The 72076-nt window shown below is 39.5% G+C and overlaps 1 pseudogene; it reads left to right on the forward strand.

Moving 5' to 3' along the window:
* The first annotated feature begins 45986 nt into the window (after positions 1-45986).
* LOC125873786 (uncharacterized) lies at positions 45987-58409 on the forward strand (annotated as a pseudogene).
* The last annotated feature ends 13667 nt before the right edge of the window (positions 58410-72076 follow it).

A 72076-nucleotide genomic window follows, 5' to 3' on the forward strand; every position in this document is an offset into this window, starting at 1 on the left:
CCAAAAGTCAAAATAAAGTAAGACAGAGAGGGAGGTAGAGAAAAAAATCCTGTCTACACAATCGCTCCATATGTCTGGGCATTAGTCCCCGATGTGTCAGCCAAAAAATTGATAATGGCTCTCGGAGCTTCTTCAAAAGATTCAGCGGCAGCTGACTTACTAAGATTGTCCAAGTCATGAGCCACCAAAAAGGAGTGGATAGCTGTGAAGAATCCACGTCTCCACGAGGGAATAGTGGGGTCTCAAGAATTTGTTCAATTGCTGGCACTAGGCTTCTTGCCCTCATTATCCATTTTGGGAGGATTTGTTGCCTTTGTATTTTTCCTGAAATTTTTTACTCTTGTTTGTTAGGGTGGCATATCTCTTCCAGCTAATTTTAGTTTAGCCATTTATCCAAAGCTTCGAGAAAAAGTTAAAAAGTATTCAGACAAAAGAAAGGCAGTTCAATTGTAGAATCACTTTACCGAACCAGTTGGCGAAGCGCAAAATTATGTAGGCAGTTCGCCGAGTGTAGTGCATAGAGAATACAAGAGTGCAGACAAAGGGCCAACAAGAAGTCTTTCGGCGAGGCGCCAAATGCGTTCGGCGACATCATGCTTCTCACCGAAAGTTACAGAATTCAAGATATTATTTGGCATTAAATTAAAGGTGAAATGGGGATTTTAGGCGAACCGATGAGTGATTCGGCGAGCTTGACCCGACTCGCCAAATTACCCAACGTGCCTGTTTTTGACCCAACTTCCCGAATTTAACCCCGTAACCCCCGAAAGCAAAATCAAAATATGCAATAGCCAAATTAGGCTCAGGTCCAATGACACTTATGCATAACCCACGATTTTTCATCCACTATAGGACACAATTATAAGGAATTCACTATTTAACTTAGTACGAGTAAAATTTGCGAAACTATCAAGCAAACAATTATTCTAATCCTACCAGAGAGGACCAACACACATCATCAAAGTAATGTCATTTTATTTGAGTACAACTTACAATACAAGAAGATTAGGGCATGGAAACCAGGTGCCGATTAAGAGAAGATTGAAATGCTAGGCGGCAATGTAATCCAACTCTGAGCACAAATCAACACTAAAAATACTCTAAAAATGCAAAAAGATAGGAACTATCGTGAGGGTGTGAGTTTGGGAAGATAAAAAGTGAGGGAAAGTGAATGAGTTTGAAATTTTAAACTTTTGGCTTGAAAAGCTGTCCAATTTTTGCCCATTCAGTGACATTAGTTCTGATCGTCGATCTATTCGGCATAACGCCAAGCAGTTATTAGCCTCGCCAAAGTTTACAGAACCTCCATGTATTGTGGGAGTCCAAACGGAGATCTCCATTCAGATCGCCAACATGGTCGGCTATTCACCAATAATTTCCTATGCTCGCTGAGTTTTACAGACTCCAATGTAAGTTGGTTTTGAGGTTAACGACGATCTCCGTCGAGATCGCCGACACCATTTGACGATTTACTGATTGGACTTGTTACTCGCCAATCTGTACTTTTCGATCACTTTCCACACTTCCATCTGTGCAATCAACACACCATTATTTTATCAAAGCAACATAAAGTAATAAAGGGTTCTGGGTTGCCTCCCAAACAACGCCTTAGTTAACGTCGTGGCACAATGCAAGTCAACCTTCAAACCTCATTTTTGGGGTTGACCAGAGTGTCACTAGGCAAACCCCCTTGTTGTCTCGAATAGAGGTAAGACGAGATATGACCCATTTGGGTCTCTAACTTCTTGATCGAAACTGAATGGGAGTTGACGGTCTGGCTAAGGGTGGACACATCTGTTTTAATGCATTTTAAAATGTGTTTGACCCTTCAACTTTATTGATAATACGTGATAGCATATCCTTTGACCTACCACCTTCCGTGTCCTTGGGCTTTTAGCGCTCATGGGGAGACATATATCTATACTTCTCCCCATCCATCCAATTTGGATTGTGGTCCCTCCATTCATGATCTCGATCCTTCCAGCCTTCGTCTCTAGCCCATCCTTGGTTACCACTCTACCTTGGGTAGTTTGAGTGATAGCCACCGCTTTGGTTGGCTAGAAAGTTCACCTCCTCGTTATACAATGATTCAAACTTTATCTCCCAGAATTTGCACACCCGACCGCCACGACATTGACACCACGGGCACCAGCCCCCATGAATTTTTTTGATAAAATGTCAATTTGTGTCATGATCTGTGCCATGTTTTGGTTTCTCTCATGATATTTTTCAATTTGCTCCTTAGATAGCTTGAAGATGAGAGGAGAGACTTGGTCCTCGCGAGTGTACCACGCTCTGTTGATAGTTATCATGCCATATAAGAGTTGGGCTGCTACTATATATGGTTGCTGTATTAAGACTCCAGGCGAATGTTGGTCAGGGACCCATTTGTTTACCAAGTCCAAACTCTGGTAAAAGTACTGTAGTAGCACATTATTGAGTAAATCATGGGTTGGGCATTGAAGTACCAACCTTTCGAACCGTAGCCAAGTCTCGTGCAAAGGCTCTCCTTCCAGATGCTTAAAACTCTGAATGCTATCCTGAAGGGTCATCATCTTCGAGGGAGGGAAAAATTGCACCTGAAATGCGGTTACCATTTCCTCCCAGGAAGTGATGGATTCACGAGCAACTCAGCCAACCATTTGCATGCCTCTCCCATCAATGAGAAAGGGAATAATCTTAACCGGACTGACTCCTGAGAGATATTTTTGAATGAGAATGGTCTGCACACATCTACGAAGTTTCGAAGATTCTCGTAAGGATTCTTGTGAGGCCAACCCGCTAAAATGTCCCTTTAATTGCAAGAGTTGCAACATAGTGCTTGTTATGTGGAACACTGCATTTCCCTCGGCTGGAGGTAACCGGATAGCTCCAATACCTCCCATGAAATGAGGACCATTAATATTGGGCTCTTGGACATCGTTGAGATTTCCGATATCGTCTTGGTGGCCCACCTGGCTACCGTTGGTGCCGTTAACACTCATACTTTCTGAAATATTCATACACAAGCAAACAAAACAAAACTAAAGATCATGTGAGTAAACTACAACTAAGAAGAACAAAAATTTTACTAAACTAAAAATTCTCAAGTAACACCACTCCTCGACAGCGGCTCCGTTTTGATGTTTGCGTAATCAAGACAGAACTTCCAATGCAAGTGTCTACGATCGTACAATAATACAGTAACCCAACCAAGGGTTGGGGTCGAGTCCGAAAGGAGTGGGCTTGAAAATAAATAGAAAAATAAAATTAAGTTTTAATTAGTCATAGCTAAAAACATTGTCGAATACAAACATACTAAATCTAAGGGGTGACACAAAAGTGTCAATTACCAATGGGGTTTTGTCACAAGTAAGTCAAAACAAGCAAAAATAAAAAGAGATACTAATCAAGGAGACGGGATTCTTGGGATGTGATATGAATACAGATTAGACTAGATCGTTGGGTACATGCTTTTAATTGTAATTTCGTTAAATATTTGTGAGTAGGCTAGACTATAATGGGGGTAAGCTTTCTGTCAAACAACTTACTCCGAATCCTATGGGTTCCTCTCAGACACCCACTTACCGCATGAAAAATAGCCTCCGCCTTAGCCCACTCACTCTCTCGAGCTGAGTGTGTGGGATAAGGACTAGGGTTCATTCTCTTGAGTTGAACCTCATGTCGACCCACTCCCATTGGCCATTAATTTTGTAGTCTTAGTTTTATGACCTCTCTCTCGCAAGCCGAAAACACAAAGGTGAAATCATATTTGCAACTAAAATTTCATTAAGTTCCACCACTACTACTATATGAAATCACATTTAAAAAACAAATAAACTATCTGCAAGCAAGACCCAATAATTAATCTAACCCATATTCACAAAATCACACCTCAAGAATTAGTGTTTTAGCTACACATGTAAAGGAGATAGAAATTTATACCAATATGAGTTTGCATTCAAATGGGTATGAAGATTTAAGTCTCAAAACAAGCAAAGAGTGTAGAATCCAAGAGGCCTTAACCCAAAATCTTGGAGTTGAAACCCTTTGAACCTTCAAGTTCTTCAAAACCCTCTCCAAACTTAGAACTCAAAATTCTATGTTAAAAGTTATATATTAAAAAATCTGATATTAAGCTACAACTCTTAACGAGTATTTATAGTTTTCAAAAGTCTGTGTTGTAGCGGATCATTCGACGTCGTTAGTCGAGATCGGCAATCAACTCAGCGATCCATCCTTTTGTAGGTTTGATCGTCGTCTGCTCCATCCTTCAGCATCGTTGTGTTTGGATCATTCGGTGACATAGCACAGCATCGCGGAACTGCTCGGCGATAGTCGACTACTCCTTTTCACAGCCGATTTGATCCTTTCCTTCAGGGCTTAGCACACTGGAACAAAAGGCGAGGATAAGACCTTTTAGTGACTCGCCGAATGGGTTCAGCGATTCTCAGATCTTCATTTCTCCATTCTTTCAGTTGCCTTTGTTCATTTTTTTGCAAAGTAGTGCCCATACTTTCCTTAAAACTCCAAATACCTGAAACTTAAAGGTTTTCATCATATATTGAGATAAAATATGCATTTGAGGACACTAATTCTATTAAAATATAGCCCTGAATCAGTCCAATTTGTGGATTCATCAATAGCCACGAGGTTGGAATCCAACATCTCCGAAGCCTACACTTATAGAAAATGTAGAAATATAGGGTTAGCACAAAAAGTACCAAGTACGGAAACCATGAACAAAAACCTTAAAACATGCATAAAAGGGGACATTTCATTTGAAATCATGCTATATGCCATTTTTTGAAAATCATCTTTGAAATAATTGGAGAATGCAACCCCTAAGGCAACTCACATACATTTCATCATAACAAGAGATATATCACTATAATAACAAACATAGTCTCCAACATCAACAATACACATCCCAATATTCACAACATATTGCCTCCGATCATAAAAGAATACAACGTCAAATATCAAGATCATCTCATCATAAAGTAATCATCACATAAGGAACCCCTAAGAAACACTTGTTCAATGTATGGTTGGCATCCCATAATACCGACCCTACTAAGTACTCCTTTGAAGCTACTTTAGTCATGCATTTCATCCTTAGACCTTATCACAAGCAATAGCCCCAAATAAGGAAATAGTTATGTACATTACTTGAATTATAAGTAAAGTCATTCATAGCAACTATCTATTCAACACACATGCATACATTCAAATCTCATCATATCACCAAGGAATCATCCCATGACATCCTACCTAGTCTACTTGTACAATGTAAAAATGAAGCCCCATACCCCCACTCATACTAAGTAAAACTCATTAAGAAGTCATATTATATTTCATTCATTATCTTTCTTATATAGGGAAAATAACATTAACCAACATAGACCATGTGAGCTACATGGAATCCGGTGTTCTACCCTACACCGAAAAAAGGGTGCCCTACTTGCCTAATGTAGGACTAACATGTTTATCTTTTAGGTGGATCCACTAGCTAAGGACCTATGTGGGCACATAGTTATGGGATAAGGAGATTGCTACTAGAAACCCGAACTTTTAGCGTAAAAGATTTCCATCTCATGAGACAACCTATGTTGGGAAGACGAACTTGCTAAACGTAAAAAGCTTCCCATCTCAATGTTCATATCCTCTTGGTGCTAAGCCTATTTCCCTTTATAAGTCATATTAAGCCTTTACTTAGGTTCATGTTCTATATATAATGCATTAGGCACTCAAACCAACATCCATCATAATAGCTCAAAGATTCATTAAGTGAGAATGTCCTTTCACTTTAGAATCATCAACATGTGAGTAAACCTTTCACATTACCATTCCTAGTGTTTTCATGAGAACTAGCCTTTCAATCAACACTACAAAATCATCATCATCCTAGAAAAGTCATAGGATCATACCTTTCAAGTGAATCATAAGTTCACACATAATCTTGTCAACATGCACAAACCTTAATAATATTCCCTTCAAAGGCTATGGACCAACTAATCCCAAACATATAGCAATAGCACATTAGATAAGGGAATACCATGATCCAACAACTCGTCAATACCTTAGTCACATCATAGTCATGTTCATGCATGTGTGTATGTGATTGTCCTTCCAATGACCCAATAACAAAATTATCATAATAGACACTTTATTCACAAAGTATTCATAAACATGCTCATAATATCATAGTCATGCATATACCTCATATTGCATTCAAGGGTCATATTGAGTCAATATATCTAACATTCAATACAAGAAACATAGATACAACCATGACTCAAGTAGTCCATTCACTTCATGCGTAAACTCATATGACCATATTATAGGTCATGTGGGTGAAGTCTATTCACAATAGGTCCATATACAATTCAACATACACGATGGCTTCCTTTTTGATGCCTTAACACTCTTAGTTCATTCAATTAGCTTTCCCTCTTTAAGCCCTAGGAGTCATCTTTATGTTACAAGCCTTACTCTCAAGCAATGCCTCACATGATCTTGAGTGTACCAAATTCTCAATGTAACCTAACCACATAGCCCATTCTTGACCTAATAAAACCAAATCATGTTTAGGAGCTTTACCCCTAATCAATTCAAGTCTAGGTAATCTAATCTAAGGCATTATATAAAGAAGTTCATCTTTCTTGGATAATCACCTTTAAACCCTCAATTACCCTCTTTCATGTCATTGTCCTAATCACATCAATTCACCTTAGAAATCTTAGGTTAATCAAGTATACATGTAGAATCATAGTTAGATAATGCAATTACATCATAATTAAATCACATTTAATTAATTGGACCAACTTACAAAACCATCACATAATGTAAAGAAGAACCATAGCTAGGGTTAGGGGTCTCATGGATTCTTGAAGGATTTCGAGTTAAAACCATAGAAAATCAATCATACATTCATGAAAAAACATAATTCAACCTTTAAAATCCACTTTAAAAGGAATTCATGGAGTTGAGTTGAAACCCCAGCTAATTGAGTTTTCTAGATTTGAGTTAAAATCTTTTGAAACGGCTCCTTGTGTGATAGCTTCGCAAGGATGAAGAACTCCCATACCTTATGTTTAGAATCCCAGGAAATCCCTTGAAAATGATGAAGTCTTTACCTTGGATTCTTGAAGTGTTCACCTCCAATGGAGGTTCTAGAGAGAGAACTTTTGGAGGGGATGGTAGTTGGGTTTTGATTTGGGGTCTTGGGTTATAATGATTTTTAATTAGGTGTTTAATGACTTATAATACTTTATATAGGTGAAATAAATTCATATTAAATGACCCCTAATGAAAACAACTTGTGCCAGATTGCAGGTGCATTTGACGCCCCATGACCTACGATCCATCAATTGTTCTACGGGGCATGTTGTATATTTGTGGATATGACCTGAAGCTCTTCAACCAGGCTTTGAACTATGCCCCATGACCTACGGTGCGTCATTCAATTTACTGGCCGTAGATGGCCATCCATAGGCCACCTATTTGACAGCTCTTTGTGAACTTAGGCAGCCTTGGGGGTTAGGCTTTAGGGTCCCCCTCAAGGACCCTTGGTTGGTCCTTGGGGGGTCTTACCTTGACATTTAACCCCTAGAAACCTCAACCTAATCTTGAGAAGTCTATTATACAACCTAAAACCAAACACCAAACTCAAAAGCTCATACGTTAGGCTCTAAAACCTATTAGTTTCCATTAGACTCTAGCTTGGTCTTACTAGTTCTACGGGTTGTTACATCTTCCTTAAACCTTAAGCATCAGGCAATCTCTTATCTTATGACCACTCTTTCAATAACCAAAGCATCTATCCGTGCCAACTAGGCATTTACCATCATATTTCCTTCCACAGTTTGCACAAATAGGCCTAGTCACATTAGAGGCACTACTATTACCTCCTTGAGGTTTAGGGTTAGACACCTTATCCTTGTCGACCCTTGGGAGAGTACTAGTAGAACCTTGGTTGGAAAACCTTTATCTAAACCTTGGTCGACCTTGTCCATCAGACCTAGCATTGGAGAAGTTCCCATCACTGGTCCTAGCTCTTTTCACCTCCCTATTCTTTTCCTTGAGTTTCGATTCCTCAATTTTTGAGCATACACCATAAGCCTTGAGATTTCCATGTGATGGAAGAGCATTGTCATACGTCAATCTATTTCCACCAAGTAGGACACACCCGACAAGAACCTACTTATTTATGCCCTTAAGTTCGCCACTATAGTTGGAGCATATTTGGAAAGTTGGGTGAACTTTAGGGAATACTCCTTAACACTCATACTTCCTTGACGAAGGTTAATGAACTCTTGCACAAGGCTTCCCTCGACTCTAGGGGAAAGAACCTATCAAGAAATGTTGATTTAAACAGTTCCCATTCTACCAGGCCCACTCTTACGGGTCTCTATCCCTTCCACTAATCATACCACACTTGAGCCACATCTTTTAGTTGGTAGGCAGCTAACTTCGCCTTCTCTTTTGAAGATACCCCGATAATGACAAATACTTTATAAACCTCGTTGATAAACCTTTGAGGATCTTCTTCCACTTTGTAGCCATGAAATTCGGGGGCGGGGGTGGTTCATTCTTGCAAAATCTCTCACTCTTAAAGTTGTCGAATTAACATTAGGATTCACCGGAGCTACAACCTCTCTATTGGCTTGAGCTGTCACGGCATGAGCCGACATTTGTATAATAGACCTAAACTCTGCATAGGTCACATTCTCAACCAAAGATCAACAAGAGCTTGATGAGCTTGAGGAGGAGCTCCTTGATTCACATTGTCATCCTCCATCCTTCTAGAATTTGCCCTTCGTTTATTCATATCTTGAAGACACAGGAGAAGGATTATGAGAGGGACTTAATAGAGTAAAACTATATGGCATGACTTAAGAGTAATGAAAGAAGTGAGATTTCCTAAACATCTTGTAGCTTCTCATTCATAAATATGGCGCGCTTCACACTTATGAACAAGACTCTATTAGATGTGGTTTATGAGACATCATTCTAGAATCATCCCAAACCTTGTGCTCTTATTACCAAGTTTATCACAACCCAAAGTACTCCCTAGATGTAACAAGGCACATAGAAAAAGTCTATGTGCCTTGTTCTTCAAACTTCCCCTAATCCCTCCAAGTTCTTCCCCAATATTTCTCTTCCCAAAGCTTGAAGAACAAGTCTAGGCTTTCAAGATCAAGTATCCAATTCACCATTTATTGTGGGCTTTTGACATCAAGGTGCATCTCCATTCACCCATGGAGTCCTTTCCTACATGGGGTTCCCAAAGATTTCATGTCTTCACTTTAATTCTCCAATTGTCAAAATTAGGGTTCAATTCAAGGAATGAGGGTTTCTTCCAATTATCATTTATTGTGATAAATTAAGTCCTCTAATGCATTATTTGATTTTATCTATGAATTTTAATCTAAATTGCACTTGCCCATGCTTCAATTATGCTGCTCAACTATTATCTTATGATAAAATCATGAGTTAAGAAATTATTGAGATATGCATGCTTTTATGAAATTGTTTTAAATGAGTTAAGGTTGCTTTGAGAGTAAATTATTAATGTTGTTATTGTTGAAGGTTATTCTCTCATAAAGGGTTCATAGGGTTGAATGGTTTGGTCAATTAAACTTTGTATCAAGATTTAGGAGTTATTCTAATGAACTCTAGCTTTGATTGGTTACTTTATTGTACCTTTTCATGGACAATAAGATGAATATGATTTATGACTATTCTGTAGGAGCTATGCTTAGCACCGAGCGTACAAGTGGAGATTACCAAAGTCCCATAACTATGTGCAACCATAGGTTTGTCTTAGATAGACGTTAGCTAGTGGATCCACTTTAGCTCAAGTTTATGGTTCTTACCTTGGCAAGTAAGGACATCTCTTTTTTGGTGTGGGATAGACACTGAATTCTATGTTATAGATGACATGGTCTATGTTGGTTAAAGGTAAATATCCCAAAATAATGAACTAAGGTTACTTATAAATGTATCTCTAATATGTTTTAAAGATGTTTAACTTGAATTGACCATGATTTCAACTTATGTCTTCTAACATGTTATTTGATGATTTAGATTGATCATTGCATGTCATATAAAGTCCTTTTAGCATGGTTTCATTTCACGACCCAGGGGTACCCCCTAGATGTTAAACGACGTACTCGACCCCGAAGGGGTCTCATACAAGCCCTTAGCATAATCATAAACATAGGTAATAGAAATAATGCAGAATTTAAAACTTTTACAATGAAAGTCTTTTTGATATAAGAAATTTAAGAGTCTAGACCTTAATCACCATATAATACAATCAAATACAATCTTAAGGTCATAGCCCTTTACAACATAATCTTGAAAATAGAAAGTACAAGCGGAACACGAAATGAATAATGTATTGTCCTTAAACCATGAGGACTCACAAAGCTTGGAGAATATTCAACCCAAGCTCTACTTGGATACACAAGTATACCTCAACGACCGGAACCTACACTTATAAGAAAATGTAGAAAATATGGGTTAGCACAAATATTGTACTAAAAACATCCTTAAAAGGGACATTTAGTTCAAATCATGCATTTATCAAGTTTAAAATCCATCATACACAGTTGTAAAGAAACATAAGTCAAACAATATCATAAGCAACCCAAAGCTATACTAGTGCAATTCAAAGGCAAGATCCCAAAACCCTACCAATTGCCAAGTACCACTTTTAGATCACCAACATCATACATATCTTACATTGACCTCATCATTAGCCAATATTCATAGACAATGAAATGTTCATATTCCTAACTTGTAGCAAGTAAAGTCATCCGTAACAACAATACATATCATATATGCATAATTCATAATTCATTATAGCGTAAAACCTCACCACAACCTCTCTTGAAGCCTACTTGTGCAATGCACAAATAGAGTCCCATACCCCCACTCATACTAAGTAGTACCTCTTAAGAGGCAATAGTTGTAGATCACGTTCTTGTCATATTCATATTCTTATCATATAGGGAAATATCCTTAACTTACATAGACCATGTGAGCTACATGGAATCTGGTGTTCTAACCCCACACCGAAAAGAGGTTTCTTACTTGCCTAAGGTAGAACGTACATTTTAGATTTTAGGTGGATCCACTAGCTAAAGGCCTATGTGGGCACATAGTTATGGGATAAGGAGATTGCTACTAGAAACCCGGACTACTAACATGGAGGTTTCCATCTCATGAGATAACCGTATTGGGAACCCGGACTACTAGCATTAAGGAACCCATCTCATACTCATATCCACTCAGTGCTAAGCATATTTCCCTTTAAATTCATATTAACTCTTTACTTAAGTTCATGTTCATGAGAGAATGCACTAGGCACCCAAACCAACATAATATCATAAGAGCTCATAGATTCATTAGGTGAGTATGTCCTTTCAACCTTAGAATCATCAACATGTGAGTAAACCTTTCACATCATATTCATAGTGTGTTCATGAGAATAACCTTTCAATCAACACAACAAGCTTATCATAAAGATACACACTTCATGCATAATCATGTGTAAGGGTATAGGGGAAGGTGATCTTCAAATCAATACCACAATTACACCACATTCATTGAGTCTTCACTTTCTAAGTGAATCATAAGCTTATAGACAATCCTCATCAACATAGGAAAACTCCTCACAAATTGCCATACAAGGTCATGGATCATGATTCATCAATATCTCTATAATTACTTCGTTGAACATGTATAATAACCTAATCCAAGTAAGCAATCCACCACATTCATAATTCGAACACAATCTACTAAATAAGGCCCATATTCATGCTTCAAGACCCAATTTAGGGAAACCTAGGAATTCATAGATTCTTGGATGATTCCTTTAATCATAATATAAGACAATAAACACATTGAGATCATTTTGAAAGTGAATCCATGCCATAGATTAGGTTTTGGAGAATTTCAACTTTGAGAAATAGAGTTTTGATGGGATTTATGGAAGGAAACTATCCATAAATCAAGACTACCATATCTTGATTGGAGATCCAACATGAATTTGAAGAAGAAAGGCTGCTCCTTGAACCCTAAGCTTGTCCTTGTTCTTGCTCTTCAATGGCGTTTCTAGAGAGAGAATATTTGGAGAGGGAAGTTGGCTATGATTTGAGTCTTGTGAGTTATGAGGTGTAAAAGAGTTGGTTAATATTTAAAACTACTTTTATATGTCTAAATAAATGAATTAAAATGACCCCACACTAATATAATATGTTTTCGAATTAATGGCTTTGACTAAGCCTTGGCCTAGATTGGGGCTGCTTTTGCAGTGGGGACCTACGCCCACCACCCACAGACCATAGGTAGGCTCACACCCCAACCTGCAGGTCTGTGGTTTGGGTCTGCAGCCCATCCTTTTGGTCAACTCAAGCCCCCCACTCACGAGACCTCACCCACGGGGCGTGAGTGGCTCTACGGACCGTACTGCATGGTCGTAGAATGGTACTGGAGCTTTGGAGAGTTGGGGGAGGTCTAGCCTCGATTCACGACCCCCACCTATGGGGTGTGAGTCCACCCACAGCTCGTGGGTGCCCATTTTGTGGGTCATGCTATTTTTGACAGCCTTTTGGCCAGCCTTATGGTCCTCCTCAAGGACCGTTGGTTGGTCCTTGGGGGGTCATGCTTTGACGTTTAAGCCCTAACAGACTTGTACTAAATTAGGGAGGTTATTTTAAGTGTCTCGTCTTTACGTTCAACCTGGTTTAGGCTACTAGTTTACATGTTAGGCTCTAGCTTAGATTGTTAGATTTCCGGGGTGTTACATTTCATAACTGTTATCCATTGCTATAATACTTAGTACAGATGAATGCATTGTTATGCCTACATCGTTTTCCTAATATATGGTCCGACTCTTCCATCCTGCATACTCATGGAAAGTTTCACGACCCAGGAGTACACCCTAGATGTAACTTGGCACATACAACCATGAAGGACTCCATGTAAGCCACGTATCATATCATGACATAAGATAATAGAAAAGGGCGGAAATTTTTTTTAAAAATTCCATACAATCAAAGTCGTTATAAAAGCAAAGCAGAAGTCTTTTTACACTTGTCTCAAACCATTTAAAACAACTTGAATAACTCTTGGGACACAGCCCATAAAACAATCTCAAAACATAAAAGAAATACACAAAGGAAAGGTGAACGAATCCTTGATGCTATGACGACTCACCAAGTCTTCAACTCCTTGCTCTTCTAGAAACCTAGCCACAAGAGTGGAGCTCAAAATCGCCGGACCCTAAATTTGATGAAAATGTAGGCAAGAGTATGTGTTAGTACAAAAGTACTAAATATGATAGCTAGCATAACATCATAAGAGCATAACATAAGGGTTAGTTAACATAAACCATATGCCATTATCATAAGAGATACTTCATGAAACAAAAACTATAAGCATAAGAGACAATAACATAGTCATAAGCATAGTCTCCAATATAGACATCATATAAGCATTAGTCAACCCTTAGTCATTCATATCATAAGAAGAACACTTCAAAAGTAGCTTCAAGTCATACATGTGTAATGCAAGGATTAGACCCCATAATCTCACCCACACTAAGTACCACTTTAGGCCATCATACATACTTACCATATTTGATCTCATCCTTAGCTTATTTCTCATAGACAAGGGAATCTCTCACCTTTAGACAATCATAACAAGGAAGGAAACTATAGCACAATCGTATCTAACATACATCATATAAGAGAAACATTTTATAGGTAACCTTAAGTCATACTTGTGCAATGCATGGATAAGACCCCATAATCCCATCCATACCAAGTACAACTTTAGGTCATCATATTCATACATCTTGGTTGGGGACTAATCCCTCTTTTAAGACATTGGGACAGTAGGAGATACTTGTTTAAGCACATCTTAGTCACTCATCTTTACTTTTGAACACTCTGAGATACTTTTTCAAGAATGTCTAAGTTTATTATTAACATGAACTCTATGAGATACTTTATTAAGCATGTCTAAGTTCATTAGGTATTTGAACATTTTGAGATGCTTCCTCAAGCATGTCTTAGTTCATTATTCTTTTGAACTTTTGGAGATACCTTTCAAGTATGTCTTAGTATATTGGACAAGGAGATTGCTACTACAAACCCAGACTTCTCTATGTTCAGGCTTCCATCTAATGAGACCTACTTTTGGGAAAATCCTAACTCTACTATGTGTGAGTTCCCCCTTTACTTTGGAAGCCCGGACTTAACTAGGTCTGAGCATCCTTTCTCTTGGAGACCCGGACCCAACTAAATGTGAACCTCCATCTCATTGTCAATATCCATTTGGGCCAAGCATACACCCCTTAGACTAGTTATTAAGCCTTAGTTAACTCATGACTCATAGAGGGATGTCCTTGACAACCAATCCATGTTTCAAGTGATTCTATCACTAAGTTAGATGAGGTGGGGAAAGTCCTTCCACAACAATGATATCTACTAGTCTACCATTGTCACGACCCGGGAGTATCCCCTAGACATAACATGGCGTACCTGACCCCCAAGGGGTCTCATACAAGCCTCAAGCATCATCATTACATAAGACAGAAAATAATGCGGAAAATTTAAAACTTTACAATTGTAGTCCAACTTCACATTTCATAAATGAAAGTAATAGGAAATGTAGACTTAGTCTCGTACATAATCTAAAACATAGGCGGGACGGCCTTTTACCTCATTGTCCGTATTCACTCATTGTTAAGCATTATTTCCCAAATTATTCATGATTAAGTCTTGAATTGCATTTACATGTGTGAAGGAATGCTCTTATTTCCTCTTTCCATATAATCCATCAAAGTAGCTCATAGACTCATTAAAGGTGAGAATGTACTTTCAACATTAGTGTGTGAGTAGGACTTTCACACTACATTCATAGTGTTTTCATGAGAAATAGACTTTCAATCAACACAATACATCATCATAATCCTAGACTATTGATGCATCATCAAGTATAAGGGTAAGGGAAGAACAAGCTTTCAACAATACCATACTTTACATATTAGTAATAGGAGATTTACTTTCTAAGTGATCAATAGGTCATACACAATTCTCATCAACATGTACAACCCTAGCAATTTACCCTTTTCAAGGCCGTGAATCATTTCTTACAATTACACCTAAAGATACTACAATTGGAATGAACAAAACAAGATTCAGTAACTAAATTCACATAGAACAATTCACAGTAATCTTGTTGCATCAAAACACCAATCACAATACTTGCAATTGGGGTCATGGGGGTGTTCAGGTGTTCAAGTGGAATTTTACAATGAAAATCACCATTAAACATCAAATCATTCATAATAGAAAGCAATTAACAAAATAAAATCGTTCTTAGAAAGAACCCACGGTTGGAATAGAAACCCTAGTTTTTGAATAATGTATCAATTTCGAAATCAAGAATTGAAGTGATTCATGGATAAAAGTGTCCCACGAAAAAAAGTCCCCATACCTTAATTGATGTTATCCCATGAAATTGGAGTGAAAATCTTGGAGCTTGAACCCTAATCTTGAGCTTCTTTTTTGTTCTTCAATGGAATTTAGAGAGAGAATGTTTTGAGAGGGAAGTGGGTTTGATTTTTTGAGTTTCAGAGTTAAAAGACTTGTTTAATACATAATAATACTTTAATATACTTAATATAACTGAAAATAACCATTTTTACCTTTATTAAGTTAATTAATAAATTACTAACCTACCCCCACATGGCCAACTTAAGGCAGCCTTCACATGCCCCATTCACGAGTCCCCGACCACGGGGAGTGGTTTGAACAACGGACCGTACTGGTCCCTCGTGGTTTGGGTCTAAGGCTTGCCTTTTTGGCCTTGGTCTCTGATGGGGAGTGGTATGGTCTACGGACTGTACTGTCCTTATGTGGTTTGGTGAAACGACTAGGGAGTTTAGTGGGGAGTTTTGGTGAGGTTAAGTGTTGACTCACGACTCCCGTCTACGGGGCGTGAGTCAACCTACGACACGTAGGTTGAGTCTTGTGGTCCAAGCTGTCTTGGACAGCTTTTTGGAACTTTCATTGGGTCCTTCTCATGAACCATTGGGGGGCCCTAGGGAGAGTCGTGCCTTGACGTTTAGGCACTAGAACCCTAGTACTGGGTTAGGAAGTTCATTTATGACTTTAACCGTACGTTTAGACTTCATTAGGCTACTAGACTACACGTTAGGCTCTTGATTAGGTCATTAGATATATGGGTGGTACATTATCTCCCCCTTTGGAACATTCGTCCCCGAATGTTGACCAAGATACCAAACTAAGTTAGAAACCTTAGACTAACAGCCCATTATGCATGAATCATTAAAATATGTAAAACTCACAAATGCACTATTCACAACTTGCACCTTTCAAAAGGAGGAGACTTCAACTCTTTTTTCACAACATGGCCAAAGCAATACAAGATAGTAGGAACTACTTCTACTAACTCAATATGCAAGCAACTCATTGATTCATATAAAAATGGGAGGAACTAACTTCTCCAAATCAAGTAAGCTCAACACAACAATATAGAGCCAATATGTCATCTCATCAACACTTCATTAAGCATGCTCATCATTTCATCTCATTGAGTCAAAATGCAATCATCATACAAAATGCACATCAACATGAGGAACATAGACATCATGAAAACTCAATAAATATTAAAACATGAATTCTCACAAGAACGTGCACAATATATGGAAATCATGGAAAAATCACACAACACATGACTCCCAAAACACTAAACTTAAGAGGAACTAGTTACCTCAAGCTTGGATAGAAGTAAAAGGAAAAAGATAAGGGTAGTGGGATATCATATCATCCTTAGCCTCCCATGTAGCACCCTCAACTAAGTCATTCTTCAATAGAACCTTAACGGAAGCTACTTCCTTGTTTCTCAACTTTTTCACTTGCCAGCCCAAAATCTCATCCGGGACTTCTTCATAAGAACGGTTCTCGTCAACTCCTAAACCTTCTAAAGGAAGGATGGAAACTGGATCACCAATAAACTTTTTGATCATAGAAACATGAGACACCGGGTGGACCGGACCCAACTTATTTGGCAAGTCCACCTCATAAGCAACTTTCTCAATACGCTTCAAGATTTGGTATGGGCCCACATACCGGAGACTAAGTTTCCCCTTCTTGCCAAACCTCATCACACCTTTCATAGGTGAGATTTTCAAGTGGACCCAATCACCAACCTCAAATTCAAGATCATTTCTTTTATTGTCGGCATAGGACTTTTGCTGACTTTGGGCCGTCTTCAACCTTTGTGTAATGAGTTGAACTTTTTCAATGGCGTCATAGACTAGTTCGGGACCAATTTGAGCAAACTCACCTACCTCAAACCACCCAACCGGAGATCTACAACTTCTTCCATATAGTGCTTCAAATGGATCCATGGCAATGCTAGAGTGGTAACTATTGTTGTAGGAAAATTCTATCAAAGAAATATGATCGTCCCAATTACCCTTGAAATCAATCACACTTGCCCTAAACATGAGCACTAAGGTTTGAATGGTCCGTTCCCCTTTACCATCTATTTGAGGGTGAAAAGTGGTACTAAGTTTAACATTTGTACCAAGCCCTTGCGGGAATACTTTCCAAAAATGTGAAGTAAATTGAGAACCTCTATCCAATATGATAGACAAAGTAACCCCATGCAATTTCACTACCTCCTTGATTTACAATTTAGCATAGTCTTCCACCGAAAAAGTAACCTTCACGGGAATGAAGTGGGATGATTTCGTCATCCTATGAACAATGACCGAAATAAAATCGTGTTACCTTCGAGTACGAGGCAACCCCACAACAAAATCCATGCACCTCCTTCCACTTTCAAGTGGGAATATTTATATCTTGGAGCAAACCTCCCAGTTTCATGTATTCGGCCTTGACTTGTTGACAATTAGGGCATTTGGACACAAACCTCGCTATATCCTTCTTCATTCCATTCCACCAATAGACTTCCCGTAGGTCACGGTACATCTTGGTGGATCCTGAATGAATAGAATATCACGAACCATGAGCATCTTCTAGAATTTTCTCCCTCAAACCATCAACATCCGGCATACACAACCTACCTTGGTACCTAAGCCCCCCATCTACCCCTTGGGAGAAAACCTCAACGGACTTATTGAGAACTGACTCTTTCAAGTCCATCAAAATAGGATTAAGATGTTGCTTAGACTTCACATCAACTACAAAGGATGATTCAAAACTTTGATGAACCACAACTCCACCCTTGGTGGAATCCACTAGGTAGACACCTAACCGGGCCAACCTATGCACATCACGAACCAATTCCTTCTCACCTTCTACATGAGCAACACTATAGATGGGCGATCTACTAAAGGCATCCGCAACCACATTAGCTTTTTCGGGGTGGTATAGTACACTCATGTCATTATCTTTCAAAACCTCCAACCACCTTCTTTGTCGGAGATTCAAATATTTTTGGCGAAACACATATTGAAGACTTTTGTGGTCGATAAACACATCTACATGTACCTCATAGAGATAGTGTCTCCATATTTTCAAAGCAAACACCACCACTGCTAGTTCGAGATCATGAGTTGGATAATTCTTTTCATGTACCTTGAGCTGCCTTGAAGCATAGGCAATCACTTTACCACGTTGCATGAGGATGCACACCAAACCCACTCGAGAAGCGTCACAATAAACCACAAACCCATCGGTACCCACCGGTAAGGTCAACACCGGAGCGGATGTGAATCTATTCTTCAATTCATGGAAGATTTCCTCACAAGCCTCCGACCACACAAACTATGCTTTGTTTTGAGTTAAGGCCATTAATGGAGAGGTGATAGAGGAAAAATCCTCAACAAACCTCCTATAGTAATCGGCCAAACCCAAAAAGCTTCTAATATCGGTAGGAGCTAAAGGTCTAGGCCAACTCTTGACCACATCCTTCTTCTTAGGATCAACCTCTATACCCATGCCCGACACTATATGACCAAGGAAAGCAACCGACCTTAGCCAAAACTCGCACTTGCTAAACTTAGCATATGATTTGTGGTCTTTAAGGACTTGCAATACCATCCTCAAATGCTTCATATGATCACCCTAACTCCTCGAATAGGTAAAAATATCGTCAACAAAGACAATCAGAAATGAATCAAGATATTGCCTAAATATCCTATTCATTAGATCCATGAATATCGCCAGGGGATTTGTTAGACCAAAAGACATGACTAGGAATTCATAGTGACCATATCTTGTTCGGAAGGCCGTCTTAGGAATGTCAACCTTTCTCATCCTAAGTTTGTGGTAGCCCAACCTTAAGTCAATTTTTGAAAAGTAACTCACCCCTTGGAGTTTGTCAAAGAAATTGTCAATTCTAGGGAGACGGTACTTATTATTTATAGTGACCTTGTTCAATTGGCGGTAATCGATACACATCCTAACGGACCAATCCTTCTTTTTCACAAACAATACCAGAGCACCCCATGGAGATATGCTTGGTTGAATGAAACCCTTTTTTAGCAAATCTTTGAGTTGGCCCTTTAATTCTTTTAACTCGGCCGGAGCCATCTAGTAAGGGGGAATTGATATGGGTTGAGTATCCAGCAAAAGATCAATGCAGAAGTCTATTTCCCATTCGTGAGGAATTTTGGGCAAGTCATCGGGAAAGACTTCGAAAAATTCCCTTACGACGGGTACCGACTCTAAAGGAGGAGTCTCAGACTCAATGTCCTTAACTCTTACAATATGATATATACAACCCTTAGAGATCATTTTACAAGACTTTAGACATGAAATGAAATGACCTCTAGGTATTGAGTTTGCCCCCTTCCATTCCAAACTGGGTTAATTTGGAAATTGAAAATTTACTACCCGAGTTCTACAATCAATGGAAGCAAAACAAGCACGTAACCAATCCATTCCCAAATATAACGTCAAAGTCAAGCATATCTATTTCTGTCAAATCAACCAAAGTGGCTCCATGAGACAAAGTGATAGGACATCTCCTATACACTATTTAAGCTATAACCGAATCACCTACCAAGGTAGATAGGAAAAAAGGTACTTATAACTTTTCGGGAGACACTTCAAATTTCATAGCCACAAAAGGAGTAACAAAAGATAATGTGGCACCGGGGTCTAATAATGCATAAACATCAATTTAAAATACATGCAACATACCAGTAACAACATTCGGGGACCCCTCTTGATCACTTCTAGATTGGAGAACATAGAAGCGATTCTTCTTGGGAGCATCGACATTAGAACCACTTGGAGGAGCTTGGTTACCCTCTTTCCCCTTGGCTACACGAGTTGGCCAAAATCTTTCAATTGACGTTCACCTTTGCCACATCCATAGCACACACCCATTCTGGCAAGACATTTCCCCTCATGTTTCTTACCACACTTGGCACATGTAGGTCTTTCCTTAGAAGATCCACCCCTATTGCCTCCTTGAGGATTAGGGTTAGACGCCCTATCTCTGTTGGGTCTTGGAGCATTGGAGGAGCCTTGGTTGGAAAACCTCTTCTTGAACCTTGGTCCACTTTCACCCTCAAACTTACCCTTAGAAGAATTGCCATCATCGGACCTTGTACTCTATACATCTCTACTCTTCTTCCTAAGCCTTGATTCCTCAACATGTTGAGCATGAACCATCAACCTTGAGGTATCTATCTTGTCATGGAGCATTGCCGCTCGACAATTTTCTTCAATAGCATCAGACACACCGGTGACAAAGCGACTCATCTCATCCCTTGGATTAGAAACCAAAGAGGGGGCATATTTGGACAATTAAGTGAATTTCAAGGAGTATTCTTGGACACTCATACCTCCTTGGTGAAGGTTGATGAATTATTCAACTTTGGCTTCCCTTTTCTCACGGGGGAAAAACCTATCAAGAAAGGCCTTCTTGAATACTTCCCCAACTATGGGACCCGCTCTTATAGCCCTATTGTCCTTCCATTGTGTGTACCACACTTGGGCCACGTCTTTCAATTGATACCCGACCAACTCAACTTTCTGAATAGAGGTGACCCCCATAGCCTCCACTATCTTATTGACCCCCTCCAAGAACTCTTGTGGGTTTTCATTCATTTTGGAACCCAAGAAGATAGAAGGGTCATCCTAGTAAAATCTCTCATCCATGAGGCCATGGTACTCACATTGGGTTCTTCTCGGGGCCTAACTTCTCAGTTGGCTTGAGCCATTACGGATTGAGCTTGAGTGGTGACAGCTTGAGTTTGAACGGTCATGAGTATGGTCAATGTTTGAAAGGACGCCCTCATCTCAACATTAGTCATGACCCCTTCATCATTAGGATCTTAAGGGCCTTGAGGATTTTGAGGACCTTGGGGAGGAACTCCCTCATTCACCATCTCTTCTACCCTTCTTCTAATGTTTGCCCTTCTTGTATTCTTCTCCTATATTCACAAGAGAAGGGTTAGAGAAAAGGACTTCATAGAGTTAGAACTCCAAAGCACGACTAAAGAGTAATGAAAGAAGAGAATGTTCCTAAACATCTTATAGCCTCTTATTCATAAGTGTGGCGCGCTTCACACTCATGACGCGGTGCATGAGATATCAACCTAAATATTATTCCCAAAACCTTATGCTCTGATACAAAGTTTGTCACGACCCGGGAGTACGCCCTAGACGTAACATGGTGTATTTGACCCCGAAGGAGTCTCATACAAGCCTCTAGCATCATCATTACATAAGACATAGAAAATAATGCAGAAAATTTTAAACATTACAATCGAAGTTCAACTTCACTCTTCATAAAAGAAAGTAATAGGAAATCTAGACTTAGTCTCATACACCATCTAAAACATGAGAACACAAAGTTAGGGACTTAGGCCTTTACATCAACAAAAGTCTCAAGTCTTCTTTAAAGGAGAGAGTGAAAGTCACCAAGCCGGAACCTATACTCATTAAGATGTAGAAGAAAGAAGGGGTTAGCACAAAATATGTACTAAGTATGGAAATATGCATAAAATCCTTAAATATGATAAAGAGGACATTTTATTTGAAAAGTATGACTTTGTCAAGTTTAGAAACCAACATGCATTTACAACATACAACACAAGCCATAATCGAACTTACACTCATTACATGATAATATCAACACCTTAGCAACCTCTAAGGAACACTTGTGCAATGTATGGTTGGAATCCTATAATACGAACCCTACTAAGCACCCCCTTGAAGCTACCTTGGGCTACACCTCATCATAATCATTAATCACAATTAGAGAAATAGTCATGTACATTACTTGAATACAAGGAATGTAATTCTTGACAACTATCCATTCAATACATATGCATACATTGGAATCTCATCACAATATAAAGGCACCATCCTACAACATCCCACTAAGTCTACTTGTGCAATGTGGAAGTGAAGTCCCATATCCCCACTCCTACTATGTAAACTCACCAAAAAGTTATAGTGTAGTTCATGTCTCATTCATTCTATTTCATTTAGGGAAGAATAGCCTTAACCGACATGGACCATGTGAGTTACACGGAATCCGGGGTCGTGTAACCCCACACTGAAAGAAGGTGTCCTACTTGCCTAAGGTAGGACTAAATGTATTAGCGTCTAGGTAGATCGACTAGCTAATTCCTATGTTGGCACATAGTTACGACATAGGGAGATTAATTCTAGAACCCTGCCCTATTGCATTGGCGGAGGGGCTTCCATCTCATGAATTCACTTTGGATGACCCTCACTATTGCATTGGCGGGAGGGCCTTTACCTCATTGTCCATATCCACTGAGTGCTAAACATTATTTCCCAAATAATACATGATTAAGTCTTGAATTGCAAATACATGTGTGAAGGAATCCTCTATCCCTCATTCAATACAATCCATCAAAGTATCTCTTAGATTCATTAAAGGTGAGAATGTACTTTCAACCTTAGAATCAACATTAGGGTCTGAGTAGGACTTTCACATTACATTCATAGTGTTTTCAGGAGAAATAGACTTTCAATCAACACAATACATCATCATCATCCTAGACTATTGATGCATCATCCAGTATAAAGGTAAGGGAAGAACAAGCTTTCAACAATACCATACTTTACATATTAGTCATAGGAAATTTACTTTCTAAGTAAATCAATAGGTTATACACAACTCCCATCAACATGTACTATCCTAGCAATTTACCCTTTTCAAGGTCATGAATCATATCTCACAATTACACCTAAAGATACTACAATAGGCATGATAAAAACAAGATTCAATAACTAAATTCACATAGAACAATTCATAGTAATCTTTATGCAACAATACACCTATCACAATGCTTGAAATTGGGGTCATGGGTGTGTTCATGGGTTCAAGGGGAATTTTACAATGAAAATCACCATTATACATCAAATCATCCATAATGTAATTCAATTAACATAATAAAGTTATCTTTAGGAAGAACACATGGTTGGAATAGAAATCCTTGTTTTTAAACAATGTATCAATTTCAGAATCAAGAGTTGAAGGGCTTCATGGAGAAAAATGTCCTATGAATGAAAGTCCCCATACCTTAGTTGATGTTTTCCCACGAAATTGGAGTGAAAAGCCCAGCTTGAACCCTAATCGTGAGCTTCTTCTTTGTTCTTCAATGGAGTTTAGAGAGAGAATTTTTTGAGAGGGAAGTGGGTTTGATTTTTGAGTTTCAGAGTTAAAACACTGATTTAATACGTAATAATACTTTAATATACTTAGTTTAACTAAAAATAACCGTTTTTACCTTTATTAAGTTAATTAGTAAATTACCAACCTACCCCCACATGGCCAACTTAAGGCAGCCTTCACAGGCCCCATCCATGAGTCCCCGACCACAGGGCGTGGTTTGAACAACGGACTGTACTGGTCACTCGTGGTTTGGGTCTGAGGCTGGCCTTTTTGGTCTTGGTCCATGACCCATCCATAACTCCCATCTACGGGGCGTGGTATGGTCTACGAACCACACTGTCCCTACATGGTTTGAGGTAGAGACTAGGGAGTTTAGGGGGGAGTTTTGGTGAAGATAAGTGTTGACTCACGACTCCCATCTACGGGGGGGTGAGTTAACCTATGACTCGTACGTTGAGTCTCGTGGTCCAAGCTGTTTTTGACAGCTTTTTGGACATTTCCTTGGGTCCTCATCATGAACCCTTGGGGGGCCTAGGGAGAGTCGTGCATTGACGTTTAGGCACTAGAACCCTATTACTAGGTTAGGAAGTTCATTTAGCACTTTAATCGTACGTTTAAAATTCATTAGGCTACTAGACTACACACTAGGCTCTAGCTTAGGTCATTAGATATACTGGGTGTTACAACCATTCTCATATAGGCTTCACTCTCAAAGCCATTACAAACATAATTCAACATATTAGCTTTACTCTAAAAGACCTATCAATCAAAATTCATGACTACAAGCCTTACTTTCAAAGCTTTACTTCTTACAATCATCATACATACCTAGATTTCAAGGTATTCTAATCAGATACTCCATTCTTAAGTGATTTTAGTAATATATCATCATTAAGGTTTATTATCAAGCCTTACTAGTCATGATCCATCACATATATATTATTCTAATTCAATTCATGTCTACATACTTTTATTCTTGAAAAATTACTATGTATGTAATCAATTCTAGAAGATCATCTATGAATCCTCAATTTCCCTTCACAAGGCATAAACCCATATTACTTGAGTTTCATCAATTAGACTAGGTTAGGCATAGAAAACATGTAATTTCTTCATAATAACATGATTCACTACTAAATTAATCATAAACAATCAATATCCACGCAATTGGATCATACTCAACATAACCCAATTGGATCATCCTCAACATAACCCACAATTTTGGAAGGAACCCTAACTTGAATTGGGGATTTCATCTTCACAATTGTAGTATAACTAGGGCACTCCATAGATGGAAGAATCCATGGATGAATAACCTATCATACCTTGATTATAAAGCCTTACTAAGCTTGAAACAATGGAGTCTTGACCTCCTTCTTCTTCTTCTAAAGAGAGAATTTCTTGGAGGGAATTGTGTTCTTTTGGGTGAGTTGAATTAATGTCTACGATCAATGAATTTAGGGGTCTAATATTTTTATATATGTGGTCTAAACTCTAATAAAATGACACCACTTAACTCCTAACTAATTTCAAAAAGTTCCATAATACCCTCACTTAACCGCCTAAGACCAACCTGCTGCCTCACCCACAAGACCACACCCACAGCCCTAGAGTGGACCCATGGGCCGTGCTGGTCAATCGTGGGTGGTTGCCTAAGGCAGTATTTTTGGAACCCTGACCCATGAATCCCTCCACAAGGCGTGGACCCCCTACGGGGCGTGGGTCCCCTCATGGGTACACTGACTTGGGGCAGATTCTACCTTGATGCTCTACCCCGAAACCCTTCACTCTTAGTACGGGAAGCTAAATTCAAGACTCTAGTCCTAACGTTAAGCCCTAGTTTAGCCTTCTAGTTCCCGGGTGTTATAATATCTCCCCCTTGGGAACATTCGTTCTCGAATGACACTCTAGGCAATTCTTAAAGTCACAACTCTAGACTAGTAACCCATCATGCATGAAACTCATTTAAATGAACATAAACAAAGGAGGAAACCATCAACCCCAATCTAATCATACTCAATGCAACACAAGGCAGTAGGAACTACATCTAACAACCCAAAATGCATGGAATTCTACATCTACTCATAATCAAGAAGGAACTACACTTTCCTTGCTAAAACATGCACAACATACACTCATGGAGCCTATATGCAATTTACTCTCAAAAAGCATTCATTCAAGGAGGAATCTCTTAACTCTTACACTAAGGCATGCTCATCTATTCATCTCATGAAGTTCTATAAGCAACTCTAGTCAATGCACTACAACATGAGGAAGACATTGCACATAAGCCATTTCTATCAAGACCTAAGCTTTTTCATGAACATGGATGTAAAGAAATCATGGCTACTCACAAACACACATGACCTTGCTATCTAGGCACACCATCTCCCCCTTGGGAGTAAGCTTAGGCGAATTTTCTAAACACCACCACTTTTAATTTTAAGGTCGGATCAAGTTATCACTTAAGCTTTCACCAACATACCCAAAAATCAAAATGGCCAAGTAGGATCCTACTATCAACAACGCAAAAAAATAATACAACCCACTCATATTGATCAAGACAACATCAAAGTCTAACGTATAATGTTACAAAAGACAAAACAATACCAGAATCTACTAAAGCATAAAATACATACTGGTATAAACATTCGGAGGTCACTCTTGATCATCTCTAGCTTGAAGACCATATAACCTATTCTTATTTTGAGTATCCCCATCCAAACCACTAGTGGCAACTTGCTTATCCTCTCTTCCCTTAGCCTTAAGCACTATGCAATCTCTCATTTTGTGCCCACTCTTTCCACAACCATAACAACCCTCCATTCCGGCTAGACTCTTACCATGGCGATTCCTCCTACACTTGGTGCAAGTAGGCTTAGGTATTGGAGACCCATCACCTTTCTCTTGGTTAAACCTAGGGGTATTGGGAGAATCTTGACCGGAATACCTTTGTTTAAACTTAGGTATACCTTGTCCATCATACTTAGCATTGGAGAAGTTCCTATCACTGATACGCTCAAATTACACCTCCTTTCAGAAGCATAAGCCATCGTTATCAAGTAAAGAACCCAACTTGTAGGTTGGGATCGATCCCACGATGAAAATGGTTTAGACTTTACTTTTAACCGACAACTATATTCGATTAGTCAAATTATTTCCAGACACAGGTAATAAAAAGGGGGGGTTTGTGCTTGTGTAAAACAAATAGTAATAAGTAATATTGTAATCAATAATTAAACTCAACTTTGGTTGTTGTCAAGATAAGAGAAATAACTAGGGTATAAGTGTTCCCATAATCTCATAACGCAGTAATCCTAGTAATAGCAATCCTTTTCTAGTGTATTACATGCAAAGTGATATGTTAGGTATCTCTAAATCCTTGGTCCGGCATCTAGAGAATTTCACCCCGTACCTTGGTCCGGCTATGTGTGTATAATTTACTAACCCTTACCTTTACCTCATATTAGACATCATAATCGATGTTTGGCTTAGTTATTACTTCGCACCAATCGACACTAGCCTATTAGATAGTATCACACTAAATCTATGTTGATAATTCTTTTCTTGTTAATTACCTCCTTGGTCCGGCAAGTAGTAACAAGGCGAGTTCTAACGTTGGCCACCGTTAAAAAGACTTCTAAACGAAAGAATTATCAATGCATGCAAAATACTAGTCAAGAATTGCTTATTTACTATTCATACTTTGTTAATTGATCATGGTTCCCACAACCCTAGTTGTGGATTTAGTTACTCATATTAGCAAGAACACAATTCATAATTGTAGATGGAGAAATCATGAACTTACGTAAAGAGAATAATAAACCCAGAAAATTAACTTGAATTGCAAAGCCAAAATCTTCAAAACGAACTTGGGAAATCAATAATTGCTAGGGTTGCAAATTAATCTCCAAAGTTACAAAAGCAAAAATAGAATAATAGTGTCTAACCCCTAAAAACGAGGTTTACATGTCCTATTTATAGAAAACAAATCCTAAATAAAAAAGGAAACAAATTAAGGAAAGTTTTGTTCAGATACGCGTCTTCGATCCACGAGACTGACTTACGGACTGTCGATGGATCTACGGTCCGTAAGTCCCTTCCGTCACTCGGGACTTAGAAAATATTTCAGCATCCAACACTCAGCTTCTCTGAAGCAAACGACAGACCAGCAGCACGGACCGTAGATCGACCTACGGTCCGTCAATCCCTTCCGTAGCTCCATACTTAGCATCTTCAAAAATCAGGTACTGGAACCCTCGCAGTCTCACTCTACGGATCAACAGTACGGTCCGTAGATCAATCTACGGACTGTCAATGGGCACCGTGGTTCCACACTTGGTCAGATTTCCCTGATTTGTCCTCAACACATTCCTGCTGATCTACGGTCATCACCTACGGACCGTGAATGGACCTACGGTCCGTAGATGACCTACGTGGATGCCTTTTTCTGCATTTCCTTCAGCTATCTCTAAACTTCCGCGCCTGAACACCTTTCTTGCAAAACATGATAAAATACATAAAAACCAATATAAAAAGGCTCTAGACACACACAACTTGTAAGTGAAATGTATTAGAAATACCGTAAACTCACGGTATATCAACACCCTCAACTTAAATTCGTTGTTTGTCCTCAAGCGACGCACTAGAACTCTAAACGATACTTGTATAGAATCAAGCATTTCTACTCAAGCAATCACATGGCTCTCTACCTCCTCATTGTTCGGGTGCACATTCGTGTTCTTAGACTCGATAAGCCAACTCATGTGGATCCCATCATGACACAGACCACCCAACTGACACACAACAGACACCTTCTCACCGTCACCCAGATACCAGCTTTCCAACAATGGAACTAGTGCCCTTACTTCAAACGAAATCCTCTTTTAGCAACAATTTGATTTCATTCATGGTACAAGGATTTATTCAACACTCACGCTCAGAAGTAATTTCAAATACAGTTCGTGCTTACTGCCATAATCTTGCCCTTATTTTCAATGCTCAGACTCTTCAAACTAAACTCCAGGATCACTATAGGACTTTATTGGCTTGTAACGTAGGCTCAGGGTCAGGTGTGGTACATTTGGGTACTGTTTAGGGACTTTCTGCCCTCCTTGTCATTACACTAGGCTTTTAACCTCTTTTTGCCCTATTTTTGTCATATTATTGCTTTACCGCTTTACCTTGATTTTCTTCAACCACGGAAATGACTTTAAACTTTGTAGCTCAATTTCTTTTTATTTAATTGCTCCTTTCTTCTTTGAATAATTCACATCCTTTCCTTACGTTTCCCCCAAGATTTTTTTTTTTCATCACCATTTTTCTTTCAGTTTCCTCTTTCATAGCCACCCTCAACTTATGGATTTTCCGTTAGTTGAAGTTCACAATACCCGATGTCAAGTCAGGGCCAAGATTGAAGTTACTTTTTACATTAGCCACCCTCAAGGAGGGACCGGGGCCATCATAGTAGATTATGGGAAGGTGAGTTCGGGGTTTTAGAAAGAAATGATTTATTTTTAGGCTCAAAGTTGGATCAAAGGGAACAGTTATTTCATTTGGTTGAATCCTTCTAGGCAATTTATGGGTTTTTTCAGAACAACGGCCTATGATCACTTCCTATCCTCTAGATTGAATTGTCTTAGCAGGACTAATCGGGCAAGTTCTAGTTTTGTACAAAACTGTTTGAACAGTCAATGATTCTCACCCACTCTTGGCACAAGTTTCATTATCAGATTATCAGACTACCCGGTTCAAGTTTTAGGTTTAATCATGCAATCAAGTCGATTGTTACTATGTCATACTCAGAGCCAACACAATCAGCAACTCGTAGCCTACTTTTAGCATACAACCCAGAATCTGACGGGTATCATTTTTCCTAAGCCATCATGCTTCGTTCTGTATCATGCTTCTACACACACAATCCTAAGACATGCCGGTTCAACAAAAATTAAACAGTCTCTTGGGGCAAAAGAACACAGGCAAGAAAACCCCAAGAGAGGATACGTGAGTTGGGTTACTCAGGCTTCACCCTATCACTCATGATCCATTTACCCCACCCCAGATGCAATTTTCCACAATGCATACATAGACAGTAAAAGTGAATGGATTTGAGTGTTGCAAACCTGTGGCGAAAAGCGCCGGCAAATCATCAACAAGCAGGGGGATCCGGTTTCCCGGAGCCCTCTAGAACATCAGTGGGGGCACCCTCAGTAGTGCCCACCTTAACCATCAGTGGTGCTCGCGACGCCTCTCAAAATAGGCTGATCCTCTGCAACCAGGGCAGAGCTCGATGCCCCTGCAGCTCTCTCACACACCCTCTGCTGGCGCAACTCTTCATCTGCAATCGAGGCCCTCCTAGCCTCCTTCTCCTGCCGATGCTGTCTTTTCTGAGCTTTCTCTTCCGCTGTGCGATGAGAGCGTTGTCGCTTGCCCTTGGCATGTATCGGTGCAGGCCCCTCCTCGGCGATGCCACTGAATAGAGCATCGAGCACTGTATCATTAGCCAGTGCAGTAGGGGCAGCCGGAGTCTCAACTGAAGGTGCAGCAAGAATGGCATCCACATCAGTCCGGAGGCAGGCTATGTCAGCCTGTAAAGCAGATAAGTCTTTGGCCGAAACTAATCGCTCGAGGAGTCGCAACTCAAAGGCGTCAAGCCGCTTATTAACCGCCAGGACCTTACGGTCCATCATCCCCTCCATCCTGCGCTCTAATCTAGCCTCGGACTCGACAATTGACTTTTGCATCCAAGGCTGGGTGTGATGCAGCAGTGTGGCCATCTGCGCCTCTAACTTTTGTACTCTGGCCATCGGGACAACCGTCGCTCCTAACGGTGGTGCAGACCGGGAAGAACTAGGGGCAACACTAGCTGCCTGAGAAGAGGAGCCTGGGACAGTGTCGGTGTGGTCTGGGATAATGGGGTCACCGCCCTGTGCCTGCCCCAGTGTGTCTGCAAGATCGGAGCTCAAGGGGGGTACCTCAATCTGGGGCTCTCTGCGAGGTGCTGTCACATTCACGTCATCCCGAATAAGGCCGATGTCCAATGCCCCTGTAGGGTGGACTAGCCTGTCACAATGCCAGATCGGCACTCCAGAGTCCCTGCACAAGTGAAATATTAGACAGGGGAAAGGGTAAGTAGTGGAGGTCCTGAAAGCTCTCTTGTGGATCTCTGCCAGCAGCATTCGGGCAAAGTCGATCTCTACTCCCGCCACCAATGCAGCAACCATCACCGCTCTGTGCCAAGTGACCTGATTGTCAGCTTTTGTGGGCGACACTCTGTTGCGTACCAATAGCCAGAAGAATTTTGCTACGAAGTTCAATGTGGCCTTTCGGATGCCCAACCGTGGAGCAGCGACCCATTCTGCACGCTCGCCATCTGCATCAATGTACCTGGCCAGCCATAGTATCACAGCCTCTCGCTGCTCAGAATTCCTCTGGAAAGTGCCACTCCGCACGATGTCCCAGCGGTAATCAAATTCCGACGTGTTAGGAGACCAAGAGTGGCCCGTGGTAGGACCATAGAGAAACCGGCTAATGGTGGCGAGTGATATATCCACCGGACACCCTCGAACCAAGGTGGAAGTGAGCGGGGCCTGCGCTAGTGGCTTTGACCGCTTCGAAATGGACCCGCGGAGAGTGGCAGCATAGGAAGCATAGAACTCCCGGACAATCTCCTCGCTATATGTCCCTGGGTCTTGAGCCATCCAGTCACACTTGTGAAGCTTGAAAAGCCGGTGAATATCTGGCACAGTATGCAAGCTCCCCGTGAGGACTCTGCGCTCCTCTTGTATTAATCGGGCCATTTTTTGTTTGTCATTCACCATCTTTGCATCCCTATATATTTGCCATTGACCCTCGACACACCACCTATTCAGCTCCCCTGCTACCGGAGCGGGTTCATCATTCCTTGGTGCAGGAATGGCCTCTGAACTAGTTGCCTCATCAGACGAGGCTGCTTGGTCATTTTCTCCAGACCCTATGGACGATTTGGCGTTGGACCCTGTAGCATGGATAGACTCTGATTGTGATGATTGGGAACCTGAGGCATGAGTAGACTCAGAGCCGGACATAGGACCTTCCGAACTGGAAGCAGCTCCAGTTGGTGACCCGATCAGTGTGTGCTCCTCATCAGACTGGAGACAGTGACTACGTCGGGGATCATCTTCCGGGGGGTGCTCCTGGTGCTGCGCGAGAGGCCCTAGGGTTGAGAGGCACATATGCGGGGTCAGATCATTCTCGGTGTCCTCATCAATCAACCGGAAGCTAGGGGCAACCGATTTGGACTTGCCCCATTTCGAGTAGGTGACCATCTTCTTGGGTGCCATCGTCCCTGCAGGAACGTCTTTAGTGCCAAAACTAATCATATGCAACAAAAGAACTCATATAGAGTTGGTAAGAACCCAGACTATGTCAAAAAAAAAAAATGACAGATGCTACAGAAGTCATCCACGGAGGAGACCTACGGTCCGTATACTAATCTACAGTCCGTGGATCTCTTCCGTGGATCAGGGTGCCTGAAATATAGGTTGCAGATGAAAACCACGGAAGTACAGAACGGTCCGTAGATAGATTTACGGACCGTAGTCCACATCCGTGGTTTTACACTTGGTGAAAATTTGCAGGTGCATCAAATGACGAACCCCATCTACGGTTCGTAGATGGATCTACGGTCCGTAGACGGGGTATCGTGGAAGCAAACAGTGCCAGGTATCATACATTTCTCGCTTTTGGTTTCAATATTAACATAACCTAATCATGCATATACATAATTGAAATATGCTAGTTCGTCATTCTTAAGATTCCTACCGATTATTATACCCAACACTTTAGACTAGATGTGGAACCCTAAGTTGAAACTAGCACGTAGTATTTACGATCACATAAACTCACATCATAAACCCTAAGTTGTACTATTCAAGTTTATCATGCAATTTCATTAACAATTACCCAAGGTCAAGACCCACTCCCGACCCTCTATATTCAATCTATGAATTGAAATTCAAAGTGAAGAGAAAGTCTATTACCTTACAAGCAACAAGGAGTGGGATGGTACTATGATTTAGCAAGACCAAGGAGTCACCTTTTCGTCACTGACCAAACACCGGACCCTTTTTATCAGATTATGGAGTGGGTTGATTGTGGTATGGAAAGGGTGTTGGGAATATATGGAAGGGAGGATATTATGTGGTGATTATGGAGTGATTTGGGGAGTTTAACGAGTGGGAGAAACGGTTGTGGGAGTAATGGAGGGAAGGGAAATGATTTGAAACAATGCGGGTTTTAAGTAATGGTGGTCCGGGTCGGGTCAGTTAACTGAAAGGTGTGGACTCACGAGACCCCGTCTACGGACCATGAGCCTATCTACGGTCCGTAGATCATGACCGTAGATCACAATTACACTAAGACAATGTTAGGGACTTACCTGGGATCTACGGATACCATTGACGGTCCGTGGATCGATCGACGGACCGTCGATGAGGTCCGTAGACCTCTGCACCAGACCATTTTCTACAGATTTCTTGCATGGTGTACCTGCACATGAAGCAACCAATAGGCTATTTTTATTATTTTTTTTCTGGACACTTTTTAGACACGGACCCTATATTACTTCTAGCCAACACTAAGAACTAAAATACTGAAACCCTACCTACATTGATACAAAAACGCAAGTAATCAAAGAAAGCTAAACTACATAATGTAAAACAGAACCCTATTGTTGGCTAGATTTTACATCTTGGGTTGCCTCCCAAGCAGCGCTTGATTTAACGTCGCGGCACGACGCAGGTATCTTGATTATTCAAACTTCATCAAGATTGCAAACCTCAATCACTTCTTGCACAGTTTCAGCATTTCCCAGATAGATCTTTATCCTTGGCCCGTTCACCAAAAACCTTGTTCCATCCTTATTTTCAAGCTCAACCGCTCCATGCGAGAGCACTTTTGTGAGCAAAAATGGTCCAGTCCACTTGGACTTGAGTTTGCCTGGAAACAAGCGCAACCTAAAGTTGAATAGCAGCACACGATCGCCAACCACAAATTCTCGCTTTTCAATTCTTTGATCATGATACCTCTTCATCTTCTCTTTGTATAAGGCTGAACTTTCATAAGCTTTTAGGCGGAACTCATCAAGCACGTTCAAGTCGTTCATCCTTTGATTAGATGCAGTGACCCAATCCAAATTTAACTTCTTCATTGCCCACATAGCTTTGTGCTCTAACTCTACTGGTAAATGACAAGACTTCCCATATACAAGTTGGTAAGGCGACATACCTATGGGGGTCTTGTATGCAGTGCGATATGCCCATAGAGCATCATCAAGCTTCCTTGACCAATCAGTTCGATTGGCGTTCACAGTCTTCGCCAATATCTGTTTTATTTCTCTGTTGGACACCTCAACTTGACCGCTAGTCTGTGGATGATAAGGAGTGGCTACATTGTGACGGACACCATATTTCTCAAGTAGTGTTTTGAACAACTTGTTACAAAAGTGAGAGCCTTCATCGCTAATAACAGCCCTTGGTGTACCAAATCTGGAGAAGATATTCTTTTTCAGGAATGCGGTGACACTTTTACCTTCGTTGTTGGGGAGTGCTACTGCTTCCACCCACTTCGATACATAATCAACCGCGACCAGAATATATTTCATCCCATATGAACTCACAAATGGGCCCATGAAATCAATGCCCCATACATCAAACAATTCGATCACCAATATGGGATTCATAGGGAGCTCTTGTCTCTTTGAAATTCCTCCATCTCTTTGGCACCGATCACAAGACTTGGCGAAATCATGAGCGTCTTGGTGGATGGTAGGCCAGTAGTACCCACACTGCAAAATCTTATGTGCAGTCCGAATACCACTATGATGCCCACCAACGGGTGATGAATGACATGCTTCAAGTACACTCAGCATTTCAACCTCAGGCACACAGCGACGAATAATCCCATCAGCACAACTACGATACAAATAAGGTTCATCCCAAAAGAATTTCTTCACATCATGCATAAATTTCTTTCTTTGGTGAAAAGACAAATCGGGTGGCACAATGTCACTTGCCAAATAATTAGCAAAGTCTGCGAACCAAGGAATCAAATCGTTAGAAGCAGCCAATACCTGTTCATCTGGAAACGCATCATTAATTTCAGCCCTATCTCCAAGCTTTAGCATGGCCTCTTCCTCTAATCTGGACAAGTGGTCGGCAACTTGATTTTCGGTTCCCTTTCTATCTTTTACCACAAAATCAAACTCTTGCAGCAACAATACCCATCTGATCAATCGTGGTTTTGCATCCTTTTTCGCCATCAAATACCTCAATGCAGAATGGTCAGTGTGCACGATGACCTTAGTACCAAGCAAGTAGGAACGAAATTTTTCGAATGCAAAAACCACCGCAAGAAGTTCTTGTTCGGTCACTGTATAATTCTTCTGGGCCACATTCAGAGCTTTGCTAGCATAGTAAATAGGGTGAAGAATTTTCTCACGCCTTTGACCCAATACTACACCAAGCGCCACTCCACTCGCATCACACATTACCTCAAACGGTTGTTCCCAATCTGGTGAAATAATGATAGGTGCTGTAACCAACTTTTCCTTCAACTCTCCAAATGCTCTAAGACAAGCATCATCAAAGCAGAACTTATTCTCCTTCTCGAGCAGTTTGCACAAGGGATGTGCAATTTTTGAGAAATCTTTGATGAATCTCCTATAAAAACCTGCATGCCCAAGAAAACTTCTAACACCTTTTACAGAGATAGGTGGTGGAAGCTTTTCTATTACCTCGACTTTAGCTCTATCAACCTCAATACCTTTCTCTGAAATTCGATGACCCAACACTATACCTTCTTTTACCATGAAATGACATTTCTCCCAATTCAGCACCAAGTTGCAGTCTTCACATCTTTTGAGCACCTCGGCCAGATGTTTTAGACAGTGATCAAACGAATCACCTACCACTGAAAAATCATCCATGAACACCTCAATAGTGTCCTCCACCATATCAGAAAATATCGACATCATACATCTCTGGAAGGTCGCTGGAGCATTGCACAATCCGAAGGGCATTCGTTTGAACGCAAAAGTCCCATATGGGCAAGTGAAGGTGGTCTTCTCTTGGTCTTCTGGAGCTATAGAAATTTGATTGTAGCCCGAATACCCATCAAGAAAACAATACCAACCCTTGCCTGCAAGTCTATCTAACATCTGATCCATGAATGGCATAGGGAAGTGGTCTTTCTCGGTCCACGCATTCAACTTCCGGTAATCCATGCAAACCCTCCATCCAGTGACAGGCCTCATTGGAACAAGCTCATTTCTTTCATTTGGAACCACAGTCATACCACCTTTTTTAGGTACACATTGCACAGGACACACCCAATTACTATCTGAGATGGGATAAATAACTCCCGCATCCAGCCATTTGATGATCTCCTTTTTGACTACCTCTTGCATAGGTGGATTTAATCTTCTCTGGTGCTCAACACTGGGCTTATGATCTGGTATGAGTTGGATTTTGTGAGAACAGATACCGGGGGGGATCCCAATAATATCTGCAATAGTCCACCCAATCGCTCGCTTGAACTTCTTTAATACAGTCACCAAACACTCTACTTGCCTTGCATTCAAATCTGCTGCAATGATGACCGGCAAAGTATTCTCTTCGCCTAAATATACATACCTCAAGTGTGGTGGTAGAGCTTTAAGCTCCAATTTCGGTGCCTCCACAATAGATGGTCTTGTGGGTGGGGACTCGCGATTCTTCATGTCTAGCTCATACTTCTTTGGTTTGGACCGGTATTCACACTTATCAAGTGCGGCTACCAACTCATCATATTCTTCAATACCATCACTACCAAAATTCATCATGACTGCTGCTAGTGCCTCAACACCTAATCGCTCTTCAATTTGCACTTCTGACCCACTCTCCACTCTGTAAGTTATAGCAGATACTGTTTGTAGCTCACCATTCTGCTTCATGGATCTACAGATATTGAAAGTTGCTTCTTCATTGTTCAGTCTGAACTTCATCTGTCCCTTTTCCATATCAACCAACGCACGCCCTGTGGCAAGAAATGGTCTCCCAAGGATGATGGGAACCTCAAAATCAACCTCACAGTCAAGGATCACAAAATCCGCCGGAAAGATGAAAGACTCTACTTTCACTAGCACATCATGGAGCACACCTATGGGCCTCTTCACAGTCCGATCAGCCATCAGTAACCGCATTGCAGTGGGCTTTGGATCCCCTAGACCCAACTTCTTGTAAATAGATAAAGGCATGAGGTTGATGCTAGCACCAAGATCACACAATGCCTTAGCAAAGTGTAATAACCCTATAGTACATGGGATCGTGAAAGCACCAGGGTCTTCCTTCTTCTGCACCAGAGATCTTGTAGCAATAGCACTACAATGCTGCAATCTATCATCATCTTCAAAACTCACAGACCTTTTCTTTGTCACCATATCTTTCATGAATTTTGCATATCCAGGCATTTGCTCCAAGGCTTCTATCAAAGGGACATTGATAGAAAGCTGCTTCAACATAGTGATAAATCTGCGATATTTCCCATCTTCAGTCTTCTTCACTAACCTTTGAGGAAAAGGTGGTGGAGGTCTAGGTATGGGAACCACTTTCTGAGGTACCTCCACTTCTTGTTCTGTCACAACCTCTGACTCCTCTCTAACTTTCACCACATCATCTTCTTTTCTATTCTCAACTTCTACCACAGACGGCATAGGTGGATCTATGGTTTGCTTGCCTCCTCGAGTGGTAATTGCCATACAATGCCCATCATTCTTTGGATTCTGGATGGTGTTGCTAGGAAGAGTGCCAGGTTGACGCGGGTTCACTGTAGTAGACAACTGCGTCATCTGCTGCTCTAGATGCTTTATTGACACTGCATGGGCATCAACCTTTTGACCAATACCAGATAAGTCGTTTCTCATCTCCTTCACATTCTCATCAGTAGCATCAAACCTTCTCATCATCTTCTGCAGCATATCTTCAATACGCGTCATATTACCTCCAACTTCCCTAGCACCAGATTCCCGATTTTGAGGGGGAACATAGGGTCCAACCCGGTCGTTTCTGTTGCCATAGTTGTTCCTGTTGTAGTTGTTGTCGCGATTGAAGTTCCCATCTCGGACATAGTGACCCTCTCGGTTGTAATTTCCATAGTTCCGACCTTGGTTCCCTTGACCTTGGCGCCAATTTTCCGTGTTGGATCCTTGGGCGTTTGGTCGGAAACCCCCCGTCTGATCATTCACCGCATAAGTGTCCTCTTCATAGTAACACTCCTCAACTGGTGGTGGAGTTCTAGTTAAGTAATTTACAGCATTTACCTTTTCTGCTCCTCCACTCACATGCTTCAATACCAACCCCAACTCTGTCCTCATCTGAGCCATCTCCTCACGAATATCATCTGCAGAGTTAACAGTAGCATTATGAACAGCAAATGTGTTTCTCCCAGTATCTGACCTTCTAGTGCTCCACGCTTTATTGTTGCGAGAGATCCTCTCCAATTTTTCAGCAATCTGTGCGTATGTACAATCACCATATGAACCTCCAGCAATAGTGTCAAGTACTGCTTTATTGTTATCATCCTGTCCTCGATAGAAATATTCCTTCAGTGACTCATCATCAATACGGTGATTTGGGACACTTCTTACGAAAGCAGTGAATCTGTCCCACGAGCTACTCACAGACTCTCCAGGTAATGCCACAAAATTGTTGACCCGATCTTTGTGATTGAGCTTCTTAGATACTGGATAGTACTTTGCTTTAAATACCTCTGCTAGTTGGTCCCATGTGAAAATTGAGTTATAAGGAAGCTCAGTGAACCATACTGCAGCATCGCCTGTCAGTGACAGAGGGAACACTCGTAACCCAATGACGTTCATATCCAAGTCTAGTCTGCCTACACAACTTTTGCAAACCACCCTGAGCTTGGCTAAGTGAGCATGTGGATCCTCCGATGGCGATCCTGAAAATAAGCCTCTTGCTGTAAGCATCTGCATCAAACTACTAGTCACCACAAATGTATGCCCTAGAGGTAGAGGAGGTAGAACGATGGGTCCATCGGAATCTGCTATGTCGACGTTGCCCCGATAGTTGTCATGGTGTTGTGGGCCTGGTGGACCATGCACTCTCATTGCATCTCCCAATTGATTTTCAGCTAGACCCCGGTTTTCCCCACCAACTACTCTTGGCTGCTGTAACTCAACTGCTTCATCTAGATTTCCACCGATAGGATGAACTGCAAGTCCTTGATTGTTCATTCTTCGCAAAGTTCTGTTCAACTCTGGATCGTACGGAGTAAGTGGTTCGTCTTGGCTCCGTGTACTTGGCATACACTAGAGTCTGAACCTGAGAGAGACAAAAACAAAGAAAAAAATAAATTTAGGAAATATTCCTACTTTGTTAATTGATCATGGTTCCCACAACCCTAGTTGTGGATTTAGTTACTCATATTAGCAAGAACACAATTCATAATTGTAGATGGAGAAATCATGAACTTACGTAAAGAGAATAATAAACCCAGAAAATTAACTTGTATTGCAAAGCCAAAATCTTCAAAACGAACTTGGGAAATCAATAATTGCTAGGGTTGCAAATTAATCTCCAAAGTTACAAAGCAAAAATAGAATAATAGTGTCTAACCCCCAAAAACGAGGTTTACATGTCCTATTTATAGAAAACAAATCCTAAATAAAAAAGGAAACAAATTAAGGAAAGTTTTGTTCAGATACGCGTCTTCGATCCACGAGACTGACTTACGGACCGTCGATGGATCTACGGTCCGTAAGTCCCTTCCGTCACTCGGGACTTAGAAAATATTTCAGCATCCAACACTCAGCTTCTCTGAAGCAAACGACGGACCAGCAGCACAGACCACTACGGTCCGTCAATCCCTTCCGTAGCTCCATACTTAGCATCTTCAAAAATCAGGTACTAGAACCCTCGCAGTCTCACTCTACGGATCACCAGTACGGTCCGTAGATCAATCTACGGACCGTCAATGGGCACCGTGGTTCCACACTTGGTCAGATTTCCCTGATTTGTCCTCAACACATTCCTGCTGATCTACAGTCATCACCTACGGACCGTGAATGGACCTACGGTCCGTAGATGACCTCCTTGGATGCCTTTTTCTACATTTCCTTCAGCTGTCTCTAAACTTCTGCGCCTGAACACCTTTCCTGCAAAACATGATAAAATACATAAAAACCAATATAAAAAGGCTCTAGATACACACAACTTGTAAGTGAAATGTATTAGAAATACCGTAAACTCACGGTATATCAATCACCGGTCCTATCCCTTTTTGTTTGCCCATTCTTTTCCTTGAGTTTTGACTCCTCAATTTGTTGGGCGTAAACCATAAGACGTGAGATATCCATATCATGAAGGAACATTTCCGTACGACATTCTTTTTGTACCAAGTTGGACACACCCATCAAGAACCTACTCATCTTATCTCTCGAATCTACCACCATAGATGAAGCATACTTGGATAGTTAGATAAATTTTAAGGCATAATCTTAACACTCATGTTACCTTGCCTAAGGTTAATGAACTCTTCCACCTTAGCTTCCCTCAACTCTCGAGGAAAGAACCTATCAAGAAATGCTATTTTGAACACTTCCCACTCTATTGGACCCACTTCTACCGATCTACCATCCTTCCATTGTTCATACCATACTTGTGCTACATCTCTCAATTGATAAGCGGCTAACTCTGCTTTCTCTACCGAAGTAAAAGAGATAGAAATTTATACCAATATGAGTTTGCATTCAAATGGGTATGAAGATTTAAGTCTCAAAACAAGCCAAGAGTAAGAATCCACAAGACCCAAGTCCAAATTCTTGGAGTTGAAACCCTTTGAATCTTCAAGTTCTTCAACACCCTCTCCAAACTTAGAACTCAAAATTCTATATTAAAAATCTGATATTAAGCTACAACTCTGAATGAGTATTTATAGTTTTCAAAAATCTGTGTTGTAGCAGATCATTCAATGTCGTTAGTCAAGATCGCCGATCAACTTTGCGATCCGCCCTTTGGTACGTTTCATCGCCATCCTGTTCTATCCTTCAACATTGTTGTGTTTTGGATCATTGGACGACATAGTACTGCTTCGCGGAACTGCTCAACGACACGCCGACTGCTTCTTTTCACCGCCAATTTGATCCTTTCTTTCAGGGCTTAGCACATTGGAACAAAAGGCGAGCTAAGGCCTTTTGGCGACTCATCGAATGGGTTCGGCGATTCTGAGATCTTCGTTTCTTCATTCTTTTAGCTACCTTTGTTCCTTTTTGCTAAGTAGCATCCATGCTTTCCCTCATACTCCAAATACCTGAAAGTTAATGGTTTTCATCAATTATTGAGGAAAAATATGCATTTGACGACACTAATTCTATCAAAATATAACCCTAAATGAGTCCAATTTGTGGACTCATCAACACCCCAACTTAAACTTTTGCGTGTTCTCAAGTAACTCAAGCTTAGCCGTTCAAAAAGAAGGTCTCGAACAGTGCTACAGAAGACTCAATCATGAATGCACACAACAAGACTCAAGTTACTTATGCAAAGATCAAATGTGCACTCAAAGATTCAAGTTGTTACTCACCAATATCAAAGAATTTTATGCTCGCAATATTTGTTTCAAATGCAAGTTCAAGCTCAACCAAAGTGTTCAAATACCCTCACACAAGGAATGATTCAATATTCACACACAATGGTTTACAATTTAAAGATTCGGAATCAAATGAAACACTCACGCTCACAAAGATAAACATGATACATAGTTTCACCCATTGGTTTACCCGTATTTTTCGATTAACTTTGTTTCAGCTTACTCAAGATCAAAAAGGTCTTTTCAAGGCTTGTAATAGGGTTGAGTGCAAATGTATGGTCATTTAGTCTTAGTGACTTTTATCCTCATGAGATGTTGTATTCACAATACTTCTTTTCCTCTTCCATCATCATTTTTGTTAGTGCTCATAAGTCATCCCATTATTCACTTCTCATGGATTTTTGGAAACCCCGTTTTCTTTATATCTTCACACTTTATTCGTCAACCCTTTCATTTTTTTTGTTTTCCTTTATCTTTTCTCTTTTTTTTTTTAATTTTATTTTATGGAGGGGTTTCATTTTTCTCAAAATCATGGGTAAGAAGGACTTTCTTGCACTTCCTGATTTAACTTTTCTTTTCACCACACCCATCCTAAGTTGGCTATTCAAACTAACCACAACTTCATAAGGATTATGGTTAATGGATAAAGAAAGGTTATGATTTCATCAAGTTTCTTCCAAAGAAAAGTAAGGATCAAGGGGTGTTACAAAGAGGTTCACACATGCTTACAAGGTAGGCCACAAAGAGGTATATGTCAAATTGGCTCACACTTTTTAAAATTGCCTAATATCATATCAAGAGATAGTCTTACTTAGTTGATCGGACCAACGGGGAAAATTCTAGGATCTATCATGCATGTTTCAAAGTAAGCTCATCACACTAGGCATTGACACTACAGTCAAACAAGACTCAACACTTTCGCTAGTATGCAATGATCATCACAAAAGACTTAATTTGATACTAGGCTAGTCATAACGAGATGTAAAGAGTTCACATATTGTCTATGCAACTTCATTTGGCCTCATTGTAGCTGCGCATTCATGTTCGTTCTATTGAGGGCACTATTCAAGTTATCGGTATTGATTGGAACCAAGACTTATAGATTGAAAAAGAACAGCCACATATACGAGAGATGGCAAAATTTTTGAATGGGTCAAAATCATTTTGCAATTTAAAATAAAAAGAACCACAAGCTCAAACATCCACAGAAAGCAGTGTAAACACAATTTAAGCACAAAGCCCAAATATAAACAAAACACGAACATCAATAGCACAGAAAGGTGGGCCTCACTCCACCACAAATAAAAACATTTGTCCTCAAATGAAAATAACACAAAATTTGAAATGTAAAATAAAGAAAGATAGAGAGGGAGGTAAAGAGGGGATCCTGGCTAATTGGTCGCTCCATCTGTTTGGGATTCAATGCCCGAAGTGACTGCAGAAGGACCAGCTCCACTGGATCCAGCAACAAGTGCTAAGGAAGCCTGCACAGTAACTTATATCATAATTGCTTCTGTCTCAGTCAGGTCTTCATTTGCAGCTTCCTCAGTCTCCTAATACTTCTCTTCATCAATTTCTGCTTCTAACTCAGGATCGATTGTCTGCTCCGCTCTATCCCCATTGTAGTGGTGGTCAGAGGCATCTCCAATACGTCTGGAATTTCCACTGTTCCAAAGACTATGGACACATTGATGGACTTCACGTGGTCTACATCTTTTCACAGCTCAACAATGGCAGCTTTTAAAGCCGTCACCTCCTCTGTGGCCCCTTGGTTATGCTCACACACAACTATCCTAGCTGCTAGGGTATCAATGGTAGTGCTCAGAGGTGTCACATCATTAGCTAGGGAAATTTGGATCATGCCTAGAATAGAGGCCTCTAGACTGGTAGCCCGACGATCAGCAGAAAGGGTCAGCTGTCCCATTCGGAGAAGGGAATCCTAGGTCAACGGAGGCCGGGAAAGAGCAGCAACAGCAGTGGATCTGGGAGACTGTGCTACAGCAGAAGAACCTGGAGTATTAACAGGAGTACCAATGGTAATGGATATACCTGAAGGCCCAGGGGCCGGAGTAGGCAGAGGTGCCTCTGCAGGTGATGATTCTATGTTTACTAACTCTATCAATATTGCCTTCTTCCTTTCTATTTTATCTTTAAGGTACTCAGCTTCGATCCTCCAGATATCAGTAAGGCTGTGGGCATCACTTCTACATCCGTTTTGGCATCCCGAGGTACCCGAGCTTGTTTGCATAATTCTGTGATCAATACTGGAATGAAAGTCAGGTTCGGCTCTTCCTTGCATGCATGAGTATCTCTGAAGCAATGATTGTACCCATGTTTATCCAAGTTTCCTCTAAGATGCAACCTAGGCAAGCTTTCTTGGGAAGGTGAAAAATTGACTCATTCTGGGACAGTACAATTGTATTGCTGATAAAATCGAACCAGAACCTTGCGACTATGTTTAGTTCTTTCTTTTCAATTGGAACTCCTTCCGCCAACCACTTCGGAATCTCGTCTGACATTAGTGTGGCAAAATACTTTTTCATCTCATCCAACTTTTCTATTCTAATCAAGTGATGGCACTGATCCCTAATATTCGTGTACATGCCCAAGACTGCGTTGATCGCCCAACTATCACACTTCATTCTCCTGCCTCTAATAACCACATAGTCCACTTCTTTGAAGGTTGGTTCTAGCTACTTTTTCTGGGGTATTAGTGCACTGTATGCACTTTAGAACTCTCTTACTTAGTTTGGAATATAAGGGCCACCAGGCTTGGTGAAGATTTGGAACTTGTGGTATCTCAGGCATTCCATTATCTCTGGGTGCCTGTCTATAACCGCGTCTATGGACATACACTTTTCCTCCAGAATTGTCCTCAGCCTCTTAGCCTTTCCTTGATTCATTGACTTAGGCGGAGGACTCTGTACTGGCTGCTTATACCATTGTCTACTCTAGAACTGGAGTTGTAGTAGTGGTAGGCTGGGAAGTCCTGACCCTGGATGGATCATTTAGCTTTTTAGTTCGCCGCTCATCCCTCTATGCTATTAATAGAACATCCTCATCAGAACCCACACCTTCGCTTTCAGATTGGTTGGGGTCATTTCTATAAAAGCCATCACTTTCACTGCTTGCATCTGATAATTCAAAGGTCTTCTCTTTACCCTTGCCTTTCCCACCAGTTGTGGAAAGTTTAGCAACCTTGCTTCTGGATGCAGCTGCATCCTCATTGATTGTAATCCCTTTTGTTTTACCTTGGGATGGCCTGTTTCTTCATGCAACTTTAGATCTAGCCATTTTTGCAAAGAATTGGGAAGAAGTTAAAACAACTAAATCAAATTCAAAGGGGCACAATTGCAGAATAACTCGCCGAATAGATTAGCGAATCGCCAAGCTGCTTTGGTGAGCAACGATTTATCCGCCAAAAGATACATTGCAATAAAGGTTTAGGGGTGCAGACAAAGGGCGATAAAGGAGACTTTAGGCGAGTCGTCGAATACTTTTGGCAATCAAAGACTTCTCGCCGAAAGTTAAAGAGCCCATATCACAAGTAGCATGAAATTAAAGGTGAGATGGGGTCTTAGGTGAATCGCTGAGTGGTTTGGCGAGCTCGACCCAGCTCGCCAAATGGCCCAACGTGCCTATTTCTCACCTATCTTCTCGACTTAAACACCACGCACGCACAACCCCACAAGATTTAACTCATTTTTACGCACAACAAAAAGGGAGTTCAAAAAACATGATAAAATGGGCAAGATTTACAAATCGAACTCGGTATTTCAACAATCTATATCTATCACAGAGGCCCAACACACATCAATTCAATAAGCCCAATTGCATAAGAGAACAAATTTTTCAAAGCAGCCTCGCGGTTCAGGAAAACCAACCTTTTATGCTGATCAAAGTACTTTGAAATTCTAGCAGGCAATGTAATCCCAAGTTCGAACACCAATCTACGACTGAAATACCAGGAATGCCAAGATAATAAAAATTACTTACTAGGTGCATATTTGTAAAAGTTTAAATCGAGTGGAAAATGAAAATTTGTCAAACTTTGAAACCATTGGCCTTTAAAACCGTCCAGTTGTTGCCCATTCAGCGACAGTAGCGACCACTGCCGAACTACTCGGCTTCATGCCGAGTAGTCACCTTTCTCGCCAAAATTTACAGAACCTTCAGTTATTGTGGGAGTTCAAACAGTGGTTTTCGTCAGGATCGCCAAGAATTTTCTGATGTCGCCGAATTTACAGACTCTAATGTAAATTGGTGTTTAGTCTAACGACGGTCTAGTTCGGGGTCACCGAACCCTTCGGTGATTCACTGAATGGACCAATTGATTGTAAATCTACACTTGTCGATCACTCTTCAAATTTCAACCTGAAAAAAATCAACACACCATTATTTTATTAAAGCAATAAATGGTTTTGGGTTGCCTCCAAATAGCACCTTAGTTAACGTCATGGAACGATGCAAGTCCACCTTCAAACTTCATTTTTTGGGTTGAACCTATTGCAACTAGGTGATCCCAATTGTCCATTTGGATGGAGCTAAGGCAATACATGACCCAAGAGAGGTTCAATTAGCTGGATAGATCTAGAGTGAGAACCACTCATCTAAGTTAGCACTTCTACATTTTCTCTAATTTCCTCTAACACTCTACCTTGCTCATTTATCTTTTGGAGAATGACTAATAACGTATCGTCGAAATGTCTATTTTCATTGTCCATAGACCTTCCCTGCTCGGTAGGTGGTATGCATTTGCTCTTCTTTTTGGATATCACTTCCAGTTCATCGACCTATTGGGTCAAGTTATTCATCTGACCCAGCAAAATGATCAATTGCTCGTCCTTCTCAGTATCCTTGTTGGTTTTGCCCACAAGGTCAATGAGTTTAGCTGTAGTCTCATAGGGGTATCTCTTAAGACCACCCAGGACAAGTTGATCGATTAATCCTTTGTTTTCGGGATTAAAACTCCTATAGAAGCACTCCAGTAGAATTAGATAGGGAATTTCATGAGTTGGGAATTGCATCAACAATGCTTTAAACCTCATCCACGACTCATGAAAAAGCTTACCTTCCATCTATTTAAAGTTTAGGATTCTATCCCTGAATTTCAGCACTTCCACCGAGAGGTGCTCTATTGGTTCATAGTCATTAACCACACTCATTTCTCTTGTTATTAGCACAAGCACACGAAACATAACTGAAAATTAGTAAGTAGAACTACAACTAAGAAGAATTATTTTTTTTACTAAACTAAGAATTCTCAAATAACACCACTCCCGGCAGTAACACCGTTTTGATGTTTGCGTAATCAAGACACAACTTCAAATGCAAGTGTCTACGATTGTACAATAGTAATGTAACCCAACCAATGGTTGGGGTTCAGTCCCAAGGGAGTGGGCTTGCGAATTAATAGAAAAATAAAATTTATTTCTAATTAGTCATAGCTAAATTTTTTTTTAATACAAACATGTTAAATCTAAGGGGTGACACAAGAGTCAATTATCAATGGGGGTTTGTCACAAGTAAACAAAAACAACAAAAATGCAAAGAGTACTAATCAAGAAGATGGGGTTCTTGGGATGTGATAGGAATACGAGATAAACTAAACTATTGGGTACATGCTTTTGATAATAAATCTGTTGAATATTTGTGACTAGGCTAGACTATAGTAGGGTAAATTCTCTCTCGAGCAACTTACCCCGAATCAACTCGATTTTGCTCGAACATCGAGTTGCCTTATGAAAAATAGCCTTCGCCTTAGCCCACTCACTCTCTCGAGCTGAGTGTGTGGGAGAAGGACTAGGGTTCACTCTCTCGAGCTGAACCTCATGTCGACCAAATCCCACCGGCCATCAATTTAGTAATCTTAGTTTTACGACCTCTCGAGCATGCTCAAAACACAAAGGTGAAATCCTATTTGCAACTACAATTTAATTAAGTTCCACCACAACTACTAAATGCAATCACATCTAAAGAACAAATAAATCACCAACAAGCAAGACCCAACAGATAATCTAACCCATATTCACAAAATCACACCCCAAGAATTGGGCTTTTTGCTAGACATGTAATAGAGATAGAAATTTATACCAATATGAGTTTGCATTCAAATGGGTATGAAGATTTAAGTCTCAAAACAAGCCTAGAGTGAAGAATCCATAGGACCCAAGTCCAAATTCTTGGAGTTGAAACCCTTTGAATTTTCAAATTCTTCAAAACCCTCTCTAAACTTAGAAATCAAAATTCTATGTTAAAATCTGATATTAAGCTACAACTCTGCACGAGTATTTATAGTTTTGAAAAATTTGTGCTGTAGCAGATCATTCGGCATTGTTAGTCGAGATTGGCGATCAACTCGGCGATCTGTCCTTTGGTAGGTATTATCGTCGTCTTGCTCTATCCTTCAACATAGTCATGTTTTGGATCATTGGGCGACATAGTATTGCCTCACAGAACTTCTTGACGACACGCCAACTGCTTCTTTTCACCACCGATTTAATCTTTTCTGTTAGGGCTCAGCACACTGGAACAAAGGCGAGGTAAGACCTTTTGGTGACTCGCTGAATAGGTTCGATGATTCTCACATCTTGATTTCTTCATTCTTTCAGCTGCCTTTGATCCTTTTTGCTAAGAATTGTCCATGCTTTCCTTCAAACTCCAAATACCTAAAACTTAAGGGTTTTCATCAAATATTGAGACAAAATATGCATTTGAGAACACTAATTCTATCAAAATATATCCTTAAATGAGTCCAATTTATGGACTCATCAGCTAGTAATCCTATGGACAATGGATAACTTGTTTAAAGTATCCAGGTCTCTTAGTTAAGCGCTATGGTTTTGAAGTCAAACTCATTAGTTGATCTTAGGGTTGTAGATTCGTAGAGCTCAATTGAGTTACCTATGATTAATTGTCAACTAATTTAAAGGTGCTAATATGAAGTTTAGAAGTTTTTCTTCAAGTTCCTTTGAAATATCTTCTTATTCTCCTTCATCTGCATGTTTTTAAGCCCTCGACCCATTTTTTCTAACCAATTACTATTCCACGAAATGCAGCAAGCAGCAAACCAAGCACCACTAGGCAACTCGACAAGCTACCACTCAACTCGTGTATCTCTTGTGTGTTAAAATAAGATGAGAAAATGATGGACATTAATAAACAAACAAAGTATAAAACATCCAAAATACATAAACAATTGTTTTACAGAAAATAAAGTGCATGGACAGCAAGAAAACATAACAGAAAATACAACATCAAAGCTTCTTCTTAGCCACAGTAACCAAAATACAACACATCTGTTTCTTTTCCAGTTTCTTACAATAAAATTATAGTTAGACTTCAACATATAAAATCAAACATGAGAGAAAGAAACATGTACGTTTTTAGTCAAGTACATAACCTTAACAACACAAAAAAGAAGGTTCTCTTTTTACCAACAAATTGGAAATGAACTGTTAATTGTTGTTAACATAACTAGTATATTGTTATTGTTGTTGAATCCAGTAGATATATATACATTATTGTTCACATGTTTTTTTTAAACAAACATTATTGTTTCAATTTGAATCCTTTCAGGATATGTTTAGGACTTATATTTCTTATTTAAAAGATTCATTTATACTATACTAACATAAACTTGTCCTTTTACAGCTCAAGGAATTTAAATATGAAAAATCTATAGTTGAAGAAACTAAGGAGCAAGTTACAAGAGGGATTTTATTTTGTTACGGGTGGTTTAATAATGATATATTATGTACAAATTATGCTGCATTTTTTCCTTTTTTAGGAGTTGATAAAGATGATGTCAATTCAATATGAATATCTTTATTTTAGTTCTATGTGTTTCATGACAATGTTTTACTAAGTTTAATTATTTGTATATTACAAATGTTTCTATGTATAAATTCATTTGTTCATAGTATAACTTTTGTATAATAGCGAATGGAAATGTGTCCTTAAAACTCGATTACAAATTGTTTATCAAATATTGAATTAGTCATTAGCGACGTGAATTTTGGACATTAAAAGTATTGGTATTGGAACCAATATACTATTAATGAAGGGAATATTCGTTGTTAAAAGTACTTGTACTGAACAAATTAATGGTTAACTTTAAGGACTTTTAATGTCCATATGCCAAATTAGCGACCGGAATTTATGTCGTCGTTAAATGTTTTTTTTAATGACTAGATTCAAATGCGGTCGTTAACTTTTAATGCCAAGGCTTTTAGCAACCGGTGACGACTGGATTTTTTCCGGTCGTTATTGACTTTTAGCGAAAAAATTTGGACTTCGAACGACCAAATTTCCCCTCGCTAAAGACCTTATTTCTTGTAGTGGTGGGTCCCCTCGTGGGTACACTTCCTTGAGGCAGATTCTACGGTAGTTTGTTTGGGTCCTTGTTGGTTGGTCCTTGGATAGTCGTACGTTGACGTTCTACTCCGAAACCTTTCACTCTATGTACGAGAAGCTAAATTCTTGATTCTAACCCTCACGTCAAGCCCTAGTTTAGCCTACTAGTTCCCGAGTGTTACAACTAGATTGATCCTTAGAGATTTTGAAGAGATTGGTGAATCCTCATGTACCGAGTATTGAGAATCTTTTATTTCTTTATGTCATTTCTGTTTCAAAATTGTATGTGATGTATGGGTTATGTCCCAATCACTTTTCTTATGATGCACTAGATGGCTTTGATGCTTATGTTAGACTTACGCAACTTTGATCAAACTCTTGATGATATAAAATGTCTTTTAAACTCTTTAATATTATATTATCTTGTTTATCTATTGTAAGTGGCTTGTATAGGGCCTCTTGGGGTCCTATACACCATGTTACGACCAGGGTGTACTTTGAGTCATGACAAACTTTGTATTCAAAGAACATGGTTTAGAAAGGTCCTAGGAAGTCTGTAAGCCTCGTAGAGTTTAGTCTTGATCATGAGGGTCAAGCACCACATTTATAAATAAGAAGCTATAAAATGATTAGGCAACTCCACTTCTTTCATTACTCTAAAGTCGTGTGATAGAGTGTAACTATATATGTCTCTCTTCTCATCCCAATCTGATGCTTTTTAGGATATGGCAACTAGAAAATCATAGGTTAGGAGGAATTTGAATAAAAATGTGGAATGAGAAGCTCCACAAGCTCCTCCTCATGCTCCTTAAGTTTCGGCATACCTTTTTGCCGAACAACTAACTAATGTGAAGTTAAGGGCTGCTTGCCTATTATTGGCCCAATCCATCACGAGTAAAGGCTATAGGGAGGTTGTGGTCCCTATGACCCCAAATGTGTGTACGACGGCAACTAAAATATAACACCCTGGAAATTTAGTAGGTTGAACTAGAGCATAAACGTAGTGTCAATGAGGTATAAAATGAATTCCCCTAAGTTAGTAGACCATCTAGGTGTGCTATGGTGGTCTATGAGTTAAGGCCTAAGAGAGGAGTGCCAAACAAAAGGGGCAAGCCAAGGCTGCCTCAAATTTGGAAAGACTGCCTTAAACTCCATAACAATCACCACGGCTCGTGGTCATGACCATGGACTGTGGGAGGATTCGTGGAGTTTCCTTGGTCGAGGGAGAGGGACCTCCAAGTGTCCCAGACATTGCCTCACCCTTCACGAGAGGGACCGGGAGTCGTGGTCCACTTCACGGCTCGTGAAGGTGGGTGTAGAGTTCTCTTAGCTTTTAGGGAGTTGGGGGTTGTTAGGGTAGCTACTGCCCAAGGCACCACGGGCACCACTATGGGCCGTGATGTACTTGATGAGGGAGAGGGGTGGCTTGTGAACATCACTAGACAACAAGGCTTGAAGGCCTTGCCTCCACAAGGCCAAGCCACGACCAAGACCATCACCACGGACTGTGGTCATGACCACAGATCATGGGAGGCTCCGTGGTCTTGCCTTGGCCAAGTGTTGGCTTGTGCACGAAAGGGGAGCCACTGCCTCCAACACCACGAGCAGTACCACGGCCCGTGGTGCACTTTCACGGTCCGTGAATGTTGGTTGTGGTCCCTGACGGGGACCATTAAAATGAGTTTTGGGAATTTTCCTTTTAAGTCCTATTTAAGTAGGGGTGTTTTGGGTATTTTTAGAGGTTAATTATATATTGGTTTTTAAGTCTAAATTCACAAGTTTTGGTCATTATACACAACACCCAACTGAAATCAAAACTCTCCCACTTCTCTCTAAACTCTCTCGCTAAAAACCTTAGAAGAAGAAGAATACATTGGAGCTAGGGTTTCAAGGTTCTTTCCCAAATTGCTTGGAGTTTATCCATTGATTCTCAAGGAATCAACTAAGGTATGGTTGCTTATCACTCTTGGGATTCCTTTTCCCAAGTGGTCCCTTCAAGATGAATTTCAAAATCTCCAATTTCTAGGTTTTCAATCCAAAAACGTGGGTCTTCTTTCAAAAGTGAAATTGATGTTATAAACCGAATTTGATTGATGTTATATGAACAATTATGAATGAATTTATGTTGTATTTGTGGTTTCTTGAAGAATTTCCCATGAGACCCATGTTTCTCCTTCTTTTCCTAATTCTAACCCTACTTTGTGTTACATATTGAGTGAAGGCTATGAATCGAATGTGATGTTATGTAATTCATGTTTGTATGATGATTCTACCCTAGGTTATGTATAATTTCTATGAAATTAGGGTTGAGTCTTTGAATGAAGCCTTTAAGGCTATGAAGGGAATATGCCAATTGCTTATATTGATGTTCATTATGTATTACTTCATGAATTACCTTGTATTATGTATTGGCTATGAACTGATTGGTGATTGAAGTATGAATGCCCTATGAAGGGCAAGAAGGTATGAAGGTTGGTTCTTCTTTGAACTCAATTATGAAAGGTGAATTACTTAGATTGTAATGATACTATACCTAATGTGTTGTGGTGTTGATGACCTAGTTTCCTCATCCTTAACCCTCTACACTTAAATTAGCTATGAAATATGTATGTATGTTATAGTATGATTGCTATATGATTGAAAGGTAGTTCTCATGATTATAGGGTAATGTAAAGTGAAAGGGTTACTCAGTTACTAAGTGTTTCTAAAGTGAAAGGATTGTTACTCACTTATGAACACATATGAGCTATTATGGTAAGATGTTTACATAAGAGTCTAGTAAAGGCTAATGTGAACTTATGTGATGACTAAAGATGATTACAAAAGGGAATTAGATGCTTAGCACCGAAAGGGCATGTAAATGAGATGGCAGTCTCAAGTTTAGTAAGTCCGGCTCCCCACATGGGTTTTCTCACGTTTAGCATCTCTGGATTACCTATGGTATGTGTTGTCTCATGAGATTGAAATCTCCATGTTTAGTAAGTTAGGATTTCTAGGAGCAATCTCTTTGACCCTTAACTATGTGCCCACAGAGGACTTTAGCTTAGTACATCCACCTAGATAGCTATGTACGAATCGTTACACCTTAGGCAATTGTTAACCCTCTCTTTTTCAGTATTGGAGTAGAACACCGGATTAATGTAGTTCTCATGGTCTATATCGGTTATGGCAATATCTCCCTAATGTAAAATTAAATGAAGGTATGAAAGGTGTGAACTCTTACTAGGGCTTTCTTAAGGGTTTGTACATTGTGTAAGGGAGGGTATTGGACTTCTCTTGCACATTGCACTTGTGGGATCCTAAAAGATGGTTGTAGTAGTGTTCTCTTATGATTATGATGATTATGACTTATGTATGTTGAAGCTATGTTATGTATGATCACTATGAATATGTAAGTTATGATGAATTATTATCTTATGTATGTATGTATGAAGTAGGTTGCTTAATGTGATACTTGGTTTTGAATAGGGTTAGGGGATTCTATTCCTTGCATTGCACTAGTATTACTTGGGTTGTCTATGTGTTGAGATGACATTATGTTGGTTTGTACTGTGATGCTTACTTTGTGTGCATATTGGATTTACTTGGTAAAAAGAATGTTTTCACTAAAATGACCTTTTATGCATGTTTCAATGGTTTTAGCATAGTTGCCATACTTAGTACGTGTGTTGTACTAACCCATATTTTCTCCTTTTTCCCCAAACATTTAGGTTCGGGCCGTTGAGGATTCAAGCTTACTTCTCAAGACACATAGAGTTGCTTCCCCAAGTTGGTGAGTCCTCAAGTCCGAGGACAAGACCCTATGATCTAGCTTCTATGTTTAGTTCTTTGCTTATGTTGAAATACATTGTTGTACTTTCCTATTTCTAGACTTCCTATTGATGTAAGGGTTAAGGACCATTTTCGATACTTCTATGTCTAGATGGTACATTGTGACGAAGTTAGATTATATTTTTCATATCTTAAGTGAAGTTGAACTTCCAAAGTAAAATTTTTAAATTTTCCGTCTTTTTATTCTATGATACATGCTATGATGAATGCTAAGGGCTTGTATAAGACCTCTTTGAGGTCGAATACGCCGGTAACGACTAGGTGGTGCTCTCGGGTCGTTACAAACTTGGTATCAGAGCATAAGGTTGAGAATAATGTAGGATCCATGTCACAAGATACCACATCGAGTCGAGTCTTGTTCGTGGGTATGAAGTGTACCACACTTATGAATGGAAGGCTACGAGATGCTTAGGAACTTTCACTCTTTTATTACTCCATAGTCGTGCCTAAGGTCGGCTATTCATTACCACACTTGTGTCTAATGTTGAGATAAGGTCGGCTATTCATAATTTGACTAAAGTGTTGGCAACTCAAGTTGCTAGGGTGCAAATGAACCCCAATGTTAGCACTACCGCTTCTGGGATAAGGGATTTCACAAGGATGAATCCCCCTACTTTCTTTGGCTCCAAGGTGGAATAAGATCCATAAGGATTCATTGACGAAGTGTTTAAGGTTCTAGAGGCTATGGGTGTGTCTTCTCAAGAAAAGGCGGAGTTAGCCGCCTATCAACTCAAAGATCTGGCATAAGTGTGGTATGAACAATGGAAGAAGGGGAGACCTATTAGAGAGGGTCTGATTAGTTGGGCTATATTCAAGATGGATTTTCTTGGTAGGTTTTTCCCCTTGGAACTAACGGAGAGGAAAATGCAAGAATTCATCAACCTTCGTCAAGGAGGTATGAGTGTGAAGGAGTATGGCCTCAAGTTCACTCAATTTTCCAAGCATGCTCCTACTTTGGTGTTAAACTCTAGAGCTACAATGAATAAATTTGTTATGGGAGTATCCGATCTTGTGGTGAATGAATGTAGGTCGATTATGCTAATCCCAAGCATGGACATTTCTCGTCTTATGGTTCATGCCGAACAAATTGAGGAGAAAAATCTTAAGAAAGTTGGTAGAGAATTGAAGAGGTCAAGGGCCGATGATGGAAATTCTTCTAAGGTTAGGTTTGAAATCCAAGATAAGCCAAAGTTCAAAAAGAGGTTTTCCAACCAAGGTCCTCCTAACACTCCAAGGGTCAACAAAGGTAAAATGTCTACCCCTAAGCCTCAAGAAGCAAAATGTGGTGGTCCTTATGTTGAGAAGCCTATTTGTACAAAGTGTGACCGAAAACATGAAGGCAAGTGCCTAGTTGGCACGGGTAATTGCTATGGTTGTGGTAAGAGCGGCCACATGAGGAGGGACTGCCCTATGCTAAAGGTTCAAGGAAGGGAAAATGCTCAAGCACAAGCTAGTGGCCCAAATCCCGATGCTCCTAAGAAGAATCGCTTCTATGCTCTCCAATCCTGAGGTGATCAAGAGAGTTCTCCAGATGTTGTGACCGGTATGTTACGAGTATTTTCAATTAATGTTTATGCATTGTTGGATCCCGGTACCACTTTGTCTTTTGTAACCCCTTTAGTGGCTATGTGGTTTGATATGCTTCCCGATGTCATAAATGAACCTTTTTCGGTTTCCACCCCGGTGGGTGATTCCATAATTACTAAAAGAGTGTATAGGGGTTGTCCCATATATCATTGCCCAATAGAGTCACTTTTGTTTATTTGGTGGAAGTTGATATGTTAGACTTTGATGTTATATTAGGGATGGATTGGCTTCATGCTTGTTTTGCGTCCATAGATTGTAGGACCCGAATTGTGAAGTTTCAATTTCATAATGAACCCATTTTAGAATGGAAAGGAGGAAATTCCGTCCCTAGGGGAAGGATCATTTCATGTCTAAAAGCTTATAAGTTGATTTCTAAGGGTTGTCTTTATCACATTGTGAGGGTCAAGGATCTTGAGTTCGAGATTCCACCTTTGGAGTCAGTCCTCATAGTGAAGGATTTTCTGGAAGTCTTTCCCGATGACTTACCCGGGATTCCTCTCGAACGGGAAATAGATTTCGGCATAGATTTATTGCCAGATACACAACCCATTTCAATCCCTCCTTACCGGATTGCCCCAGCGGAGTTGAAGGAATTAAAAGCTCAACTCAAGGATTTGTTGGATAAGGGTTTCATCCAACCTAGTATATCTCCTTGGGGTGCACCAGTGTTATTTGTGAAGAAGAAGGATGGATCTCTTCATATGTGTATTGATTACCGACAATTAAATAAGGTGACCATTAAGAACAAGTATTCACTCCCTAGGATTGATGACTTATTTGATCAACTTCAAGGATCGAGTTACTTTTCAAAAAATGATTTGAGGTCGGGTTATCACCAACTTAGGGTGAGAGGTATTGATGTTCCGAAAACCGCCTTACGAACGAGATACAGTCATTTTGAGTTCTTAGTGATGACCTTTGGTTTTACAAATGCCCCAGCGGCTCTCATGGACCTTATGTACCGTGTGTTTAGAAATTTTCTAGACTCATTTGTTATTGTCTTTATTGATGACATCTTGATATAATCAAAAAGTGAGGATGATCACATGAATCATTTGAGGATAGTATTGCAAGTCCTCAAAGATCACCAACTCTATGCTAAGTTTAGCAAGTGCGAGTTTTCGCTAAGATCAGTTGCTTTCCTTGGTCACATTGTTTCTAGTGAGGGTATAAAAGTTGATCCAAAGAAAATCGATGCGGTCAAAAGTTGGCCTAGATCTTTGAGTCCTTTCAACATCCTAAGCTTTTTGGGTTTGGCCAGTTACTATCGGAGGTTTGTTGAGGGATTTTCATCTATTGCATCTCCATTAACGACCTTAACTCAAAAGAAGTCCAAGTTCGAATGGTTGGAATCTTGTGAAAGGAGGTTCCAATTGTTAAAAGATAAGCTCACCTCCGCTCCGATTCTGACCTTACCGGAGGGCACCGAGGGGTTTGTAGTATATTGTGACACTTCCCAAGTGGGTTTGGGTTGTTTCCTCATGCAGCATGGTAAGGTTATAGCTTATGCCTCAAGACAACTCAAGGTGCATGAGAAGAATTATCCAACTCATGACCTTGAGCTAGCGGCCGTAGTCTTTGCCTTAAAGATTTGGAGACATTATCTCTATGGGGTACATGTGGATGTGTTTGCCGACCACAAGAGCCTAGAATATTTTTTTACCTAAAAAAATTTGAATCTCTAACAAAAGAGGTGGTTGGAACTCTTGAAAGATTACGATATGAGTGTCCTTTACCACCCTGGATAGGCAAATGTAGTTGCGGATGCTTTGAGTCTTGTATCTATGGGTAGTGTGTCTCATGTGGAAGAAGAGAAGAGGGAGTTAGCCCGTGATGTACATAGGCTAGCCCGGTTGGGTGTCCGACTTGAAGATTCCCCGAAAGGAGGTGTCATGGTCCGTCATAATTCTGAGTCATCGGTTGTTGTTGACGTGAAGTCTAAGCAACATCTTGACCCTATTTTGATGGAACTAAAAGAGTCAGTTCTCAACAAAGCAATAGACACTTTCTCTCAAGGAGAAGATGGGGTGCTTAGGCAGCAAGAGAGGTTATGTGTGCCGGATGTGGATGGCCTAAGAGAAACAATCTTAGAGGAGGCCAATGGGTCCCAATACTCCATCCATCCAGGAGCCACCAAAATGTATCATGACTTACGTGAGATTTATTGGTGGAACAGAATGAAAAGAGACATAGCAAAATTTGTGGCTAGGTGCTCAAATTTCCAACAAGTCAAAGCCGAGCACCAATGACCGGGAGGTCTAACTCAAGATATCGATATCCCCACTTGGAAGTGGGAAGAGGTCAATATGGACTTCGTGGTAGGTTTGCCTCGAACTCATATGCAACATGACTCCATTTGGGTCATCGTGGATAGATTTACTAAATCAGCCTATTTTCTTCCCATCAAGGTTTCTTATTCGGCTGAAGATTATGCTAAGTTGTACATTAAAGAGATTGTGAAGTTGCATGGGCCCCATTGTCAATTATTTCGGATAGAGGTGCCCAATTTACTTCCTATTTTTGGAGGTCTTTCCAAAGTGGGCTTGGTACTCAAGTGTGGCTTAGTACCACATTTCACCCTCAAACGGATGGTCAAGTGGAATGCACCATCAAAACCCTAGAGGACATGTTGAGAGCGTGTGTCATTGACTTCAAAGATAATTGAGATGGCCACCTACCTTTGATAGAATTTTCCTACAACAATAGCTACCACTCAAGTATTGCTATGGCACCCTTTCAAGCAGTTTATGGTAGAAGGTGCCGATCTCTGGTTGGGTGGTTGAAGTGGGCGAATTTTCTCTTCTTGGTCCTGAGGTAGTCTATGAGGCCACGGAGAAAGTTTGACTTATAAGGGATAGGTTGAAAATGGCTCATAGTCGGCAAAAGTCTCATGCCAATAATAGAAAGAGAGATCTTGAATTTGAAGTAGGTGATTCGGTCTACTTGAAGATCTCACCCATAAAAGGGGTGATGAGGTTTGGTAAGAAGGGGAAACTTAGCCCCCGGTATGTTGGGCCTTATGAGATCTTGAAGCATGTCGGAAAGGTCGCTTATGAGTTGAAATTGCCCATTGAATTGGCCCCAGTTCACCCGGTGTTCCATATTTCTATGTTAAAGAAGTGTATAGGTGACCCAGTGTCCATCCTCCCTCTAGAAGGTTTAGGTGTGGATGAGAACATTTCTTATGAAGAGGTTCCAGTTGAAATCTTATATCGTCAAGTTAAGAAGTTGAGGAATAAAGAAGTTGCCTCCATAAAAGTCTTATGGAGAAACCACCTAGTTGAGGGTGCAACATGGGAGGCCGAGGCCGACATGAAGTCCCGCTACCCTCATCTTTTTCCTCCTACTCCTAGCCATATTTAAGGTTAGTAGTCTCTCTTAATTTGGTATAAATTGAAAATCATGTGTGTTGATGATTATGACATGATTTCCTTGTATGTGCATATTTTTGTGAAAATTCATGCTTAAGTTGTATGTTGAATTTTCATGAATTTTGTTTCTCATGATTGAAATTGCACCCATAGATGTTGTGTGATGTTGTCTTCATGAGAGTTGTAATGAGCATGCTTGATATTGTCTTGTTAACAAAATGTCTTGTTGATTGCTGAAAATATATGTTGACGCTCATTGAATATGAAGAAGGTAGTTACTCCTATACTTATGTGAAGTAAAGAGTTTTGAGCATAGTGATGTTGTGGATTAAATTCCTATATGATATGATGATATGATGATGTTGATGTGACTGGTTGTTGTGCTGCTAGTTCGAGCCATTGGCTCCCTAGAAAGAAGTCCTAGTGACATTCGGGGACGAATGTTCCTAAGGGGGGGATATTCTAACACCCCGGAAATTTCGTAGGTTGAACTAGAGCCTAAACGTAGTGTCAATTAGATATAAAATGAATTCCCCTAAGTTAGTAGACCATCTAGGTGTGCTATGGTGGTCTATGAGTTAAGGCCTAAGGGAAGAGTGCCAAACAAAAGGGGCAAGCCAAGGCCTAAGGCCAAGGCTGCCCCAAATTTGGAGCGACTGCCTCAAACTCCACGGCTATCACCACGACTCGTGGTCATGACCACGAACTGTGGGAGGCTTCATGGAGTTTCCTTGGTCGAGGGAGAGGGACCTCCAAGTGTCCCAGACACTGCCTCAACCTTCACGAGAGGGACCACGAGTCGTGGTCCACTTCACGGCTCATGAAGGTGGCCATGGAGTTCTCTTAGCTTTTAGGAATTTGGGGGTTGTTAGGGTAGCTACTGCCCAAGGCACCATGGGCACCATACGGGCCGTGGTGCACTTGACGAGGGAGAGGGGTGGCTCGTGAACATCACTTGGCACCAAGGCTTAAAGGCCTTGCCTTTACAAGACCAATTCATGACCAAGACCATCACCACGGACCGTGGTCATGACCACGGATCGTGGGAGCCTCCGTGGGCTTGCCTTGGCCAAGTGTTGGCTTGTGCACGAAAGGTGAGCCCCTGCCTCCAACACCACGGGAAGTACCACGGCCCGTGGTGCACTTTCACGGTCCGTGAATGTTGGCCGTGGTCCCAGACGGGGACCATTAAAATGAGGAGTTTTGGGACTTTTCCTTTTAAGTCCTATTTAAGTAGGGATGTTTTGGGTATTTTTAGAGGTTAATTATATATTGGTTTTTAAGTCTAAATTCACATGTTTTGGTCATTATACACAACACCCAATTGAAATCAAAACTCTCCCACTTCTCTCTAAACTCTCTCTCTAAAAACCTTAGAAGAAGAAGAATACATTGGAGCTAGGGTTTCAAGGTTCTTTCCCAAATTGCTTGCAGTTTCTCCATTGATTCTCAAGGAATCAACTAAGGTATGGTTGCTTATCACTCTTGGGATTCCTTTCCGCAAGAGGTCCCTTCAAGATGAATTTCAAAATATCCAATTTCTAGGTTTTCAATCCAAAAACGTGGGTCTTCTTTCTAAAGTGAAATTGATGTTATAAACCGAATTTGATTGATGTTATATGAACAATTATGAATGAATTTATGTTGTATTTATGGTTTCTTGAAGAATTCCCCATGAAACCCTTATTTCTCCTTCTTTTCCTAATTCTAACCCTAGTTTGTGTTGGATATTGAGTGAAGGCTATGAATCGAATGTGATGTTATGTAATTCATGTTTTTATGATGATTCTACCCTAGGTTATGTATAATTTCTATGAAATTACGGTTGAGTCTTTGAATGAAGCCTTGAAGGCTATGAAGGGAATATGTCAATTGTTTATATTGATGTTGATTATGTATTACTTTATGAAACCTTGTATTATGTATTAGTTATGAACTGATTGGTGATTGAAGTATGAATGTACTATGAAGGGCAAGAAGGTATGAATGATGGTTCTTATTTGAACTCAAGTATGAAAGGTGAATTACTTAGATTGTAATGATGCTATACCTAATGTGTTGTTGTGGTGTTGATGACCTAGTTTCCTCATCCTTAACCCTCTACACTTGAATTAGCTATGAAATATGTATATATGTTATGGTATGATTGCTATATGATTGAAAGGTAGTTCTCAAGATTATAGTGTAATAAGTGAAAGGGTTACTCACTTAAAGTGAAATGATTGTTACTCACTTATGAACACATATGAGCTATTATGGTAAGATGTTTACATAAGAAGAGTAAAGGCTAATGTGAACTTATGTGATGACTAAAGATGATTACAAAAGGGAATTAGATGCTTAGCACCGAAAGGTCATGTAAATGAGATGGGGGTCTCACGTTTAGTAAGTCCGGCTCCCCACATAGGTTTTCTCACGTTTAGCAAGTCCAGATTACCCACGGTATGTGTTGTCTCATGAGATGGAAATCCCCATGTTTAGTAAGTTAGGACTTCTAATAGCAATCTCCTTGACCCTTAACTATGTGCCCACATAGGACTTTAGCTCAGTGGATCCACCTAGAGAGCTATGTACAAATGGTTACACATTAGGCAAGTGTTAAGCTTCTCTTTTCGGTGTGGCAGTAGAGCACCGGATTCCATGTAGCTCTCATGGTCTATGTCGGTTATGGGAATATCTCCATAATGTAAAATTAAATGAAGGTATGAAAGGTGTGAACTCTTACTAGGGCTTTCTTAAGGGTTTGTACATTGTGTAAGGGAGGGTATGGGACTTCTCTTGCACATTGCACTTGTGGGATCCTAAAAGATGGTTGTAGTAGTGTTCTCTTATGATTATGATGATTATGACTTATGTATGTTGAAGCTATGTTATGTATGATCATTATGAATATGGTAAGTTATGATGAAGTATGATCTTATGTATGTATGGATGACGTAGGTTGCTTAATGTGATACTTGGTTTTGAATAAGGTTAGGGGATTCTATTCCTTGCATTGCACTAGTATTGCTTGGGTTGTCTACATGTTGGGATGATATTATGTTGGTTTATACTATGATGCTTACTTTGTGTGCATATTGGATTTACTTGGTAAAAACCATGTTTTCACTAAAATGACCTTTTATGCATGTTTCAATGGTTTTTATGCATAGTAGCCATACTTAGTACGTGTGTTGTACTAACCCATATTTTCTCCTTTTTCCCCAAACATTTAGGTTCGGGCCGTTGAGGATTCAAGCTTACTTCTCAAGACACTTGGAGTTGCTTCCCCAAGTTGGTGAGTCCTCAAGTCCGAGGACAAGACCCTATGATCTAGCTTCTATGTTTAGTTCTTTGCTAATGTTGAAAGACAATGTTGTACTTTCCTATTTCTAGACTTCTTATTGATGTAAGGGCTAAGTCCCATTTTCGATACTTCTATGTCTAGATGGTACATTGTGACAAAGTTAGATTCTATTTTTCATATATGATGTGAAGTTGGACTTCCAAAGCAAAAGTTTTAAATTTTCCGTATTTTTATTCTATGATACATGCTATGATGAATGCTAAGGGCTTGTATAAGACCTCATCGAGGTCGAATACGCCGGTAACGACTAGGGGGTGCTCTCGGGTCGTTACAAATGAATCCTCCAGAGTCATAGTTCCAAGGTTGAGGAAGATCCGTGAGAGTTCATTGATGATGTGTATAAGGAGTTGATGACAATGGGAGTTTAGCCGGTGGAAAAGGAAAAAATTGACACTTATCAACTTAAGGGTGCTTCCCAAGTTTTGTTCAACAAATGGAAATGAGAGAGCATGGTTGATTAACTTTCCTTGATTTGTTGTTTCCCCTCGAGATGAGGGAGGCTATGGTACTTGAATTCATCAACATTCATCAAGGAAATGTGAGTGGGAAGGAATATGCATTGAAGTTCAAACAATTACCTAGATATGTTCCAACTATGGTTACCGATAGGGAAAGGATGAGTAAGTTTGTTTCGAGAGTGTCCGACATATTAGTAAAAGAATTTCATACCTCCATGCTCATCAATGATATGGACATTTCTCGTCTAATGGTGCATTCTCAACAAAAAGAGGAAGAGAAACTTGAGGGGAAATCTAGGGAGGCAAAATAGGCAAGGATCGATAATTGTGACTTTTCACTTTTGAGGTCCGATGGACATGGTCATTTTAAGTTACGACAAAGGTTTTCCGCCTAAGATCCCTCCAATGATCTAGCTCCTAAATAAAACAAAGATAGGTACCTAATCCTAATGCTAAAGGAGGAAATGGTAGTGAGTCTTCACTGACTACTTGGGCTACACGTGGAAGAAAGCAAAAGGGTAAATGTCTAGTTGGATCTAATGCATGTCTTGGTTGTGGTAAGACAAATTATAAGATAAAGTATTATCCCTCAGTTTCTAAGAATGAAGGAGATAATCATCGACGAGCTCAACCCAACCTTCATCCGATCCAAGTGGGAGTCAGAAGAAAGAGAAATCCTATGCACTTCAAACTCGTCATGAGCAAGAGGGTTCTCTCGATATGGTTACGGTATGTTGAAATTTCGTCATCTTGATGTTTATGCCTTACTTTATCCTTGTACTACCTCATCTTTTTTACGTCATATGTGGCTACGAGGTTTGATACAAGGCCCATGAACTATCAAATCGAAGACCTATGAGTATAGTTTGCAACACACAAAATTCTGTATTAAACCAATATCAAACTAAAATGTTATGAGGGTTTTACTACAGATTGCCTCGGTGAAATTCGGGTCGCGAGCCAAGTCAGGTAAAAAATTGTGGCATGTCAGCTACTTGACATTATAACCCATGAAAACATTTATTTTCACTTCATAACCAAAAAGAAAGCTGAAGAGAGGGTTCTCATGAAGTTCTTACATGATGAATGTTAGTTTTTAGTGATTGTTACCATTAAAGGTTACCCCCGTGCCTAGAAATGTGATTTCTACACGTGGTAATCATTTTCCTCTTCTATCCTATACAACTAGTTTTTGGAGATATAAGTTGGTAGTTATTGGTTTTTCATCAAGGTTTACACTTAGTTTGCTAAGGTAATCATCTTCAAACTCTTTTATGATTATTTTTTCAAAGTTCTACAGACGTTTCGCCAAGTTGGGGCCATATGGCAAATCTGCCGATTTAAGTTCAATTATAAATTGGGTATAGGTACGTATCAGTTGTGTATATATAGTTTTTGTGAAGCTTTTGATGTAAGGAACAAATTTCATGAAGGAACTGTGGGCAATCGAGCGCTAATTGGAAAGGGATGTTAAGACTATGCTCTATCCTTAACTTTAGCACGACTTTTGGAAATTCCTAAAACCCCAAATGTGATATTTTGCTATTCTCTTACTAGAAAGACCTTGTGTGAAAGGCATTGGGATCTCAGCTGATTTATTTTGTGATTTTATTATTGTGACATTCCACATGTTTGGATAGTAGGGTATTCGACATGTACAAGTAATTTTATTAGTTCCTTGATTATTTGTACATATGTATGAATTCTTATTGTTCTTTGGGTGGTGTGACTAAGAAAATAATATGGGAGACATGTAACTTGTGCTTACTATGCTTATAACTATGAAAATCTTGTGACAAGTTCACATAGGATGAAACGATACGAACCAACATAAGTAGACCTAAAACTTATTTACAAAACTTGGTCGTTGAGGCCACCACTTGTGAAGACGCAACTGAAACATATACATAAGTCTACAAAGCCTCTAAAAGATAGAAAACCTTAGAGTAGGTCGGGACAGACCCCGCCTTACCCTTAACTACGATACAATACCAAAATGAATCTACCAAGGACTCACTAAAGCTCCGAATCAACCTAAAGTTCACCAAAAGTAGCTGAGTGTTGTGTGATCCTGTTGAGGAGGTCTACTAGCTAGAGTACCTGCGCCTGCAACATGAAATGCAGCATCCCCTGCGAGGGATGTCAATAGGCAAAAATGTACTGAATATGCAAGGCAATAACATATATAAGTAACAGTTCGAACGAAACCAGGTATCAATATATGTGTGCATAAATCAGAACAGAAGACCACCTTTGTTAACTATTGTGGGATCATGTATGTTACATTCCTATCTTTACCTTTTTGTGTGTTATGATATTTATAAGGCATGTGATACTAACGACCAGCTGATCTGTGGTAGAAGAGGATGACCCATGCTAGGAATTTTAAACCCTGGGAAGTTGTCCTCATCATTACACAAATTGGGATCGGCCTATGCTAGGCTTTCGCCCCTAAGCTTCCACTCTTCTTTACCAATTGGGATTGGCCAATGCTAGGCTTTTGCCCCTGAGCTGTCACCCGTCTATACCAATTAGGTTCGACCGATTCTAGGCGTTTACCCCTGGGCTGCCACCCATAATTATATGGATTTCTTCAGTTAGATTCTTTAATCCTTGAGATTGTTGTTTTGGAGGTCATAATCATGTTTTATATTTGGAACTACGGACCAATAATAGGAGCAATGAAATTAATACTTCAAGGCAGTAACAATGAAATAAGGAGACTTGTGAGCTTAAATGACACAATTGATTTCAACTAACTAAGAGGAGGATTCACCAAACTTGCTTTTCAAATACCATTTCTATACAGGTACATAGGAGGATAATTACACAAGTATAGAGTAGTGAACATATAATGAAGTGATTCTACTCACTAAGGAGATGGGGAAATATTGCTAGCTATTTGGAGATCGTACGTTGCCACTATGTTTCCTTTACTAGTAATAGAACTTAGGAAATTCACTTATTGATATTAATCACAAGTATCAGATTTCATACCGAAGAATATTGAATCGAATAGCCTTACATACCTTATCCTCTGACCATTACAACTATCACGATTTAGCCTCCAATTTTAGGTATTAATCTACAATATAAGTCATGATAAACTAAAATTAGCAGCTATCACACAGTGAGAATCATAAAACAGTAGCTAACTTTGACGGATAATGAGCCCATACAGCCCTTAAAATAATGTGTATCACCGCACCCTCCTTCTCTGCCCAAGACATACATTATATATCCTTTTTGAAGATTACCCAAGCTGCTCCAACAACAGTACACATAAAACAACCTCAAATATTCTTTATCATACAACCAATTATTGAACTCACCACCCCCTTGAGTCCTTTATGACAGTACACCCATAATTCCTCACTCAAATTCATACATATGGAGGAAGAGAATGGAGCAGTCACGTTACCTCAATTTTTGCAACTTCTCGTTATAACTTGAATTCGTCTAGAACTTCAACTTCCCTTCACACTTAAACCAAAGAAGAAGAGAAAAGTATCTTAATAATTAAGGAAACTGAGTTGTAGCTTGTGGGGACTTTTGCCTTGTACTTATAATTAAGCATGAATAATATGTTTTCTAGTCTTCCATGGGAGAATTAAGCTAAATCAATAAGTGTTTCTCTTACCTTTGGTTTGCAGATATGAGGGTTTCTTCAAGAACCCTAGAAGGAATTTTTAGGCTGCTCTTGAAAAAAAAGGGAGCTAGCTGAAGTAAATTGTGAATTTTCTGTGTTAAAATGAGTGAAAAGATCAGCTCATATTGAATTTATATGGAGCCTTCTTGACCATAAAAACATAATCCTCTAGAACCTCCCTTTTTTGGTTCATTTTCAGCCACTTATTTGTCAAGTAGGTGATGCACCTTTTTATGTACATGAAGCAACTCAAAATGTCAAACTAGGTGATGCACCTACTTGTTTTCACTTGTGCTTAAATATATTGGGCCTTGGAAAATTTGGCTGTTGGGCTTTAATTTCATTTTCCTTTTATTTAACTTAGTTTGGGCTTCAAGTGAGTACATTAGCATAGGCCCAAATCTGATCCATAAACGTTGGCTTTTTTAACTAGATCCATATAGCTCAAGTAGGTGATGCACCTACTTGGTCCTTTGGACTGGTCAATAAGTCAAAGTAGGTGATGCACCTACTTGTCACATTCAAGCTTAATTAAGTCAAGCAAGCAACTCACTTATATTATTCCATTTTCTAAATATTAATCCCTTTTGCTTTAACTTAGCACTTAACTTTCAACTCTAAGCTCAATTATCACGTTACTGTCTCGAGTTTAAATACTCCCGTTGAAGTTAATTTGTAGTACACATGCTGAAACGTGCAAGGCATCACATCACCGTTCGAGCTAGTTTAAACCAACGCTAATCATATAAGAAACATGGTCCCTCACCTATACTATTAGACTATGTCTTGTATCACAAGAATAGAACAAGCATATTCATAATACGGGTTGTTACACATTTACTATTTGTAACCAGCCCTCTTTCCCAGCTAAAGTTTATTGCAAAATTATTTTTTAGTAATGCACAATTTTCAAAACTCTCAATTATAACTTAAAATTTTAAACTATTAAAACACTTGATTTTCAAGATACTTTCTTTTATAAATTAACTAGGAACAAAGTATAGGAACTAAGTGAAGCACCTTAAGCTTTTTATGAGCGTCTTCAAGGTACTATTATCTCTATAAAAGTTGTATTACATTTTCAAGCATTTTAAAAAAACATATGAGGTTCCATGAGACATTTACATGTAATATGAAAGTGAATACAGGGTTATGAGAACAAGAGCACAAGCATGCAAAGATTGGCAACATGAAAATGGTAATATATATGTATTACGAATCTATGACATGACATGTTATGCATTCTACTCCCGAGCTATAATCTGAAGGTATGAAGTAAATTGCCTATATTTATAAGTATGAGACATTTATGGACACAAGTTGGCAAATATGATGCCGGTTAGCTACCAGGAAGCACCACCATTTCTAGAATTTGGTTGGGTATGTCATGCATTTGCATATATATATACATCCTAGACGTAACCTGGCATACAAGACCCCGAGAGGCCTCATATAAGCCACTTAGCTTTATAACAAAAGATAATAGAAATGAGCAGAAATTTAAAACATTTTCATAAACATCAAAGTTTCATAACATAAGTGGAAGTCTATTACACTTTGTCTCAAAACCATCTAACACATGAATATCTTGGGAAACAACCCATACAATAATGTTCAAAACATAAAATGAAAATCATAATAGGAATGGTGGCTAAATCCTCGAATGCCATGAGGAATCACGAATCCTCAAGCCTTGCTTATACTAATATCCTAGCTATGGAGATGAGAGTCGAGATCGATGGACCCTACATTTGGATAGGAAATGTAGGCAAGAATATGTGTTAGTACAAGCATGTTCTAAATATGATAGTTTGCATAAACATCAACATAAACGTAAGAGTTAAGAAACTTAAGTATAAACCATAATCAACACAAGTAAATCTCATCTCAAACCATACTTACGATACTTCCTTGAAGTAACCTTGATTCATCATAACTATGCTAACTTTAATGTTAGAAGTAGTCAATTCTTAGTTGTTCTCATTATCCATGGAAAGCAAATCATCTTGTCAATCCAAACTAAGACATTGTCCATGGAAGAGCACATCATTATGCCAATACAAGCTACTATGGAAAGGTACCATCTCACCAATCCAAGCCACCATGAAATGGTATCATCTCCTTACCAAGTCAAGCTACCATGAAATGGTATCATCTCCTTAACAATTCAAGCTACCATGAAATGGTGTCAACTCCTTACCAAGTCCAACTACCATGAAATAATATCATCTCCTTACCAAGTCAATCGACGATGAGATTGCATCATCTACTTACCAACTCAAGCTACCATGAAAAGGCATCATCTATGTGAAAATTCAAGCTATTCATGGAAGGCATCACATTACCAATACAAGCTAAGTCTTATTCTTATAATTCATGAATTCTTAGATTTATTTTACCTGAGCAAGCCTTTAAACCTAGAATCATTCACATTCATAAATAAGCAATCTATACGGGAACTATGCCTTCCACAACAATTACATCAAGAATCTATAATTCATAACATAAGCTTTACTCTCAAAGCACCTCATCTCATAATCATCCTATATGATTCACCCTCAAAGCATAGTATAACAGAATCATCATATATGCTTCAATCTCAAACAATTCTAATGATAATTCATCATATAAGTTTAAATTCTAATGTGTTTCATCAATCCTATATAGAATACATCTAACCCATAAATTCTCCTTTCTTGGCATAAAACTCATGTACATCAATTTCATCTTTCTAGACATGGGTTTGTCATGGGTACATGTAAACCCTAACTCAAATTAGGGAATTTAATCTTTTCAATTCGGGAATCTTAGGGAATACATTGCGAAACGGATTCCATGGATGAAAATCCATCATACCTTGATTACAAAGCCCACAAATTCTTGAGTAATGGAGACTTGACCTTGATCCTAGCTCCTACTCTTTCTCCTAATTCAAGTTCTAGAGAGAGAAATATTTGAGAGAAAGACTTTGGGATTTCTTTTGGGTTTTGGTAATAATGACTTGAATGGGATAGTTTTGGTGTTAAAATCACTTATATAGGGGTCTTAGGCTTGGGTAAAATGACATAGAATTAATCTAATAAAAACCAGAAAAGACCAAAAAACACCTAACTTTCAGTAGACTGCCTCACCTTCACGTGAGGCTCCATGAGCCATGGTGCTATCTGTGGTCTTGGACCAGTGGCTTGGCTCACCACCACATGCCCTCCTAAAGACCACAACCCGTTCCACGGCCCGTGGTGGCCTTCACGAGCCGTGTAGTGGCTCGTGGGGAGGGTCTCCTTTTGGGCAGAATCTAGGGTCTCACTACCTCACCTTAACGCCTCACAACGGCCTGTGGACCCACCACAAGCCATCAAGGTGGTCTTGGGAGGTGAGATTAACTTAGTAAGCTACTGCCAAGGCCCATTGGCACCACAACGAACCCTTAGTTCCCTTCACGAGCCGTGTGGACCTTCATAGAAGGTGCAAAGGTTAAATCTCTAGTTGTAGAGTTAACACTTAGCCCCTAGCTTAGCCTACTAGATTCCAAGGTGTTACATATATATATACCATGCCTGGTTCATTAATTCTTCTTCTTCTTCTTCAAATATTTTATTCCATTTTATCCTTCTTAGATCAACAATTTTTATACCTTTGAGTATATACAGGATTAATGTTTTATATGCTAATATCATTTCGTTATGTAAATAAGACATAATAATTTCAAAACATAATTCCCTTATACCATAGTCTTGACGAATATTATTCATATTTGATTACTATAAACTAGATTATTTTCAACATATTTTTCTGTCACTGTTAACATCGTACTTTCAAAAGTATTTTCTTCCTAACAGCGCCTCAACTATGTTTACTCCCCTCACGGCTTCTCATGCCTATGGTTTCAACTTTAGGATGGCATAGTCTGGAAGTTTTCCTTTCTTTCCTCATGTTAACAAACTAGAAAACATCTGACAATAATTCTAGTATATAATAACTAATATAAATCTATTCTATCATTACTATGATATTCAGGAATTAATAGATTTAGTTATGCATAATCATAAATGTATATACATGTGTAGTATCTGCACTATTTTGATCCATAGTTTATCTGAAACTTAGATTTTTATTTGAGAGAATATTTGTTTACAAAAGGGTTGTGCTTTCCGTGTAGAAAGTCTTGCCTATTTATGACCTAATGGCTATCTATTTATACAAATATAAGTAACCTTACTATGGTTACTTTATATCTTACTATAGTTACTTTTCTATACTACGGTTATTTTACATCTTTTACATCTGTCCTAACTATTTGTCTTCTAGCAATTATTATACATCCGCGTTAACATATATTTACATAAGATTCCTAATTCCACTAACTTTATAATAAGACAAACAACTTTACTTTACATACATTAACACGTTGTGCTACTACTTTTATTATCTTGTCTGCATAGCTTTTTCTTTTTATCTTGTCGGCTCTTTTTCTTCACTCTAACTGTACTTCTGGGATTACGTTATCTTCTCCTTGGCATTTAGAACATTGATGACCTGGATATTTATGTCCAATAGTTTTACAATATCTTGTCATTATTTCTGATGAGATAAAGTTCTTTCTTATAGCTCTTGTAGATGGTTGTTGCTCTGGTTTGAGTAGACTTAGTGCCCATTGCCTAAGTTCTTCCATATCTGCTTCTCTGATTTATCGACAATTTGAATATATCATTGTTTGTTCTCTTGAATAATAATTCCATATCGAATTTTCGTTTAAATAATTAGATGTCAGCTCATTTAAGATAGTAGCTATTCCAATAATTCGTTTTCCTGCATAGAATGCTGGTATCTCCACTTTTTGTATCTCATTTTGTTCTTCTATTTTTTCTGGTGTAATTATTTCTCTAGTTAATCCAATTTTTATAACTTGTATAATTGGCTTAATTTCATCATAAAGTATCTCAGCTGGTGCTGAATAGAATCTTATATAAAAAAGGGTTCCTTTAGTTATCCTTTTGTAGTGCATGAATGCTTTGTGTAACTCCGGTATTGTAGCTATTTCATCTCCTGTCTGGGTATATACTGTGTTCAGTTATCCATAGTTGTAACAGGTTGCCACTAGATTTGCATTTGTCTTGGGTAAAGCAATTAGTTTGTTGTATCCTTGTAGAGTTTGGGTAATATAATCTTCGTGTGGATTTTTGGTTGTTTTAGATCTGGGGTTTCTGTTTAAAAAGGTTTGTATTTTGTGGATGTTTTCTATGTAAGCTCTGGTTATATGATTATAAATTTTCTTGTCTTGTCCTAGGCTGTCCTTGTAGGTATTTATTTGTGGTGGTACAAATAAGGGGTTATGATTTCTTGGTACAAATGGTTTCTCAAATACCTTATTCATATTTGTATTAACTTATCTTTTTTCTTCTTTTGTAGATGATGTGCTACCTGTAGCTGCATGTAACAAATTGTTAGTTTGGGTTTTTCGGTGTTTCCCATCGTCACCTTCTATCTCTGGAATTTTCAAGTCTTCCGATCGACTTAGCTCCGCATATTTATTGTCATGCTGCTGACTTTTTATTTGTTGTAGCTCTTTATCCATTTTATCTATCTTTGTACAAAGCATTGTTATAGCATTGAATATTTTTTCATCTTTGTCTAGATTCGTCTGTGTAGCTTTGTCTTGAAATGTAGTCTGCAATGACATTTTTGTTAGTACTTATCACTTCTATTGTAAATGTAAAATTCTGTATATTTAATACTAGTCTCCTTATTTCCTTTGTTGTAACTGAATCTTGTATCTTCCTTGTGATCCACCATTTTACCTGCGTATTATCTGTTCTTACAATAAACTTATTATATACGATATATGGTTCAAAGGCTAATAAACATTTATATAGTGCATATAATTTCTTTCTATTTATCTCCTATTTTATTTCAGGATTTGTAAACGTCCCTGAGTAATATCTACAATGATGTTCTAACTTTTCTTTATCATATTTATATTTTAGTATTCCTCCATAACTTATTTCACTTGCATCTGATTCTACTATGTATATAAACTTTTTGTTTTCGTTTGGGAAGTATAATTTAGGTAATTTTTTACATAATAATTTTATTTTTTGTATTTGTTCTTGGTCCTTTTTGTCAAAATAATATTCTACATCTTTCTTTAGTTTTTTATGCAAGGGCTTAAGGTTTTCTGCTAGGTTAGGTATATATT

Source organism: Solanum stenotomum, chromosome 8 (genome assembly GCF_019186545.1).
Source record: "Solanum stenotomum isolate F172 chromosome 8, ASM1918654v1, whole genome shotgun sequence".
Classification (NCBI taxonomy): domain Eukaryota; kingdom Viridiplantae; phylum Streptophyta; class Magnoliopsida; order Solanales; family Solanaceae; genus Solanum; species Solanum stenotomum.